General features: G+C 38.4%; 1 protein-coding gene across 1 annotated transcript; it reads right to left on the bottom strand.

Annotated features, from left to right (window-relative positions):
- Positions 1-7,988: 7,988 nt before the first annotated feature.
- Positions 7,989-48,319, bottom strand: cdh18a (cadherin 18, type 2a). The gene is made up of 12 exons (XM_056744382.1): positions 48,191-48,319; positions 41,318-41,796; positions 31,090-31,384; positions 29,734-29,853; positions 20,734-20,901; positions 20,248-20,435; positions 19,815-20,068; positions 18,652-18,788; positions 17,659-17,780; positions 14,597-14,711; positions 11,324-11,575; positions 7,989-8,670 (listed from the first exon to the last, which is right to left on the bottom strand). The coding sequence occupies exons 2-12, from the start codon at positions 41,555-41,557 to the stop codon at positions 8,174-8,176; spliced, it is 2,388 nt and encodes a 795-aa protein (XP_056600360.1). The 5' UTR covers positions 41,558-41,796; positions 48,191-48,319; the 3' UTR covers positions 7,989-8,173.
- Positions 48,320-72,089: the final 23,770 nt, after the last annotated feature.

The raw sequence follows: 72,089 nt of genomic DNA on the forward strand, positions 1-72,089 counted from the left end.
TTACTGATATTTTAAAGGAAGCAAAAGGTAACAGCAAATATGCATGACAAACTATTAATCAATGTATAAAACTGCTTATAATCTCGCCCCCTCTTCTTTGCATGAATCTATCTCTCAACAGAATGTAAATGTAAGAAAAACATGAGCTTCTAGAGGCAACTGTGAAGTGAAGTTTAGAGCTACTAATTTTGGTCATTCGGCTTCTTCTGTAAAAGCTACCACTAGCTGGAACCACCAACCATATAATATAACACAGTGATCCACTTTTGCACAATTTAAGCTAAATTTAAAACTATGGTTGAAAAAGAGCCAATTATGTGATCGTTGAATGTTGTTCTTGTTGTGCTTTTGCTATAGGGCTTTGATGATGTTTTGTACATACAGATTTATTGCGTTGTATTGGGTTGTCTGGTATTTGGTGTTATATGAGCTTTTATTGTTGAAGGATGTATGTAGCTGTAATTTGTATTAGAATTCCTGCCCAGGGACTGCAGATGAAATTTATAGTCCCTGCTAAATAAATCAATTCATAATAATAATAATAATCATTTTTCTTCTGAAAAATTTTCTTCTGACTTTCTGAAAAGTCAATGGTTGCAAATTTTGCAGTAAGCAACTCCTTTAAGATCTTTATATCTTATCACATACAGTATACAGTATGTTTAGTTTAGATATACAGGATTATGATCATTTACTATCCTCATTATCCCCCTAAGCCAGGGTTACTCAAATCTTACCCTGGAGGTCCGGAGCACTGCAGAGTTTAGCTCCAACCCTGATCAAACTTGCATACCTGTGATTTTCTAGTGATACCGAACAACTTGATTAGCTTGCTCAGGTGTGTTTGATCAGGGCTGGAGCTAAACTCTGCAGTGCTCCGGACCTCCAGGGTAAGATTTGAGTAACCCTGCCCTATGCCTACATGTATGACAAGCTCTCCTCAGCGACCAGCCACACCCCCTCCAGAAACTCCACCTCCCAGAATCAACCATTCACCCTCACCGGAGTATTGACACTCACAAACTCCAATTCCCATCATCCCTTTACACCCACACCTGCATCACATAACTTGGACACTATATGTACACCACCCTGTGTATTCCCCAGTGTCAGATCTTGTTATTTCCGTTAATGTCTAGTTCTGACCCTCCTGTGTTTCCGCGTGCTCCTCGTTGCATGTTTCTTACCAGTTGGATTACACCTTTTGTGGATTCCCTTTTTGTACCTGTTACCCCATTTTGAATTTTCTCTTTTGGATTTAGATTTTTTTGGATTAAATATACCCTTTTCCCTCGTCACCTGTTGTGGCATCGCTCTTCTCCTCATGTGTAGTGTTACAATATTTATTTACAAGCCGTGTTTTTTAATTTTGTATATTCCCTTTACCGGTTTTAGCAGCAATTTACCAGCAAGTAGTAAGGTTCCTGTAAATAGTAAAGTGTAGAAGCCATGTGTTTGTTAGATGTATTACAATTTGTATTACCATAATTTAACTACAATAGCTAGTATAATGATACTGTGGTACATTAAGTTGCTGTGGTTTTACTAAAGATTATTAATTGAAGTATGATGAAGTATTATGCCGGAAAACTGCCAACTTAAAAAAAACTGAAATACTTAGCAACAGTAAAAGGTCTTGGCAGATTACAAGCCAGATAAATTGCGCACACAGGAAAACCCGCTGCATAGATTAAAATCTATTTTTGGACCTTTTTTATAAATGTAGTGAAATAAAAAATATATTTGTCTTTCAAATGTAGTGAAGTTAAAGTACAAGTGTGAAAAAAATAATACTCAAGTACAGATACTCAAAAAGCTACTCACTGGATGGGTTAAATGCAGAGATCACATTTCGGGTATGGGTCACCATATCTGACAAATACTGTAGGTCACTTTCACTTTCAAAACAAATACTAATAGCTCAGAACTCTTGTTACACAGTGCCACCGCATTTAATTCATGGAGTGAAAAAGTTAAAAGCAAAGAAGAAATGAAAATTACACCTTTGTTGATGTGCGAATAAAGTTGTGTTAGTTCAACACAGAACACATTCGGAGTAGTGAGAATATCATAAATCTGTTCACACAATCACAAAAGAACAGATAAGCACTGTTGAATGTTGGCTAATCAGCAAAAGGAAAAACATCAATGAAGTTTTACTTCTTTGCACAAAGAGCTGTAAGGTTTTTTAACATATGATGCGAATAATAATTTAAATCAATAAATGCTTGACTTTCGATCTCGAAATTTTGTAAAGTGTTTTTAACATTTTAATGTAACCTCTGTTTTTTGGCGTACTGTAGCAATCAAACACATGTATACTTGACATGAGGCATACATTGTGTCACCTTAACTGAACAGATCGGTTTTATAAATAAATTCCTAACAAATATTTTCTATTCTTTTGGTTTGATAATATTGTATTCGATATTCTGGGTCAGAATGCTGATGAGCAGCCAGATTGTGCAGGAAAAGACCATCTCAGCGATGAGGCTAATCAACAGACGACCATCATCATCTTTAACACAGAATAGCCTCTTCTTCAGTGCAAACAAACACAACAAATTATCAATCAAGAAAAAAGCATGAAAAAGAAGAAACATTGATTTATTTTTGTGACTTTGGGAAGATGGCGGGAAGAGTGTATAAAGGCACCAAAACATACAAACATTATTACTGACACCAGAGGTGATGTTTCGGATTTTATAGGGTATGTCAGAAATATGAGCAGGGTTGCAAAGTCTGCTACTTTTATATTGTTGCCACGGGTTGTTTTTATTCTGTGGCTTAAGGTGGAAAGATGTTCATCATCAGTCATTTTTGAAGGTAAAATTAAGTTATTTATAAAACAAACTTGGCCCTATTTTAACGATCTAAGCGCATGGTCTAAAGCGCAGTGTGTAAGTGCTCTTAGTACGTGTCCAAATCTTCTTTTGCAAGTAAGGATGGGAAAAATGGTTAGCGCCTAGCGCATGGTCTTAAAAGGTTGTCCCCGTGCGTTCCTCTGTGTGTAATAAGCAGAATGTATGCGCGCTGTGCACCCGCCTGTTGGTGTATATTAGTAACGCTCTTTGAACAACGTTGATTTCAGATCAGGTTTCAGTTGGTCAGTGGCGCAGTCTATTCTAGATGTCTCAAAATAGCACACAAAATAGAAACTCCTCATTTTCAAAACAGCATGCCCATGGTGCAAATGCATTTGCTATTTAAACAATGTGACACAGGATGTGTAAATGAAAACTGCGTGGGGCAGAAATTAGCAAAAAGCACTTGCATGGCGCCTAGCGCCACATTGTGCCAAGTGTAGGGCCCATTGTCATTATGATAACTACTGTAAAATGATAATCAAAAAGAAACTGTGAGTAATGCCTAAAAGTGATTGTAAAATAGGCAGTTTAGGTATAGGAGAGGCAAATCTTCAGTTTTTTGTATCAGCTCTCTAGGGTCCCTTGGCATGCTTTGTTGCACAAATCTGGCAACCCTCCATATGAGCACACCAGAACATTTGAGGGCACGACAATCAACACTTTGCTAACATTTTCTTCATTTTTTTCAAACCCAGTTTCTCATATTTGACACATTTTTTACAGCTCTTGTGTTTCATTAGGAAACACTGCCATTCAAAATGACTCACTCATTTACTGATTACCTACACAAAGAAATTACATGTGAAAACACTAGGAAATTAGAGCTTAAGTGTTATATATAGGCTTTAGGATGTCTTTCTTGGTTAGACAACAATGGAGGGCAATTTTGGAGATAGAGTTAGAGGAAGAGGGGGACAAGGAAAAGGACAAAATGGAAGAGAAGCACAAGGACGAGGGGTAAAACATGAAAGAGGACAGAGGAGAACAATTACAAATGAGATCAAGGCCAATTTTCATGATCATGTTGTCAACCATGGTTTGAGTTTCAGGGATGCAGGGCAGAGGGTCCAGCCTACCATAAATCGCTACACTGTAGCCACTATCATCCGGACATTTCAGAATGAGAACAGGTAAGTAAACATACAATTTATACAGTAACATGCTACTGTACTTACAGCACTACATAAACTCTTCATTGCATACTAAAAGAAACCTTGCACACTAGCCAGTCACGTTGAGATTTGGCAAAAATGATAGATGACCCCTCAGTGGAGGGGAGCAGAGCAGGAAGAACACATAGTGAATATGGTCATAGCAAACATCAGCGTACGTTTACGACAACTGCAAGAACACATCATCACTGACAACACAACATTTAGTAACATAAATAGGATGGGTTTATCCACACTCACGATCTCCATAGAACGCAATTAGATGTGTATGAAGCAGCTCTACAGAGTGTGAAACAACTTTATTATGAATACGTACAAGTAAGCTATTTGTCCTTATTGAAAGTGAACTACTTATCAGATTTGGTGACCCGTACCCGAAATGTGACATGTGCATTTAACCCATCCAGTGAGTAGTGGTGGAAAGAGTACTGGAAATTTGTACTTAAGTACAAGTACTGTTACATTGCTGAAGTTGTACTCAATTACTAATTACTTGGTACTTTTTAGGCGGTGTTATCTATTTAATTAAGAATAATTATTAATAATCAAATTTTAAAATGAATATAGAAAATGTCTTCTTATAACAAAGCACATCTTTACCTTACTGATAGAGCTTATATCTGCACACAACTCAGACAAAATAACCATTCAATGTGTTGTCTTGTCTGTCTGTCAAGCATTAGCTCAGTTTTCCGGCCCCACAATGCAGAAATTAATAAATAAAAGCCCCAAATACTGCATGAAAAAATGCAAAACATTTTTAACCTAAATTGCATTGGATTAGCAATAACAGTCATATCTGTAAAGAAGCTGACTGATCAATTACTCAACCTCAAGCCATCCAAGATGTGACGTTATTTCTTAAGTAGAACGATAAAGATTTTTACCTGGAGTTGTGGTCCATTCCTTTTCATGTCTTTACAATTTCAACATACAGATAGACGCAACATAAAAGTAATCCCTGCGGTTTCTTTCGACGTAATGACGTCTTATTTAAGCGAATCGATCGAACTGTGCAAGAAACGGAACGTTATTTACAACATAACGCACAGTTAACGAAACTGCTACACATGCGTCCAATCGCATATGTTCCCTACTCACTAATAAGGTTAGAGCACTTGATGTAGAGACTTTGGAGAGAGATGGACAATGTTATCTCATGATATAGCCGTTTGGATGAAACGATATATAAACCATATCTTTGACGAGCCTTCGTATTGTGTATCTTTCCCGCATTGACTTTCAAGTGGGCAACACCGGCGTTTGATACGCGCCCTGCCTGCCGCACACGTGCGTCCTCCATAATTAAACTAAATTGGCGGCAGATGTGTGTGACGTAAGTTTTCTACGCGCGATTTGTGTGGACGGGGTCACGTGACGGGACTGATTATTCTCCTTAGCCAATCACATGAAAATGAAACATAAAGTAGCGACGACTATATGAGGAAAAATAGCGCAGTAAAAGTTCCGATACAGCACTAAAAATTTACTCAAGTAAAAGTAGAGACTCATTTTTAAACTACTTAAAAAAGTAAAATTCCTGAAACTACTCAATTACAGTAATTTGAGTATTTGTAATTCGTTACATTCCACCACTGCCAGTGAGTAACACATGCACAGCAGGTCATGAACAAACGTACACCCATCAGGCAGTGATAGCAGTGGCCAAATATCACTGCATTGCCTGGGGAGCAAGTAGGGTGCCATGCTCACCTTATGGAGCAGAACAGTCAATGTTTATTGTCATCTGGGACAATGTAAGATTGCACTGGACTCTTTTGGTCCGCAACTGTTTCAATGACCATACACAATTTTTTACTGCCACCATATTCCCCATTCTTAAACTCAATAGAGAAGTTGAGAATCCAGCGTGGCGTTGGAAGGTATAAAATCGCCAACCCCACTAACGCACCTCTCCAAATGATGGAGGAGGCCTGTGGTGACATAGACGAGGGAGCATAAAGGGATGGATACGCCACTCCAGACATTACTTCCCCCACGGTTTAGCCAGAGAGAACATTGCTTGTGATGTTGCTTAGGGTTTTGTGGCCAGACCCAAACAGGAGACAGGATGCAAACTTATTTTTATCCTTTACATCTCAATAAAACGCATATATTGTTTACAATATAAATGTATTTGTTTTGTCTGTTACTGTCGATCACAATAAACAATATTTTCAGAATAAAATATATACCTCTGCTGCATTTATTTTTATGGTGAACATCTGTATTGAATGCACTTACATAGCATATAAATGTATAAATGTACGTGTGAGTGCAATTATAAACTCGTGTGCATTCTACTGCACACTGGACAAGCAAAAGACCCAAGAGTGTAGTGTTTTATATTGTTTACATCTGTGTGTAGTTTGATGATTATGTGGCTAATTATTTTATGTTTGTGTGCAGAGTTTCTCTGCAAAAATAAAATGTTTAGGAGTTAAAATAGTTTTTAATGACATGTTTGCTTTTGCAGGATGTGTGTGGCATTTTGTGTGTGTGTTTGGTTGCATGGTGTGTAGAGTTTTGAGAAATCCACGCATAGTTTCAACAATGTTGTGATTTCTTTATTTAGGATTTTAATGCACGACGTTGAGGCAAAGACCACCCAACGCAGTTAGAGTGTGGTAGCCATACCATACCCCCATAGCACATCTGATGTTGTTTGTCAAGTGTTATGTTGTGGTTTATTAACAGTCAGACCAGTGATTAAAAATGTCCTGATTAGAGAGTGAAAATGCACATTTTCAGTTGAAAATGAGAGCTATGTTACTATACTTGTCATAATTGTGTTTGATGATTAAATGTCACGGTCTTAAACACAACATTACATAAAATCATTAATATTACACACACCTCCAAAACAGTCTAGACAAAGAAAGAGGTGGTTTTTACTATTAAACGCCTGAATAAAACAACTTTTTTTCAATTTAATATACGCAGTTTAAAGACATCATTGTTGCAATGTTACAGTATAAAAATTGGTGTAGTCTCACAAAGAAAGATTTTATAACTTACTAAAACGCATCTGATTATACTGCGTATTGTAAAAATATATAGTCTTGTAGCAGCAAGACAGTTTGTGTGATTGGCCAACCAGTAAGTGTTAGCCTGCCAAGGAACAGGGATTTTATCTTGTCATGATTGTACCCAACTGTCTCTTTAAATATCATTGGTTTATCTGTCAGCCGGTTGGTTTCCCGAACAGGTTTGCTAATTAACTATTGCTGCTGTCAGAGGAAAAAACACACATGTGAAACTCCCCCGGCATTCAAAAAGCTGTCCTCCTAAACACTTCAACATTATTTCAGACAGCTGAGCACATTCAGATCAGTGAAAGCTGTTGATGGTCGGAAGGCATCATGATCATTAGGTGGGTATTAAAACAGTCTTTGGGCTCTTTATCTGCATGTTGCGAAGCTCGTGGGAATTGATCATGACTGGATTGCAACACAGACTTTTCACAGTTGATTTATAAGTCCTAGGAAAGTAATAAAAGGTGCCCACTCAACCATTTGAATCCAATTATCTTTCGCAGAAAGCCGTTGTTATCCAATTAAAATTCTTACTGCTTGTGAGAATTATAATAAGTTACTTTCTCACTTTTGACAGATGTGATTTATACTGAATGTTGTAGGCCCTACGTTGAATGTTGGTCTAGGGTACACGTCACACGCGGCGAAAAATTGCAACGTTAGACTACGGGCTCTAAACGCAAAATCCAATTTTTTATTCTGAGAGGGAAATAATCAGTTTAGTTTGAAAAATGTCTTCATAAACCAGCCGGGACATTTAAGTGGTATGCTTTCTGAGTCATTGCTGCCTTTTATGTGGTGAGAATGGACGAATATGCAATACATGTAAGTTTCAAGATCTGGAATCATGAATTTTATTAAGCAATAGAAAATATACACCAGGGAAAATAGCTTCCTTTATGAGTTGAGTTTTTTTTTCTAAATTTTCAACTTTTTCTTTAAAAATCAACTTACTTTCTTCCACTTGAAGAGGCCGGTGAAAAACAACAGTCAAATAATCCCACAGCAAAACCAGATGACAAAACGTCTCGACTGCGGTCCCATTTGACCAGACAGGAAAACGACACACAACTTCTGGTTTACGAAACATGCACAGCCATTATGGAGTGTGCTGGTTGATTTTCGCTTCAAAGAGTCTGCTGAGTATTTGCACTTCGGGACCCCAGTCATCGACCTCACTGAGATCCAGTGGTTCAGGCAGGTCCAGAGAACTGATCGAGCCAGAAGGGGAGCCACGGCCCTCGTAAGCATATGTCTGAAGGGAATCGTATGGAGGCCCGCTCATATCCCGATCGGCCTCGACCACTTTCAGTTTAATCACATCCTGGATGTCCTCATCCTGTAAGGTCAAAGAAGGGCTAAGGGCCTCCATGCCTATTGCTCTCCAAATCTCCGTTTGAAGGTCTTTCCTTAACCTCATCTCCTCGGCTGCCGCAGGGTTCCTCAGCGCTGCTATATCAAAAGCCTCCGTATCTTCCTCGCCTCCACCTTCATCGTCGTACGTCACTACGTTCTCTCTGATATCCTCTGTTGAGATGATCAGAGGCTCCTTTTTGCTCTTCTTACTACGCAGGGTGACAAACAGAACCACGATGGCTATGAGAGAAGAGACACAAGTTTAGTTTGTTCATCCGTGTAAATGCAAATGAACTTTACTGTAATCATGAGTTGTACGGAGCAGGAACACAATCATCTGCTCGCTGACATTTTAAGGCTTTCGTTAAATAATCACTAATAATCACTTATTTACTGGTGCAAAATCAATTATGTTTAGCAATAAATAGCCACGAACTGACCTAGGGCTGTCAAACGATTAATCGCATCCAGAATAAAAGTTTGTGTTTGCATATTATATGTCTGGGTGCTGTGCACAATCATTTTTTATTTATAAACACAAACGCATACATGTATATATATTTAGGAAATATTTACATGTATTTATTTATATTAACCAATCATTTAAATCATATATAAATGTTTGTTACTTTTTAGATTTTTCTAAAATATATGCATGTATGTGTATGCTTTAATAAATACAAAATTAATATTAATATTTTAAAAATACATATATTATGTAAACACAAACTTTTATTCTGGATGCGTTTCATCTCAATTAATCGTTTGACAGCTTTAAACTCGCCTCATACAGATAGTGTTATGAACTGATCAGAAGTTTTAGAAACTTGTAAATGGTGAGGAAATTACAAACGTTTTTAATTCATAACCAATGAACAATGTTTCTTAGAAAGTCAGTAAAAAATATTTTAAAAAATGCATCACTCTGAATAATTATACAGATTTATTCTAAAACATGTACAACAATAAACATTTTTGTCATTGTCTTCCTCAAAATTGCTTTATTCCTTCAATCTCAACTCATGTATTTCTAGTCATGTCCAGTCATGTTTTCTTGGTCACACTTTATTTTAAGGTCCAATTCACTGTATTAACAAACCTGACTTTTGCCTCAGTGAACTACAAATTTGTTGCTTATTAATAGTTAGTTAAATAGTTGTTAGGTTTAGGTATTAGGTAGGATGAGGGAAGTAGAATGTGGTCATGTTGATTATGTGCTTTATTATTACTAATAAACAGCCAATATGCTAAAAACAGGCATCTTATAAGCAACTAGTTAATAGTGAGAATTGCTCCCTATACTAAAGTGTTACCGTATTCTTTTTTCAATTAATGCTGGTTATACACAGTAAAAAAATCTCTTTGACAAAACAGTACAGCCCCAAAACTTGGGCATTGATTTTTTTAAATCAAAGAATGAATGAAAGCATAAATGAAATGGAATGGAATATAAAATGGAATTTATTCCTTAATAATCTGCATAAAATTTTGCAGCCAAGAACTTCTAAATGAACAAAATTGTTTTATAACACATGTGAAGGGCAGCTAATGCCTTTTAGTTGTATTATACTGTATAAAAACACAAACATGAAAAATAATAGATTTCAAACCTGCTATTTGCTACTTGTTCCATGTTAATGATGGACCATGGCTAGGCCTCTAAATCTAATCAGTTGAACAGATTGTTTTGGTGTTATTCAATGTGTTGTTAATCATCATTCTGGCCTGTCAAGGTATGTACACACTTTGCAGTTATAGTTCATTGTTTCAGCCCACACAGTTGTGCAGTAGCCAAGCACTCCTTAGTAGTGTCTATATTTGTTCTTGTCAGTGGACGAGAGTGGGAGAAGGGGTTTTCACACATCCTGCAGGGTGAAATCTTTCATCTTCAACCAATGAACTTTGAGGCAATGTTTCTTAGAATGTCAGGTAAACAAAACCAACTCGGAAGAATATCTTGATAATGCATTCCTCTCTTTTTTACCCCATTCTAATAAACAAATTCTACATCCATAAAAACAATTTTTGATTTCTTTAATCTCAACTCATAATTTTTGCATTTCCTGATCAAAATAAATATTTTTTGTTTTTAATTACTGCTAGTAATCCAATATAAGTATTTTGGAAAAATGTAAGTTGTAATGTAAGTGACAAAGACCATGTTAGCTTACAATTTTATCTAAAATGTTTTACAGTCCTTGCGGTTATAACAGATATATTATTATGATTAGACTTGTATGTTAATGAATAATGCTATAATTAAAAAATTTGGGTGAACTATCTCTAAATTTCCGACATGCTGCCATCAATGGTGGGCAGGCTAAATACTTAGAAATTCGCTAAATGTGTTAATTTTCATTTAAAACTTTCATCAGTTATAACTATAAGCAGAGCTTAATTTGTGCCGAAATCCGATCTGGCACCTCCTTTGGCAGATCCCGCTCCTCAAGCGCTAAGGCAAAACGTTGCACTTATATATTTCATTAAAAAGCATAAATAATAATTATAACTATTTTATTTTGGTTATGAACAGGCTGTCATATTTGAGATGCTGGAATATTGTTTGTGCGCATAAGGTGCCGGCGCAATCACTTGAGCTATTACTTATAACGGCAGAAACAACTTAAAATACTCTGTGATGATTTATGGTCAAACAGATATGACTATGAGTACGTCATTAGATAATGCAAAGTTAGCTTCTTTTAGCCATGTGCACACTTGCACTAAAAGCAGTATGATGAGTTTTGCTAAATAAAGAAAACTTACAGGATGTGCTCTTCTTTCCTTGAACTTATTTATGGAGCGCTGCTAATTGTGTTCCTTAATTTGTCAAACTCATTGGAAATGAATACAGAAAGATCTTTTGTCTTGGCCACTTTGTTTTCTGTCTTACCCAGGAGGATGAGCACACACAGCAGGATGGCGATAAGGGCTCCAGTGCTCAGACCAGCCGAGGACAGGAATGCTTGAGCCCTACACACAGGAGCTCGGGCTCCACGCTGGCACGGACACACCCTGAGCGTAAGCGTGCTGGTGCTGCTGAGGAGGGGCTCTCCTCCATCCCACACAATCACGGGCAGCTGGTACAGCTCTTGTTCCGCCTGGGTGAAGCCCTGCCGGCGCGCCAACACGCTCGCGCTGCTATCTGTCAGAAAGAGCAGAGGTTTATTCTCTCTGGCTCTGTACGTGAGGACTCTGTGCAACACGAGCCAAACAAAACAATTCGCTCCACATCCTCAGTGGTTGCCAGTGAGAATAGAGAACAAATCTTTGAATATTGCATTGTTACAGTGTTAATATATCTCCACACAGTGAAAACATTCATTTTTGAGAAAATACAGAGTAACTTAACACTATTGTTTTTCTGATCATTTCTGTGGTTCTTTTTTTATCTATCAAGAAAAATAATATAATAAGTCAATAATTTGATTTTTGAAGAAAAAATCAAACAAAGGAATGCAAGTTCACGATTATCTGAATCACACTGGCACATGACTCACATTTCGATTGAGTGTGATTTAAAAAGGACAATGCACGCTTTCTGACAGCACCTCTCAAACACCAGTTCTGGAGGGCTGGTGTTCTGACAGCTTGTAAACCTCACACACACAGTGACAAAAGCGTCACGCTTTATTAACTTTCTACGCTGCACCAACTTTTCAAATTTTAGAGGCTTGTGGAGGATTTTCACCTTCTATCTTTCTTTCTCACATACGCTCCCACCCACAGGCAGGTCCTAAGCACCTCATCGTATGCACAGTCATGTAGCGCTTTATCACTGCAGCTGTGTGTTGAGCGTAGAGTGTCATCTAACTTCAGTCTGGAGAGAAGGGTGGGTGGATGCTTTAAGGGGTCTAACTTGGGTGCAAGTCGTAGGTCTCTTATCACCTCCCCGGAGATCAGTAGGGTGGATTTGGTTTTTCAAACGGCTTCTTCAAGTCATCAGTTGTTCTTGTATCTACTGAGAACTTCTATTTTAAACCTACCCTGCAGGTACATAAAAACATAAAAACCATACAAACCTATTGCTTTTCGAGAAAACACAAGCTTTGGACATTTAAATGGTTGCAATGTTTCAATTGGTTTCGCTAAATGTCATGCACTGCACCTTTAAACCGATATTATAGTACAATCAGTTACAAGTGAGATAACTGTGGTCCCTTTACTTCCTTTTAGTCTTTTCCAAGTCTATGGGCATGTGGAAGAGGCAAAGCAATTCATCTCCAGCGAATTAATGCAGAACCAGCAGCTAGCGTGTATGCATTAGATATTACAGAACGTGTTATAACAAAAAAATTAAAAGTCAGGGTTAGGACAATTCAAATTTGCATCTCTAAAAGATTTAAGCATAAATTAGCCCTTTACGCAGTGACTTACATTTGTATTGGACTTAATGATGTTGGGGTTTTTAATAGTCTACAGGTATTTAATGTGTTCAAACACTATGAAAAATGTAATGGCAGAGGGTGGAATGATCATTAGCAAATCTTGAAAAACAAAGTAAAAAATGCGCCATTTATTATACATGAGTGGCAAATTCACAGCTGATTTATATAGCATTGAATCGTTCGCACTTTCCTGCTAGGACACAAGTGAACGAAGCGTGCATGCACCGAAGATAAATTCATCTTCCTATGATGCCATGCGCAATAAATAAACAAACAATTAAATAAATAAATGAAAAAATAGCAACAAAAACAAATACTGCCAATACTGCAGCTCTGGCACGAGTCCTGATCACTGTAGCTGTTATAGCTTAATGTGAGTGTTTAAAGGCTCGAGATAACCTGCCTCAGTTCCAGAGAATTAGTCTGGGAGGAGACCTCTCACAAGCTCTTGGATGAGACCTGAACATGCGCATGTGATCATAAACATATTTGAATGACAACTTAACGTTATCATGGATCTCTTGGAATGGGCTGCCATGCCCTTCATTACCCATTTTACAGAAATGGTAAAAACCTTCTCTAGATTCAAAAAATATAATGCGTCATAAAATATAACCGTCAAAAATATATTATTCAATCCAACCCGCAGCCATTTCCCAGGAGGGAAATGAAAATACCTCCAGAGGGAATTTCCATCATATTTTTAATGCCTCATCCTGCCAAACAGTCTGGCTGCGTGGACAGAAACACAATCAATGCAGCGCCACAAGCTCAAGGAGAGAAGCGTTTGTGTGATCGAGGTTGACAGTCCTACACACCCACCCAATCAGCAAGCGGCCGGAACAGAGCGCTTCTTGAGCCCCTGTGGATCCCCCAAGCCCAACGCATAAAAGAGTCAATAATGGTCCATCCACAGGGATGATATTTAAGAACGGGACCAACTGTGGGAAAGATTGGTTGTGCCGTTTGATACAAACTAGAAAAAAGCTCTAAATCACAGCTGCTCTGAACTCTGGACTCGCAGCGTCTACCTCTTATCTCCCTGATTGCCCGTTAAACTCTATAGTCCACCCTATAGCTCCCCACTCACACCTGATTCTCCAAGTCAGCAGTCCAGCATTAGAAGGAATCATTAGAGTTTGGCCGTCTCCACCGGGGAGCCTTGAGCTAACATAAACACGGAGCCGGTTTCCTGGGAAACAGCAGCACTGGCCTCGCAATGATATTAAATAAGAGCGTGAAGGGGAGGAGAAGGCAGAAAATGAGGGGGATCTGTGTGACAACATGTGGTACTAAATATGTTTGTGGAGAGGCACTGAGGGTTTGCCCTGAGCAAACATCAGGATATCAGTTGGAAAACATTAGTAGATTCCATTAGTGAGATTCCTTTGGAGAGGCTCTTTAGATCGGCTTATTTGACTTTCATGAGAGTCTGTGTACAACCTAAGCACTGAATATAGAATTTGTTTTTGTAACAAAATCAGAAATTACAGAATTTCTACATCTACATCTTGTTTCCACACGATTGTGGATGATTTAACTTTTTTAGGAGCGGCAACATCCTAAATAAATGTTATGTGCTCAAACATAATTTCCAGTAGAATCTAAAACTGTTGAGTAGTTTTAATTTAATTTCAAACAATTAATAAACAATAAAATATTGATACAAAAAATATATATTATTACCAAACACAGGTGCGTGCGTCTGATGAAACCGTCTATAAACCAAAAAAAAAATTCTACGGCACTGTTGTGGTGTCAAATTCACTGCATTTTACCTTCATTGTCCTTCAGAGTGAAATTTGGATTCGCTGGAAGGTCCTCTGGTAACGCAAAGGAGAACTGACCATTGGCAAAGTTGTCCTTATCCGTTGCCCTGATGGTCTGAATGACCTATATGGAGAAAAATAAAGAACCAGAGAAATAGGAGGAAAAACAAGCTTCATTTTTTTCTCCACTCTAAAAATGAGGGTTGAATTAAAAGTGGCACTAAAAATATCTAAAAGAGCTCCTCTGGGCACTCAACTCCTAGAGAAGGATCTGGTCAACCTAGAAATGTAATTGGACCACCTGGGCTTCTATTTCCTCTCTGCTTTTGAAAGACATTCAATTCAGACTGAAGACCTAGAGTTAAGCCCCTTGCCCAGTGGGATGTGTGGATCAGAGACATTGAAAAGATAGATGGTTTCAAGGTTTGCTTAGCCCCATGATGTTCTGTCATCTTGTTAATCTAATTGGCCACTGCTAGGGCGTCAGTAGCGAGTGGGAATCTCCTCACTCAAGAGTATAGACCATTATTGATGCTCTTCACCTGTCTTTGCTGTAAACCCCAGTCCGTTTGACATCATAGTGCGGTTTGTTTGGTTAGTGTGGTTTCGGGAACTCTGGTGCTCATCTTCCACGTCCAAGCGTTAGCAAAAAGTGGTCTGTCGTAATTCGCATGCCATTTATGTCATTTAATTTGCATCTTGCCCGCCCACGGTCACACTTATTGTACTACAATGGATTTCTGTAGCTGCTCGTCTCTGGATAAATTGCCGGCGGAGAGCTGCCCACATTCTTTGCATTTCTAACAAATTTGCATTGGCGCAAGAAAAACGCAAGTGCCATTCTGAGTGTGTTTTAGTGGTTAATCCAAAAACACTCAAGAAGCAGAGTGAGAATTGCTTATTCTCCTTCTTAACCGAGCAACAGTTGAAGGTAAACAGTCAAAAACACTTGAGTGGTTGACATATCTGCAGTGGCGCTCCTGTTGATGCAAATGTGCTGCACTGTAAATAAAAATGTTCAATAATCAAACAGATTAAGTAATGTAAACTTAATTTTATAAAAATGTTCTACTTACTTAAATATTTTAAGTTCCTGAAACACTTCTGTACTTTTGAGTAAAGTATAATGATTATTTTTGATTAACTTGAAGTTTTGACTAAAACTGAAAAAATGTATTTACTCCTAGTTCAATTTACTTAATTTAAACAGGTTAATTCAAACAATCGGTCAAGAAGGATTTCCAATTCCAAGCATGCTTTGAGTCAGACTGCATTAGGAGTGTACATTTAAAAAATCATGATTATTTTACATGTTTATAGTAAAGTTAAAGACTTGTTAGTGTTTAATATTCACTTCTCTTAGATATTTAAAAGAGTTTGACATATTTTTCAGTTTTGTGGTTACCATTTCTTAGAAGGGTGGTGCATATGTTGGGTGTGCGATGCTACATTTGAACTGTGACATGTGTTATATTACCAGTGAGCAGGAACTGTGCTGATGACAGTTGTGAGATCTATCTCTTCTTGCTCATTTTCGGTTGCACAAGTCAAAGTGCTTGATTTATGTATATTAAGACTAAGAAATATGTAAAACAAAACAAACTGTATAAATTTAGTTCAGTTAACTTAAAAATGCAATTTTGGTATACTTATTCAAGTTCTGTCTACTTAATTTCATAAAAAGGATAAATTAAATATTTAAGTTGCACTTGCTAAGATTTGGTTCAAACTTTAACTTAACAGAAATCAAAATTTGAAAGTTCTGCTTACTTAAACCAAGAACCTCTAAAACTCCAACATTTTTGAGTACGGGCAACGTATCCGGGTTTACAGTGTGCGGTTCAGACACAAAAGGAATACAATGTTAAATGAATTGGAATTGAACCCGGGTTCGAATCATGCTAAGTGTGAAAAAAGCCTACAGTATGATACTGCGTTGCAGTTTTTTGTGTTGTTGTTCAAATTACAACGTTAAGTTTCATGCAGTTTAGTCCTGTGAATCAACGCAGATCAGAACAAACAATACTGTAAAAACTTTCCTATGAGGTGACGCTAGTCCAAGCAATCTGTTTTAGTCTTATCTCTGTGAAAACACTTAATAAAGGCCACGGCACGACAGTAAACCCTGATTATCTTACACTGCTACAGTACAATCGTGAATTCTGGTTATTGGAAAGAGGATTTATTTAGACAGGCCAGTTCTACCCTGGAAGACCAAAAGCCACAATAAAAAAGAGCCAATTTCTACACCTACGAATGGAACTCTGCCTTCTAAGGACATAAAATGGGTTACTTGACTCAACCTAAAAGAAGGCTTTAACTAAGCAAAGGTCCAAGAAGAAGGCACAACTTGTATATTAAACGTCCTCTTTTAGTCAGAATAATTTCCTTTGCCTTTATTTCAATAGCCTCCGAGGTTTACCTCAGACAGAAGTGATTGGAGAGGGCCCTTGATATTTAATCTATGATACTGCCGCTCATCTTCCCACAGCATGTAGATTATATGTGTCCAACTGCTTAGCAATCTCATCGAAGGGTAAAGCTCAACCGCATATGCCACTCCGCCGCTATCCATCGCAGCACGTGGGCCCGGACGCAAACGTGTGATGATTAACATTTCCTGCGAGCCATTTCTATTCCGCTCATTGCAAACTGCTATCTGCCCGTGAATACATTGAAACACGCTGAATTATTTATAGGTTTAAAAGCTTTCCATGTCTGTCAGTCCACAGATAAATCCATTCCTGACGGTGTCAGACCTAGCATAAGGGAATAGTACGGAATCTGTGTTTATGCACGGATCTGTGGCGTGGGTGTGGGTGGGAAAGGGTGTATATACAAAAAGGAAAGAAAAACTGCATTAAAGCATGGGGAAAGGGAGAGGGTTTAAGACAACCGAAAAAAATGGGGCAGAGGAGGAAGGCGGCACAGTAGTGATAGGAGAAACCGAGTATTGAGGGATTGTCGAGGGAGATGAGGAGAGGGTTTGTGACAGGTTGAAACAGAATGACGCTGGGAATGAAAGAAAAGGACAGAGAGAGAAAAGTGAGAAATGAGGGGAGATAACTAACCTGGCCTGCCTTGTAGCCTTCACACACAATAAGGGCGCTGTCTGTGGCAATATAGGGCACATTATCATTGACATCCAAGACCTGCACTGTGACTGGTACAAACCTCACAAGATTTGGATTGTCTGAAAAGAAATATGACAAATGTTCAATTATGAAAGTTGCTGTCAAAGTGACTAAAAACAAGAGCTTGTATATGAATAAAACTGATGGATGAGAAATTTCACATGACTGAAGTCAAGCCATATCAGGACACCCTGCTCGTGAGGTTTGTTGAATATCACCTTGTCTTTTCATGATAATATAAACTTTAAAAGTGATGTCATTTAAAATCCAAATGTAACATTTTAAAGTTCAGTATCATGGTGCATTGTAGATTGGCTACACTGTGCAATGTTATGGTTTTATTTGCTCTTATTGGTCTTGCACATTTATAAAATATTCACAGGGTTTGATGTACTGTAGAATGCTGCAGGAATTCAAATTTAGTGTGAGATTTCCAAGTACACGCGTTTCGGATTCTCACGAGAGGTGTGTCGTGAGTAGCTGCACTAAGATTTACTACAGTGGCCAACATTATCAGCCAACTGTTAGCAGGAATTATCAGAGAAAAGTTTTTGCACATTAGCTGAACACCAACGACGAAAGAGAGGTAGAGGAAGGATAATTGCTTAGATGAGCATCTGTTAAAAGAAAAAAATACAGATAGGAAAAAAGAGAAGAAACATTGACCCTGTGACGTGTAGCCTCGGCATCAATCCCAGAATGCAACAGTCCTTTAAGAACCCATTCTCTTCGATATCAATGATTCAGACTTCAAGGATAATGATTTCCTCTTGGACAAGGAGTTTCCAAATCCATACTTCAAGAAAAATGCTTGTTTCAAAAAATAGATATAAGTGGTAAAATTGTTCCCTGTGTTTTTCTGAGAAACTCACACACACTGTCAAAAATCAATGCGGGCAGATAGGAGTCTGTCCTTAGAGTAGTACATACCAATCTCTGAAGCCATCACAGTGATGTTGTGCCAAGCTGCTTCCTCTCGGTCCAAACTTCTGGTGGTTTTAATAAGTCCACTGTTGGCATCAATGCTGAAAAGTGTATCATCTTCGGTATTTTGGTCAATGAAATACCTAAAATTGCAAAATGGAAAAGTTTTTTTAAAGTCATGTTAAAAACATACAAACCTTGGAAAAAATTTAGGGACAATTCCAAATGTTCATTTAATCAACATTTCAAAATGTAGTTGGACATTACAGTCCAGTGTCTGTTGAATTTGAACAAAATCAAGTAGGAAAGTCATCCAACAGCAATGTGAAAGACTGACAGCATGACAAGACACATGAAAACTGTCATAAAAAATCCAGGTTATCACATAAAATATATTTTTTTACTTTCTAAAATACACTTAAAAGTGAATATGAACTTGTTTTCTTCACATTTATTTGAGGTCTGAAATTTTGACCTGTTTCTCCAGTTTTTCATTTCAAATAAATGCTTGAAATTTGAGGGAAATATTGTAGTTCACAGAAACTTATACAAAAATAACAATTTTAACCTTAACATACCTACAAACAATTAAATTAAATAGTTTTTTTAACGGTAGCTATATACTGTACATATTATGTTATACTTTAAGAGGAGTTCCATATCAAAAGTTTAGTTTGGAAAAAAATTATCTCTCTCTTTTATACATGTTCTTTATATTAAATACATTTTACTGTGCAGGATATAACATTTTCATGTGCTGTCATTTTAAGAATCAGATCAGCATTTCTTTTACATAAATACTATTCACACAACATTTTAGCCATTAATAAGTAGTTTTAAACTGCCTGTAATTATTTATAAGAATTCAGTTTCAACAACATTTAGTCATTTAGCAAACGCTTTTATCTAAAGCATCTACAAAATAAGCCAAACAATGGAACCAATCGCATGAGCAAAAAGCGCAGAATATACAAGTGCATCAAAAACATATTAATGTATAAGCATTCAAATGATAAGATAGATATCATTCATATAATAATACCTATCAATATTTATAAATCTGAAAGCAGTGCTTTGTTTCTTAGACATGTTTGGTCATTGATTTGGGCAAAACATTTATTTTATCAATCATTGCTGTGATCTCAGGACAAATGCTGACAAAAACTCACGTGACTTTACTCCTGGTGCTATCCGGGTCTTGAGCAGTAACCATGCCAACCTCTGTCTCGGGTGGGGCGTTCTCATACACATCCATGATATAGTAGTCCATAGTAAAGACCGGAGCCTCATCAACATCCCCGATGATAAGCTTCAGCGTTGTGCTGTCTTTGAAAGGGCCCAGGTAAGAAAAGCGAGGATCCAGATGGGTGTTGACACCTTCGATGTTCAAAGAATAAGCCTTCTTCTTCTCATAGTCCAGAGGCTACAACACATCATAAAGAAGATCAATGGAGAGACAGATATGACATTTGGCCAGCCTGGGAAAAGATACAACATAGATGGAAGAACAGACATGAATATACTGTATTTGACAGGGGAACCCAAATCCGATGCTATCATGATACACCGTATATTTGAGGATGGGTAAAATCTAGTCCAGACCTTTTTGAGGGAGATGACTCCTTCTTTTTTGTCACTGTCGGTGGAGATGGAAAACATGGCGGCTCCTTCTTCATTGGTAATTTTGTATGTCATCTCCGCGTTAATGCCAAGGTCTTCATCGTTTGCTTTGATTTTGCCAACAGCTTTTCCTACCTGAGCAGATTCTGGCACGTACAACTGATAGTTCTCTGGAGTGGAGAATAAACAAACAGAACAGATGTGATTTAATAAAACGGTTGAAAAGTATTGATTCACATCTCACACAGTGTTGCTCGCGCTCAGCTAATTGTAAGAGGTTTATACGGGATAAACTCGAGCTAGCCCGATAAAAGTGGTTTACTTTTACCAAATAAAGCTGAAAGGAAAGCAACCATTTGTAATACTTTCACAGTATATTCAAAGGGATTTAGGGATTATAGCATTTCTGTAAAGACGTGCCTAAAATCCACGCTTTTCGTAATGAACTAGAAAAGAGGAGAGCCGTACTTTGAGGGAATCTTGGTGGATTGTCGTTGACATCGGTCAGTGTGATGTTGACTGTGGTGGATCCAGACAGACCCCCTACAGAGCCGGCCATGTCTTTGGCTTGGATGATGACCAAGTACATCTCTCTCGATTCTCTGTCCATGTTTGGCATAGCAGTCCTGATGACACCTGTGACCCAGGGGTAGAAAGATAAATATAGTTCCCACTGACCTACATAACCCACATCCCATTTCTGCATGTTGAAAATGCGATTTCCATTTCCTGCAAGTACAAGGTTATAACTCACATTAAGCCATACTTCTCGTTCCTACATCAGACATATGGCTTAAAGGGACAGTTTCCTAATTTTTCCTCATTCTCATGTTGTTCTTAAAGAGATAGTTCACCCAAAAAGGAAAAACCATCCATCATTACTCACCCTCATTCTGTGTATGTACTGTATGACTTTCTTTCTTCTGCAGAAAACAAAAGAAGATCTTTTAAAGAATTTTCGTAACCAACGATATTGTACCCCATTGAAATCCATTGTATGGACACAAAACCACTCAGATATTTCTCAGAATATCTTCCTTTGTTATCCACAGAAGAAACATTAGGATGATAGAATTTTCATTTTTGGGTGAATTATCTCTTTAACCTATATTGTTTGGGCCTTTATAATTAGCATAACATATTTGAGATAACATGAAAATTAAGAGAATTCATTGTTTTTTATTCTTTGATGAATTTGTCCTTTAATAAGACCATGAGTTATGTCTCATTTCCAGCCATAAAATCCCCTGACTCCTGACAAGACTACATGTGCAGAATTCTATGTGGACATCACAGATCACTGACCCCTGTTTATAAAGGCCACTTGCTCACAACACACGATTATCTGTGTCTTGTTCCTGATCCAGTATGAACCTGACAACACACCAGCCTGTGCGGGCTGACCTTTGACCACCAAATACTACGAGTGTTTGGTGTAATAAGGGACTCCAGACCTTACCATGAACCTTCTGTCTGGCTGCATGCACACAAACTCAGTTCTACACTGGCACAATGTGTGCTGGCCATCATCTTGTGCATACTTCATAGCTCTACAGCAGAGTCGACCATCTGCATCATCCATTCCCCTCAGGAGATGAAGGAGAAAAAAATCAGAGAAACGAAGCGATGGTTGGAAAGCAGAACAGCTTGAGCTTGCAATGTCAACTTGTACTTGTGCCCGTTTTTACCATTGGATCCCATAGCAATGTTAACTGAGCAATAAGCTGCAATTGACCCCTGTGGACCACACAGCAACATGGGATGTTTAATGACAATGAGAAGTTGACTTTATCATTTGAAACTGCAAGGCCTCTGTCGGGTGTGTACATTTCATTTAACTGAAGGTGAAGGTGTTTATTATTATAATTATATTTATTGCCTTTTACACCCAAGCATTTTCGTTTTGTCTTTACTGTACCCTCTTATTAAAATCAATGTCATGAACAACCTTTTATGCTATGACAAGCTCCAGCATTTGTTTAGCTAAAAATGTAGGGCAGTTGGGTCAGAGGGTAAATATCCAAATACCCGGTGGAATATATTTAATTTAAAAAATGGGATGGTAGTTTTATTATGTAATAATATATGCAATGCCTTAATACTCTCAGACCCAAGGTTAGTCATCCTCCATTTGGAAACAAATACTAAAATGAATACATCCAACCTAAGCTGCATACAAATGCAGGTCAAAATGAGATGTAGATAAGACGTATATATTATTGAGCAGACATCATTTTCATATGTTCATTATTATATCATTATTTTTTAACCCAGCCTATACATTTCTGTTTTCAAAAAAATGTTCTTAATCCGATAATCAATGGCTCTGTACTGTAACAGGTGAAGCCCTGATATTGGAATGCTAAAATAAATAACCATATAAATAAATAAATAACTAGAAGTTATTTATTTATCTGCATTCTATTACTATAGCTGTATACAGGTTATATTAAAAACTCTAAACTAAATAAACACTAAACCTTTTTTAATAATTACTTTTCAACATACATAAACTGTATTAAAACGTCTTTTTAATAAATGTTTAAAATGACATGTAATTTTTGGATTTTTTCATAATTATTCTATTATATAGAAATTCATTATTATTATGTCTATATAAATACGCGCACACACACACATACACAAACGTGCACGCAGCTGCACAAAACCATCACATCAACCGAATTCTAGATGTATACACAAATGCACACATAAACAAGCGTGTATGCATAACCTGCAAGCTAGTGACAACAGGGAATTTCAATTGCATATGATGTGTGAAACTGTGATACGGACAGATTTATTATTCAAAAATACAATGTTACTTTTTTAAATGGACAAGACTGGTGGGAGTGAGAGAAATTATGCAAACAGATACCTCAATCCGCCACAACAAATAAACACACGGCAGTGTTGAGCCCCAGAGAATGTCATAGAGATTTCACCCAGCCCATTGAGAGCAGACACCACCTGCCAGGACAGGGGATTTCAGCAGACAACACACCAAAAAAAGCAAAATGTTCATGTTAAACAGGCTCTTAGTATTCAGCTAGTAGCCACAAAGCAAAGTAAATAAAGCAAACTGAAACAGACACTGATGCAGAACCGGACAAAGCCCTTCCTTTTGTACTCTAGGTTGATTTTCTATTAAACAACAGATAGTCAGCCCTTTCTAGTGAAGGTGTGAAATATTCGCTTTGTTAAGGATCAGCCACGGTTAAATGGGGAGGTCTACCAAGTGCAGAGTAATTCTCAGCTAAGAGGATCAGACACAATCGTGCAAGTTAGTATTATACTTTAATAGAGATGGATGGGAGGGAACACTAGCCTGGGGCAATTTCTCACCTAGTCATTACACGGTAAGGAAGAGAAAAAACAAATTTAGCCTACAACAATGCTGAAAGGCAAAATACAGCCCACTGCAGATTTCTAATATTTTACACTACAATTATTCTGCAAGAATAAGACAAGATTACAAAATACTACACTTGAAAAGTAAAGCATAGATGAAAAATTAAAACCTATTTTTTTTGCTAAAAAGGGTCTGAAAATGTTAAATTAATTCAACTATAATATGTAGATAAATATGTAGTATTTGTAATGCACAATAAAAAAAATGTAAGTGGAATTATCAGGTATTTTTGAAATGTGGTAAAAATGTTGAATTACGGCAATAGTGTCATGATTCCACCTCACCTTGTCAGGTATTTCTTGGTCTAGAGGTGGAATCATACAGAATCCTCTGTTTCATGTGGGAGAGAGACGATTTCTTCTCTCTCCGTGTCTCGTCTCTGGCCCCGCCTCTCTCTCTTCTCGTCAGCTTTCCCTGAGTGCTAATCCCCAGCACCTGTTGCTCGTTACCATCCTCTGTTTGTTTCCCCCTATAAAGAGTCCTCATGTTTCTTTGTCTCGTTGCTCGTGCATTGTAAGCTGTACCTGTGTTTGATGTTTGCTGTGGATATACCTTGTGAAGATACCTTGTGGATATACCTGTATGTTTTCCTTGTTCCTGTGTCTTTGTCAAGTAAGTGTTAGTTTAGTGTTTGTATCCAGTGTTTATTTTCTAGTCTAGTGAGTTAGTGTCCTTGTTTTGAGTTTAATATTATCCAGTCTTGTTTTCCCCATTGTGGGTTTTGTTTTGCCTGTTTTGTAGTGTTCTTTTGTTTAATAATAAATTCTGTTAACACTGTCATCCCTGAGTCCTGCCTGCAATTGGGTTCTCCCTGCATTGTCTTCCTTGCAATTTCTGACAGAATGCACGAGCCAGAAATTAACCCAGCAGGCAGCAACTCGTCCCAGGCTTGGTGGCAGTCAGCCATCTATGATGTGCAGAAAGGCAATGGCCCTTTTCCTCCCCAGGGTGACCGGACCCTGGAAAATTATGCACAGGGGTCGTTGGCTAGGCGGGGCTTTCTCCCAGAGGTTCTGCTGAACTCCTATTTCCTGGCTGGCCTGGTCAGTCCTCCTCCGCTGGAGGAACGGGAGAGGATTATCCAGGGGTCTTTCCAGGACCTGGTAAAGAATCTCTCGAGCAGTGGCCCCCAGGACTCCACCCACTTCCACCTGGATTCCGTCCCGGAGGACCAGGTGCTGACCACTGGGATGGTGAGGTTCGCCGGTCCATCCCACTCACCTCCCGTCTGCATCCAAGGGAGACGCCCACGGAGGCAGTCGTGGGACTCCCTGTCCGACTCATCCTGCACGGAGCTAGCCGTGTCTCCCACCGCCTCTCTTCGGTCGGCCACAGTCCCTGTGGGCCGCTCCCGGAAGAGGAAGCCCAAGAGGGGAAAGCGTTCGAGTACTGCCCAGCATCCGGTGTTCCCGAGGCTGGCTTTCAAGCCGGTCCAGCAGCCGGCACCAAGCGCTGCCCAGCCACCGGACAGCGCTGCCCAGCCGCCATTCCAGCTGGTCCCGTCTGGCCTTCCCGGGTCTCTTCAGCCGGCCCCGTCCGGTCTTCCCGGGTCTCTACAGCCGGTCTCGTCCGGCCTTCGAGGGCCTCTACAGCCGGTCCAGTCCGGCATTCCCAGGCCTCTCCAGCCGGTCCAGTCCGGCATTCCCAGGCCTCTCCAGCCGGTCCAGTCCGGCATTCCCAGGCCTCTCCAGCCGGTCCAGTCCGGCCTTCCCAGGCCTCTCCAGCCGGTCCCGTCCGGCCTTCCCAGGCCTCTCCAGCCGGTCCCGTCCGGCCTTCCCAGGCCTCTCCAGCCGGTCCCGTCCGGCCTTCCCAGGCCTCTCCAGCCGGTCCCGTCCGGCCTTCCCAGGCCTCTCCAGCCGGTCCCGTCCGGCCTTCCCAGGCCTCTCCAGCCGGTCCCGTCCGGCCTTTCCGAGCCTCTCCAGCCGGGGTCCAGCCCAGCAGTCCTGCCAGGGACTAGGACAGTTCCTCCAAGGACTTCCCCTGTTAAGCCCTCTGGGGCTCCGTGCTCTGGCGCGCCCCCACGGGCTAGGACTTCCCCACCCAGCCCTACCCTTTCTGGACTTCCCCCTATGTTCTCTGGTTTGCCAACACCCCCCCTCCCTTGTTTGTTATTTTTATTGTCACACCCGAGTCCACTCGTTGTCATGTCATGTATGCCCCTTATCTTGTTGACCATGTCTGTCTGGTTCTTGTCTTTGTCTAAGTCTGTCTTGTCTTGTTTGTGCCTTTGAGGAGCATCAGGATGCTGCTCCTTAAGGCGGGGGTTCTGTCATGATTCCACCTCACCTTGTCAGGTATTTCTTGGTCTAGAGGTGGAATCATACAGAATCCTCTGTTTCATGTGGGAGAGAGACGATTTCTTCTCTCTCCGTGTCTCGTCTCTGGCCCCGCCTCTCTCTCTTCTCGTCAGCTTTCCCTGAGTGCTAATCCCCAGCACCTGTTGCTCGTTACCATCCTCTGTTTGTTTCCCCCTATAAAGAGTCCTCATGTTTCTTTGTCTCGTTGCTCGTGCATTGTAAGCTGTACCTGTGTTTGATGTTTGCTGTGGATATATCTTGTGAAGATACCTTGTGGATATACCTGTATGTTTTCCTTGTTCCTGTGTCTTTGTCAAGTAAGTGTTAGTTTAGTGTTTGTATCCAGTGTTTATTTTCTAGTCTAGTGAGTTAGTGTCCTTGTTTTGAGTTTAATATTATCCAGTCTTGTTTTCCCCATTGTGGGTTTTGTTTTGCCTGTTTTGTAGTGTTCTTTTGTTTAATAATAAATTATCTGTTAACACTGTCATCCCTGAGTCCTGCCTGCAATTGGGTTCTCCCTGCATTGTCTTCCTTGCAATTTCTGACAAATAGTCTGCAAATTTACAAGTTGGGTGTAAAATAACATTTCTTTTTTTGACAGCCCAGCTGCCAGGTTTTTTTCTGTTTGTTTTTTTACACTTGACTATGGTGACACACGAGTTGTCCTATGTGGTATGACGGAAGGCATGATGACAAATCATGAAACCCCCCAAAAAGGTTATCTACTTCGAATATAATTCAAACATCTATTAGGTTTACATAAAATAAGATCAAAATATAAATTCTTCTATTACAAAGAAAAAGTTAAAAAAAACATTTTAGTAAATGTTCTCTGAAGTGAAACTAAGTTCGGGAGGAGAAGCAGCAGATAATTAACTTGGCTGGTCCGACATTCAGCAAACACAGCACCCAAACTATCAGTTCATGAGAGAGAGAGCCTCTTTTAATAGTCAAGACGTCTTACCATCACTCTCTCTTTCGTCTCAAGCATCCCACCACCACCCCGGCTCCTCACCTCCAGCAGGAGACAAAAAAGGGAGGGGGAGTGTTCCAGGTTCAGGCCGATGCCGGATTCAGAGCCCTCTCCCCGACAGCACACCAAATACGCTTACCCTCAAACCTACACCATTATCTGCACAGGCGGACTCCTGAAACTTCTGGAGTCGTATGGTTTACTTTAGAAGGATCCCATAAGACATTTATTAACCTTCTTTGGAGTTAGATGCACACTTTGGTGCTCAGGTGCTATTCAATATCATTGCAAAACTAGGAAGATATTATTTTAATCTCCAGTGTTTGAAATTTAGCAGCATCTATTGGTGAGGTTGCGAATTGCAACCAACGGCTCACTTTACCGCTCCCTCTCCCTGCCGAAGAACTATGGTGACTGGCACAGAACTAAGAAGTCATCATGTTTTCGCTTCTTTGCTGAAGGAGATAATGTATTCACGAAATGTCCTCCGTACAGCAGTTTGTCTGTTAAGGGCTACTGTGTAGAAACAACATGTTGAATTCCATGTAAGGGAACCCTTGGTGTATGTAGGTAGATAAACCTTCATTATGTGAGGTTTTTATACACCTCAGAAGATATAGTTATGTGTATTATATTGCATTTCTGTCAAAAGATCCTCCAGATAATCATACATTCAACCTTAATACAACTGTGATTGTTTATAAATGACGGCGTAATTTTCAATTTTGGGTGAACAATCTTTTTAAACGAAGACGTTTCTGGGTAATAAAGCTGTGGTGCTCAGAGCAGAAGAGGTGAGGGTCCACCTGCTCTCTACCCTTAATCCTAGACCTACCACTCTCCTACAGAGCGAAAGTGGCTCTCTAAACCTGAACTATAGGATTATCTGATAATGATTCAATCACACATAAAAAAACTCTACTCTTTGTGCTAAGGAAACAACGCTTTATGTTAAACCGAGGAAGCAATACCAATATGCATGAGTGCAACACACACACAACACGATGATAAAACACTACTACATAGCATCTTACTACAACCAAAACCATCATGTGATACCTACAAACAGCGATCAGAGAAAGATGAGAGAGTGACCATGCGGGGATTACTGTTTATCCAACCTAAAAGCTTCAACTCTGAAGATACCACTGGAAGACAAACCGCCATCAGCGATCCACTGCTTCACTGGAGGGCACAATTGTCCCGGAGGGCCCAGCGCGAGAGAGACTTAATGAGCAATTATTACACATAATAAATAAACACACAGTGAAGCAGCCATGAAGCAATTCTGTGAAAATTGGCTGGGATTCATGCTGGATATCTTAGAGATGGCGGTGTATACTGGCGCTATGTTGAGTCTCATGGGTCAGCTGCTTCTGTTGTTGCTGACGGAGCACTACTGAACCAACCGTATACACAGTTGGAACAGATGCTAGTCACCATTTTACCCTCTACAATGATGATATAGATGTTTGCACGCACACACATAATCACACACCCTGGAACGCTCGACTGCAGACAAACCACAGCACATTTATCCTGCACCAAATAGGCTCCATCCTGGGACAAGCACGCTGCGGTTTGGCACATTCAAACTGGGACAAACACCCTGCAGCCGAATTCAACTTGACATGAACAAACACCACCTCTGTGAAAATTGAAGCAAATGGTTACTAAGCACAGAGCGGTAAAAGGGTGTAAAATTGGGATATACACTGTAGGAGAGCGGTACATCATAACAAGTAGGACACGTTTTGGGCTCACCGCTGGGTAGTTCTGGTCAAGCCTAGCTGTACTTTAACAATTCACTCACATATTGATAATATTAAGAAAATGATTTGATTATCCACAGGGGTAATTGAGTGTACCGTGCGAGTCTCAGCGAAGCATCCATATTTATCCCTCGGAATGTAGGTTTATTGATTTTATTTTTGAGATACAATTGAGAGAGATACTGTTCTTCCCACTTGCTTTATTGGAATTTCCTAGAGTCCACACCTCGTTCAAGAGAGCAATATGCACTCACGTCCCTCACATCAGTCTAAGATGCAAATCCAAATGAATTCCAACTTGGATCTTTCGAATGTCAGCGCAATAAAAGATTCTGTTGCTGGTAGGGAGGAGTTTTTCCCTTCAAATCTTTTTACGCTTCTTATTTTGTCAAAGACAGCATGAAAGCTTTTCAACAAAATGAGGGCGCTTCAATTATGGTCCACGAGGGTTGCACAATAAATTGGGAGTCAAAACGTTGTTTTATGGGCTATTGTGAAGTGACTCATGCACTGATGACTTTGTACTTGCAGAGACAGTCGAAAATATTCTACGGGAGGCTTTTATAATCATTGACATCTCAAAACATCATCACTGCATTCAGCGCTCAGAGACGATATCAGAAGACGATATCACCCAAAAATTTAAATATACGCAACCTGGTGTCATTTCAAACCTGTATGACTTTCAACAGAACACAAAAGAAGATATTTTGAAGAATGTTGGCCCCCATTGACTTCCACTTTATGGACTTGAATCTGAGAGATTTCTATTGTGGGTTTTTTTGTGTTCCATAAAAGTCATACAGATTTGGAACAACATGACAGTGAATAACTGATGACAGAATTTTCCTTTTTGGGTGAACTGTCCCTTTAGTGGAGTGTTGACAGCTGACAACTTGAAAAGAAAAAAACTATTGCAGATGTAAAAAAGAAGTCTTGTCTAGCTAATTTTGTGGCTTTTAAAGAAATCATTAAAACAGGTGATATTCATTGATAACATAAGCCTTTCCCTACCAATTTTTGGGTCAACAGTGAAGAAAGGCTGCCCCTGTAGAATACTGTAGACAATCTTCGCACTGTTTCCATAGGTGGGGTCATCAGCATCTGTGGCAGTGACTTGGAATACTGAAGTTCCTGGTAGGACAAAATACATTAAATTCAATTATTTCCTTTTTCTAAGTAACAAAAATGCAAACGTTCAAAATCATTAAAATTTTCACACGAATATAAAGATTTTCACCCAGCTACAATCATGCAAATCGCAAGCACACTACACTTTCTTTGCAAAATTCACTTCTCGTGTGCCCTTGGCTTTTTTTCTCAATTCAAGTGATTCATCTCATGCCTCATTGACCTGCATTGGGTTGAATTCACCTGTCATAAGCCTTTGCTTCAAGCCTTGAAGCATCTAATGCAATTATGAAGTGTGGGTTTTGGATGGTCGAGATAGCACTGGTAGACCAAGCCACATTCTTGGAGTTTAAAAGAAGAGCACAAAATAAAAAATGAATCTGGCTCTAGAAAAACAACTCTCAAAAGTGCAGAGGTCCTCAGCCTCTATCTATGATGCCAGTGATTAATCCATCACCAGTTGGTGAGTGGAGACAGGGAGCTCACCAGCTCAGTGGTGCTGTTTGCCTTATATTTCATAGGATTTAATAGTGCGCTATATCATTGTGATAATGAAATGAGGAGGGAATGAGATTAAAGAGATTCTAGACAAAAAGTGACCTGTTCCCAGTAGAAAGATTGAGCAGACAGGTTGAGGGATAATCATTCCACAGCTCTTTGGCTAATGTCCAGCCGATTGATTTGGATTGGAAGGAACAACTTCCCTGACAGTCCATTTTCTGCATTGCTGATATGCATAGACATTGATGCAGACTTGCAAGCTCTGCATGTGGAATACTCTCTAAATTACGTTGGACAGCATCTATTTTAAATTGATATTTCACGCGAAGATATAAGTTTATGTGTAGATAAACACAGAAGATAATGCGTTGATGTTCCTTTTGGTTTGGAAGCTATGCGATTAAAGGTTTTCATGAAGGATATTGGTAACATTTTTTGATTATTAGGTTGAAATGTGATACACATAAACCAAATTATTTTTTTCAATTTCAAAACAACAGACAATACATACTATCCCCTTGAAAGGCTTTCCATGAGAAACAATAGCTTTAATAAATCCCACTATAAATCCAGTTCAGCCAACCAGCAGCATGAGATGAGTTCAGACCAAGCCCAGAAAAGCTCAGATCTGCAATGAGACTCTGCAGCGCTTTTTCTGAAATTGATGACCCAGCTAATAAAACATACGCTTTTCTGACAAAACCTGCCAAAGCCCAGAGTTCCTGACTGTTGGCTCACCGGTGTCTGCCATTTCAGGCACAGAGGCTGAAAAGGGGCCGTCTGGGAACTTGGGGGCGTTGTCGTTCACATCCTGCACCTTGATGATGAATTCAGACTCCGGTTCCACAGCTCTGTTGGTGAGGCGGTCAATGGCCCGAGCGTGGAGGACGTAATGGCTCTTCTTTTCCCTGTCAAGACTTTTTTTAGCATGAATGTCACCTGTCATCTCGTTGATTAGGAATATGGTACCAGCACCTTCTCCGGAGAGGAGATACTTGACCGTGCCATCACCTTTGTCTGAGTTTGAGTGTAACTGTAAGAGAAAAAAGAAAATGTATTAATTTTGGTATTGTCTCAATAGCACTGTTCAAATGTAAATGCTGTGTGGTGTTTAAAGAATGTCATTCATTTGACAAAATCACTGTCTATACTAACATAAACCAAACAACAAAGCCAAATAAAAGAATAAAGCGGATAACATTTGTTCAGACAGTCAAGCTGGCATCAGCTTATATCATCTCATCTACCTTAAGAAATATGACGCTATCATAGTTTACGTCAACTACGAGCAGCTTATTGCATTGCTGGGGAACAAATTACCCTTCACCGTCCCCAACTCAACCTCACATTTACAATCAGGACTTGACATTCTGATATTACTATTCATAAGGGTCAATTGCATTTCAATTATGTGTTACACTTAAATGTCATTAAGAGCTACAGCAATGGCGTGTTTGTTCTGTTCTTTTTAACCTGAGGGGGTATTGCTGGTGGCATGGATGGGCAGGGAGTTTTTTTTCAATCTAGACTGAATGCTAATTGTCAAACATTTTTTGACATTAGTTGTCATGACAAGAGTTTATGTATGAATAAAATGTCACTGTAATGATGTTGGGGAGAGTAGATGAACCCGAAGGCTGAAATTCTAAGCTTTACACAGATACCAACTGAGTGGGTTATTCCCAAAAAGCGGGCAGCAGCAAGTAAAGTTTGTAGGCTTGTTTCTGGCCATTCTTGTTTGCGATTTTGTTGCATCCACTCCCAAAAATAAGTGGTTTGACATGTTTGTAATAAGAAATTAATAGAATATTTTTCAGTGAACATGATCTTTAATTAATATACTAACGATTTTTGGCATAACAGAAACATTTATCATTTTAATGCCTACTCTGTATTATTGGCTATTGCTACAAATGCTACTTATGACTGTTTTATCTATACAGGGGCACATATTTCCTAATCCCACCACATTTAAATTAGTTATGAAATAAGAGATTCCATTACAAATTATATCATTCATTGCCTTGAGTTAAGAATCTACAGTAATGCCATAAACCCAAGCTAGTTAGAATTTGGTTATTGACTAAAATGGCTTTTCCTATGTATCTGATAAATCCTTTTGGTACATATAGGTATATGTTTGGTATATATTTATGTTACCCATTTGTTACTTATGTTTACAGATGAACATCACGATGGAGCAGTTATATTTAATTACTCGAGTAAGGCAGTGAAGATGTCATTGGATGAGCCACACCTAGTCTGAGAAACAGCTATTTTCAGGCCACTTATCCAACAATAAATGCTGTCATTTCAGTCACTAATGATCATTAATGTGGCTTCCCAAAAAAGGCAATGAGTCTGAGCCAAAGAAAAAAAATACGGAGCAGCAAGAATTGGCAGAGCATGGCCCTTGGTGGGAAAATAAAAAAAACACATTACTTGGCATGTTCTGACTTGCTATTCAAGCAGCTTTCCTTTTTCCCACAGTGTTCCCATAATTCTTGGCAGCTCCTGTAATCCCACTGCAGCTAGCAATTAGTCCGAATGACGTTCACCTTTCAAACCTTTCCCCCCTGGCTAAGAGGGACATTCACCTTCAGATATATATGGCAGGTAGACCTGATACTCCACTGTTTCTGGGGTATTACTTTATCTACAAAGCTGGTCACAGCTGCAATGCAGCAATGCACATATTACCACACTTATATACACACAGATCCATACCCAGACTCCACGCCTTTCACTGTGGTAGTGTATAGTCATGTTCACCTGCTGCAAGAATCTTCCAAAAATGGAGTGACTCTTATTTTGCCACATTTTTACTGTATGTGTGCTTAAAGTTTGCTTTAAGCATAATAATTTGCATTCTTTGTGGTAATGAATGTAAATTGTATGAATGTAATGAAATTGTCATTAACATTTTAAATTGCTAAAATCGTTTAAACCTCTGAACAAACATAAAAGCTTTACAAATGAACTGTTTTTAAAGTTTTGAGTACAGTTTCCTTTTTAGATTATTCTGTTTGAGGATACAATGTATTATTCAACTCTTTAATTAGGGGATTAATTAACAGCGACTACATGAAAATGTTTTGTGAGCATGTTTGAGGTGGTGGATGATAAATTAAAGCCCAGCCCATTTTAGCCACTAACATTTATACACTAACGTGGTTTAAGTTATGGGTAAAAACAGCAACCCCAAACAATGTGAAGGACCCCTTAGTGAGTACAAAATGCCATTCAATTTTAATGTTTTTATATTGACTGAAGACACAAATTAGGAAAACGTCTTTGCTATACTTTGTTAATATAAATGATCATTTACACATACAATTTTTAGCCCTTAAACTTTCGAATGATATATTGGCTGTCGCATTCATTTATTCTTACCGTTAAACACACATATTTAAGTAAATTATCACATAAATGAGGACTCATCTCTCTTAAAGAGGCTGCAAGTCAAGATGATTGCATTGACTGGTCCAGCAAAATGTGCATACCACTACCAGATAAGAAAAAGAGGAGAAACCTGTCTGACAGACATAGAATCAAATGTGAATGAAGTCAGCTTAGAAAACACAACACATCAATTGTGATTAATGTGATTATAAATGAGAGCAAACACTTGATCACAATGAAAACTCATTAACCTATAGGAAACAAACTAGGCATGTTGCACACCCTGCATTCTAAGCAGATCGAGTCCTGTTTGGAATACACAAAGAATATTGATATCCAAAAGTACAAGATCACATTGAAAATCTGGGATTCAGGAAATAAGGGAAATGCTGGTATATTTAATAACGTTGGATCATACGCTTAACCTATGCAGCGCTGTTTTATCCCATTGTTCGGTCAAATATGAAACCGAACAATGAATTTATTGGGTTTGTCCCTTCTGCAATTTTTTTAATAAAAGCCATTTTATTTCTTCATAACATTCTGCAAAGCCTATTTAAGTTGAATAATTCACAAATATTCGGTTTTAAGTCTTTGGTGTGTATGAAAATGTAAAGAGACTTTGAAAAATATCCCCCCACATTGTCAGAACAAGTCCCTCAGAAGAGTTACCTTCAGACTGGGACCAGAAGTATTTGACAACATTATCAATATTCATAACAATGCCTACATTAAGAATCCAGCACACTCTCAAAAGCCAAGGCTGTGACAAAGGGTTGGCGGTTACTGCCTCTGCAGACCTGAGAGCACAGGTTGCCTCGTGCACGGCTTGATAAACTGCCCACGCTACGAGAGGGAAGGGACTGATTAAATCAGGACTCAGCCTCTGCTGCTAACCGCAAATTAAAGTCGGCGTACTGATGGAAAGGTCAATTTTACACTGCACCAAGAGCCCTTCAAGTCAGAATAAGGAAGCGTGCCTGGGCGGAAAAGAGTTTGGTAATTTTGCCATTAGCGAGAGGGAGGTGAGCGATTTTATGTAATCCTCCATCTTAAAGGGGTCAAATGGCGCAAATGTGTGTTTTTCTGTGTCTTTGGTGTGTTATAAGTTGCCCATGCATTAGACATGTAAAATTGCAAAAATTGTTGGTGTTTGAACAAAAGATGCATTCTATCTAAAAGCGAATGCTCACCCAGACCTCCTTGAAACGCCTCATGTAACCACACCCCCAGAAATCTATGTCAGTTCGTGGTATGATTTGACTGAGACCGTCAAAATGTATACGCAAGTAAGATGGGTTTACCTGTAAGTACAAGCTATGGAAGCGGATGTTCCAAATATGGTCAGAGGCGATTCATTTCCGTCACACGCTTGCAGTATTCGACCAATCACTATGCACTGGTTAACTGGACAATCATAGCACACCTCGCTTTTCAAAGCAATGAGCTTTGAAAAACATCACTGCGTTTCAGAGAGGCGGGGCAAATAGGAGATACAAACATGCACGGTATGTGGAAAATACAGCGGTTTTGAACCTCAAATCGTGTACATACATTGCATTTAATCTAAAACAAATTATGATATTTGTTAAAGCCGTGTCATATCACCACTTTAAAATCTGTGATGACAGATATTCATCAGCCACACTGAATCTGACCAGTTCATTGCAGTGGACCGACGTCTTTCTCTATTAGACCATTTATCATACATTCACAATAATATGTGCATCCAGTCTTCTGATTAACAGAGAGAGGGAGAGAGACAGAGATAGAGAGACCTTCTTGAGTGCCACCAGCTTGCTTGCTCTTTATTACAGATCAAAGCTTAAGCTGTTTGTGTATGTGTGTATGTCTTTCTGTCTTTCTCTCTCTCTCGCTCTCTTTGGATGTGTGCACACAAAAAAAAAACACACGAAAAGGGAGCATATTTACCATAGCAGTAATCTACAGTACAAAAACAAATTGTATCTGCTAGGCAAAAATACACTAAACAAATATTTTCTCTCATCTTTTCTCAGACTAAAAGACTGCTGGAGTGCTTGCTGACAACATTTCAATGTTATTCATTCAATACGAAAGAGTTGAGACAAATAAATAAAAAAACAGGTGAATTGAGCACCGGGGGAGTGCGTATTTCCTAAGTCCGGTTAAGGAAGTCGTGCCACGTTTCGCAATGCCTCTGGGCAGCGGTTTACTGTACGTCATAGCAAGTCCACAATCTCTTTCTAGTTGAATGGGGAAGGCAGTTATTTCTTAAATCGCTGGCAAAAATGACAATTAAACAGCATTTAAAATCAATAATTAAACATGACATGAACTATAAGATAATGTTGGGTTGCTAAGCTTCAATTGTGCTAAAAGTCGCCTCATCTACTGCGCCTGTGCACAGGCTGGCAAGACCCTCACGAAAGCCCCGCCGCAGAGAATCGCCAGTCTTTACTGATTGTCATTTGGCTCATTTTATTGGAACGCAGGACTTTCTTCAATCGAGCGGCCATATTGAGAGTTGCATTCCTCGCTGTTTATTGTTACGGCAGTGTCGCATCTTGTTAATATTAATATCTTTGATATTTCTCATTCAGCCAGAAACCTTGTCGACAATTTAACAGTGTGTCAGTAACCAATAGGTTCTACAGATGTTGTACCTGTATGATTTGTACAATGCCGGTTTTATGACAGATGCAAAAAAACAAACACATTTAATTTCACATTACAGTACTTACAAATGGTTGATGTTCTTCTGCACATCACAAAAAAGTAACAGGAACATTTGTGCTCAAAGGTGCAGTAATGAGACCGGGACTGTGTCATTAGAAATGTACAGCTCATGCCTCAAAATTTCTTATTAACCGTCTTGTTCTTCATCTAACGCCTTTTAATACCTCAAACAGTTATATAGTCAAATAGTTGACAGGTTCCCTGCTGAAAAAGCTTGTTTAACTGAAACTGTCCTTTAGCCTGACCAGATCAAAACCGGTCTGCTAAACCAACTGAAAGCAGGCTGAGAGACTAGCTTAAACCAGCCCACCACTTTATACCGTGTTCTCGGATCTTCTGGCTGTGTGGACAATGCTCCAAACATGTGGTGCCACTGGGAGATCCAAGTTTGAATCTCGGCTTGGCATCCTTCTGATCCTGCTAATAACTTCCTGTCTCTCTACACTGTCCAGTGATTAATAAAGGCAAAAAGCCCAAAAATATAAACGTAAAAAAAATAATACAACTCAATAAAAGACAACAGAACCCATTCAAATCAATGAGGATTTCCATGCTGGATGACGCATGATTCAACACAACAAATGCTTTGTTCTAAACAGGTTCGGTAGTATTTTGTTGCGTTGCTCATGTAGACGTGGTGTAAGGCTGACGTGGTGTTTAGCTGTTTTTTGACATCCCTAGTCAAATATTTTATAATGGTACCAAAAACGAGTTAGAGTTTACATACAGTACATGACATTGTGTGGTTATATATTGCACCATTACTTTCAATGCAAATGTTTTTAGACTGTACATTTGGATATTCATGGATATATCATGTGTTCTCTTTTTTTCACATTTGAATTATTTAGCTTGTTAGTTTTTTTTTCGGTTTCCCCTGACTGTTTTCACCTGTTTCTTGTTAGCTTCATTAACCCTCGTGTATTTGTTCATTAACCCTTGTGTGGCATGTTTGTGTGCTCCTGCCCTTGCCTCTGTGTGACAATTAAAGTGAAAGCACGTTGTAGACCCTCCCCTCAGAACATTTTCTATAAGCGCGCTCTTTAAATAAAATAAAAATGATGCGTTGACTTTAGACTTTAGACCAGGTTTAAGGTGGTCTATGGCACAGACAATTTTCAGTTCCTCAAAATAGCAATGCGCCAACAATGCACCTAAAAACATTTATTTTTTAGACCAGCACGCCCATGGGCGCACAAATGAGCGCAAATTAATTTGTAGCTCAGGATGTGAAAATGACGTCGGGCTGAAACCAGCAAAAACACTTTTTAGGTTTTTAGGCCCCTCAATGTGTAACAGGAGGCACATGATCATCAGGCACATGTTTTACACCTTTTCCTGGGAAAGAGAGATACAAAATTAAACTGTCCTAACATGTCAAATGTATCTCAAAGATGTTTAAATGGCAACCAGATGGAGGTTTAGTTTGTCCGGCCAATAAACTTCAGGATCATTCCTGTTAACAAACAGCTCTAGCTTTCACCACTTAGGCCTACCCATAAAACTTGATCTTTGCTGAGATTTTTTGTCTGTTTTTGAAATTGACACAGTTTAAGTTTTCATCACGTGATATTTAATGACAGACAGGGTTTTACTGAAACAGGTCTATCTGGGTCCCAATTACTTCTCTCTTTTCCTGTCTGACCACTGAAGTGTAGAGGAAAGATAGTGGTCTGGGGGGACCAGACAGGACGAGGTGTGGAAACTGTATGAGAAGTGTGGAAGGCAAGCTGGTGCCTTAACCCATTTACGTCAACGCAGTTTAAGAAGACCTCAGAGAAAATATTGAGTTCAGTCAAATTTCTCTGTCCAACTGAGGGGTCACACGGCAGCTGCTCTATATTAAGTGCCACCCGTGTGAGCAGAATAAGGGCTCTGTTAGTGTTCGTCTCTATTTAATTAAACAAAACTGTTCTCACGCTGTGTATTATTTCTTTACAATGTTAGTTTAGACAGGAACTCTGCAGAACTGGTAGAATGACGCAATAAGTACTAGGCATTTCTAATCATGACTCAACTCGGTACAGAATTTAGTCCACTGATCGATGAGTTTTTTTGGATTTAGAGACTTTTTAGTTTTCTTAAAAAATTTTAGGAAAATTTTGGACAACCCAATATAGAACTGTAAAAGCTTTACCGTACATACTGTAGACAGGGCAATATTGGCAAACAATGTAAAAAGTGCATGAAACATTAAGGATATACCCTATAGTATTACTACAAAATACAAGTATATGTACCAACCAAAAAAACAATTGTACTGTTATAATCATCGCGCTCTTAAATAAGCCTGTGTATCAATTGATTTCATAACACGTATAATCAACTCTAATAAGTCATCTGCAAGACTGTCAACAGTAAATCTAATATAATAAAATAGGTGTAAATTCCAAATATCAAAATAACTTCAAAAAAGTGTATATTAACGATGTTTACAGTAAATTAATAATCTTATGGAATTATGAAATAAAAAATATCATTAGCTCGGTATAAAAAATGAAACTGGAAATCAATCAGAATAATAGATATACCCACATCTTTGTCTGGATGTGTGTAAATATTTGGGAGATAAACTGACAAAATCTAAGGACATTTAATTGATTAATGCTTGATTTCCTGATTTGAAAATAGTAAAAACACGTTGTTAGAGCTGCCTTCTATAAATTTTGCATCTATATTACAATCTCTGTTTGAAGCTGGTTACTTTAAAATCAAAAGATGTAAAACCAACATTGCCCATGAAATTTTACCTAACAGCTCAAATTCCATTCCATTCCATTCCATTTTCTACCGCTTATCCGAACTACCTCGGGTCAAGTGGAGCCTGTGCCTATCTCAGGAGTCATCGGGCATCAAGGCACAGCTCAAATTATAAATTATAATTATTATCTTACTGTCGTCAATCAGGGTAAGGTAAGAAGAATCCAATTTTACCTTTACTTGGTCAATAACTTGTAGTGCTTGAGATAGATCAGACACTCAATAATTAGTTATATTTTTTAAATATAACACTCAACACCCCTCACCCAACCAGCAAGCTACTCACCAGGGGGTCTACCCCAATCACCCAATTTTTCTTTTGATGGGCAAGACATGCAAGTATCATACTTAGTCTTAGTAATGGATGCTTAGAGCATAATTAATTCTTTCAACAAATGTGCTTTACAAGTAGGACACTGTTTTTTTGTTCAGGGTATTGATCTTCTGAATATCAAATACTGCCATAAATCCATGCTCTGTTCTTCTCTCTGCTTCAACTTCAACCTTCGTCCAATGCTAAACTATATGTGTGTGTATGTTAGATTAGAATGTGTCTTGTTTAGGTAAATCCTGCGTTATGTCACACCTGACATTGTTTGTAGTTCATGCTCATATATTCCGGAGTCCCTAAACATGCAGCTGCTCGTAATGTGTAAGTGATTTCCCAAATCATGAAATTGATCCAGATAAGTGTAATTGATCATAATCAATTAAACTAATCCCAATTTAGGTTTATATTTGTTTCCCTTACAAAGGGTGGTGGGATTTATATTACTTATAATTGTGATCAAAGCTTATGATAATTCTTACAAATTTGGTGGAGAATACTGTTTAAATAATACTGTTCCTCATTGAATCCCCTACAAAATGGTAACTTATTGATTGCAGCTCTAAGGTACCGGCACTCCTGTTTTTGCCAAGTGGTTGATATCCTTAGGACAACATCATGTTAACCCTGGGACAACATTTAAGTCAACCAATCAGATTTCAGAAATAAGTTTACAGTTTATTTTAGGTTAAACCTTCCAACCGGGTTAGTTGCATCTAGACCATTGTTTGTCACTTATTATTTCCCTCTGATTTTAGGGGTAAGTTATGGTTAGGGTTTAGGTTTTATTTATAAAAATGTTGTCCTGAGGACATAAACCACTAGCCTAAGGTACTTATATCAAAAACAGAATCTATGACATGTGGCCACTCAATTGGGTAGATGTAAAGCAACCTTTCAAATTCAATCAAAGGAAAACAACACACACATTTGACTCAGTTCCTAGGTGTAGACAATTGATGGCTGCTCATCCATTTTTTTATAAATTCTGTCATCTTCAGTTTAACCTTCACCTCACTGAGGCAATGTCAAATGCTGTCAGTGTCACCATGGATTATTCCAACTCATGAAACGGCGTGGTTTCATCTTGACAGAGCTGGCCAGTATTCACAGAACAGAATGAGCAAAATAATTGATTCTACCGCTTTTGACTTTTAGAATTCACTGAGGGATTTTTGTATTTGGCTCAAAGTCACAAAATATGTGGTGCCCTTACAGTAATTAGCATACGAATATGTTTGCTGTCTGCAACCTTGTATATCAAGACAGATAAATAAACAGAGATGAAAATAGTTTCCATTTGTTATCTTCCCTGCAAAAATACCTCAGGATCCTTCATTTTCTCCTTAGCGGAAAGTCAAAATAATAATGCTGCAATTAGTGGGACGGATGTTATGGGTGAGCCGGTAATTTAAAAGCCAAATCAATTTTCTCTGAAAAAAAAATGTGCTATTCAAAGAAACCTGGATACTGAATAGTCTTCTCCACTGTTGGCTCAGTTCCAAGAAAATGACATGATTACAAAAACATGTTGACGTTATAAAGCCTGGATTTACCTAATACCACTAATACGTCCATTTTAAAGTCTCCAGTTAACAGATCAAGATGACACTTTTTCAAGGAATAATTGGTTCAACGGAACACTAATCTACCCCAAAAAGGACAGCTCACTTTGTTACAGATAATCACCTGTACAACAATTAAAATAGAGCCCCAAAAACAACCATTCAGCTCAAATAAAAAATTAATAGCTCTTACCTTCCCCACGTACTGCGCATCTGGTCCGATATGCTCCTCCAAAACAAAGAACTGATTCCAGATCCAGCCTCTCTTGGGCCGATGGTGCGCATCCTTTTCGCCGTCGGCCGATTTGGTCTGGTTATGGTTGAGAGTGGGTCTAACGGGACTGGATGGGGAGGGCGTCCCGTGGCACCTCTGGATCACGCACAGGCACAGCAGAAGAGGGCAAAGACAGGCAGGGCTGCTGGCTGCTCTCATGTTAAAGAGTTACTGCTCCAAGGTCAGCTCATCCAGAGATCTCCCAGAGTGGGCGGCTTTAGACTCCGACCAGACCAGTTCGCAAGCCTTGAACGGTGGCCATGGTTAAAATCCTGTTGTCGCTGAGACCGAACGGGCAACACTCACATCCTGGACTGAGAACAAGATATGTCGATTCATTGGGGAGATGGCATACACCGTAGGCTCACTTGAGGCGATGGCAGGTCGCCACGGAACATCTGTGTGAAGGAATAGGACAGGCTGTACTTTCATGAGGACGAAACAAAACCCAGCCAACGGTTATATTAATTTATCTCTCATCAAATTTTGGATTAGCTCTTCTTGTGGAGATCTGAATTTGAAAATTGGCTTGTTTCCTTTCTACACGCTTTCGTTTTAATCAAAGCCCATCACAATCTAGCCGTTTGCCATTCAGAGAAACATCTAATATATTTTAGATGGAACATCTGCTCCAGTATAATAGCAGGGATCATGACTGGTGGTGCAGGGCTTCTCTGTAATGAGAGCTCAGCCTGGCAAGTGGATTCAAATGGTTGAACAGCATTTTTGAAGATCAATGGTTTGTAATGCATGCCCCTGATTCTTGGAAAAGTAGCTGATAACTCTCGACTCCTCTGCCTCCCTGTCCATTCTGATCTATCATTTGACAGCATAAGGGATACTGACACAAATAAATGAAATACTTTTTTATGTCAAAGGCATAGTTTACACAAATAAAATAACCTCTTTCTTGTGTGGAACAAAAATAAGCAATTTTGAGAAATGCTTCAGCGGTTTTGTGTCCTTACAATGGAAGTCAATGGGGGCCAATGTTGTTCTCCTAAAGAAAGTCAGTCATACGGGTTTGGAATGAGATGAAGGTGAAAACATGATAGAAGAATGTTCATTTTTGAGTGAACTTTCCCTTTAGAAATTGAAAAACGGTATGGGGAGTAAAGCAAAAAACAAACAACAATGAAAGTGCTGCAGGGAGGACATTTCCTGTCACCTTAACTCTATGTGAACATTTCACTTTGAAAATTTAAAAAATACTCACAGAAATGGAAAGAGTGTCATCCCAGGGCTCCAACATATGACCTGGAATATGTATTTCATAATGCATCACAAACTGACAGTGAGGTCTTAGACATCTTTTGTTTGCAAGGAAGATGCCGAGATGATATGTGAATATATATTTAATCACGAAAATATAACATAGCATCTCTGCCATTGTACAGTACTGTTTTTGTTCCTTTTTACAAATTTCTCCTTCAATTTTATTTGATCATTAGACCCATTTCATAATGTGATTTCAATAGCTCACGTAAGTCAGTCATTCTGTATGAGAGGTTGAATGCAGCAATAGTCTAATACAGAAAAGATAAGCAACTTAATATTTTTTTTTATTAAAAGTGCCTTTGTTGATATAGTCTTAGAATTTCTTTGCAAAAGAACTTATACATCAAACACACGCCAAATTAAAGACCATCAATACAGTCTAAAGATCTTTCTTGCCATTACTTTATGGCACAGTTCATTGTATTTTATATATTGATAAATAGAGGTGGAAAGTAACGAATTACAAACGTTCAAATTACTCTTATTGAGTAGTTTTTTCAGGAAATTAAATGTTTTAAGTAGTTTAAAAACAGTGTATTTCTACTTGAGTTCTACTGCGTTTTTCTTATGAAAAACCATGGACCGCAACTCCAGATAAAAATCTTTATTTTTCTACCTAAGAAATAATGTCACATACATCCTGGATGGCTTGAGGTTGAGTTATTGATCAGCCAATGCAATTAGGTTACAAACGTTTTGCATTTTTTTGCGTGCCATATTTGGGGCTCTTATTTATTCATTTTTGCATTGTGGGGCCCAGTACACATGATAGACAGACAATCAGACCAACACATTGAATGGGTATTTTTTTCTGAGTTGTATTCAGTTATATGCTTTATCAGTAAGGTAAAAATAGCTATTTTATATATAAATCTCCAAATTTGATTATTGATAATTATTCTTAATTCATTAGATAACCACACCTAAAAAGAAACGAGTAACTAGTACTCTGAGTAGTTTTTGAGAGGAGTAATTTTACTTTTACTCAATTACTTTTTTAACACCAGTACTTTTACTTGTAATTAAGTAAAATTTCAGGAATGTAACAGTACTCTTTCCACCACTATTGATTTGCAAGGTAGCACATACCTTTGTCAAAATCAATCGATTCGAAGTTATTGGGGGTATTTTGTCATTTAAACCACTTTTGAAAGATCCACTCTCTTATCTGCCATATGGAAACAGTGGGACATTTAAAAAACTGCCAAATGTTGAAGATTCTTTTCTAAGAGCAATGTCATTTTAGAATTTGTAATTCGTGTTTGCCTATTTTCTTCCAGCACTGGACACACATGCCTCTTTCAGATAAGCTACACATTAAGCAGCACAACACTTTCTGTTGTTGGCAAAGGCTAACCAACTGATGAGCCAAACTAATTAGAAACTTGCTTATTTTGAAACTATGAGCATCTGTAGTAGTTTAACATTTAATACTGTTTGTGGAAATTTGGGTAATTGTGTTATTCCCGTCAGCAGAGGCAACTACAAATCGAAACTGATCAAGTAACATGGATTGGCCGGTCTTTTTGATATCTTTAAATGTTTTTTATAAAAGACAATGGCAGAGACAAAGGTTGGAATGAACACACAAACAAATATTTTGGATTGCAACCAACGGGTCCATCCCTCCCTTTCGGATTACTATGGTGGCTGACACAGAACTAAGAAGTCATTATGTTTTTGCCGGAGAAAAATGTATTTATGAAATGTGCTCTGTATAGCAGTTTGTCCATTTAGAGCTACTGTAGAAACAACATGGAGAATTCCATGTGAGCGGACCCGCGGTGTATGTAGAATATCTCATTATGTTAGGTCTTTACACTGCTGAAGAGTTATGTATATTATATTGCATTTCTGTCAATAGATCTGCCAAAATATTAGCCCCTTTTAAGCAACTACCTCAATAACTATTTCCTCTGTGTCATCCAATATTATTCTCCAACATACCTAAACAGATACACATGTGTGGCATACATGTTCTTGTGCATTTTGACCTCCAGAAAAGACTTTAACTGGAATAGTGCTCTGAATAAACATATCTAAATGCAGCTGGGTTTTGGCTTCATCTGTGTGATGAAACGTAACTGATGTACGCATGCCTGACTGAACCCACTGGTCCTGATGCAACTCTGTGCAGCAACAGGAATTACCAGATGAATGACCTCAGGTCATTGGACGGTGCTGAGCCTGAAGCTGCCTGAGCTTTTAATGTCTGCACGCTTGACATTTGTACCTTGAAATGTGAAAACAGGATGAGGAATGTTGGATTGGACACCGCCATCCCTGAACGAAACAAAACAACTCCGCGTACAAGCCCCAGTTTCATCAATGTATGCTAATTACACGCAAATTATATTCCAATTATGCAAACGAAGAAAGTTTTTTCCCCGTGATCTGTTTTTAATTTTGTTCGAGAAATCAGCAAGTCATTAAAGGTAGTTGTATGTTTTGCTCCGCTTTTACACATTTGTCCTTATAGAATCTTTTAATGTGATCACATGTTACCGTTGTTGGAAGGCAGAGGCCTTAATCTTGTATTGAATGGAAAGGAATATGCTTCTCATTCAAAATAATGTCCATCTGCTCAATCAGAAATGCTATTTATTTACCGAGGACCGCTGAAGATGTTTCGAGAGGAGAAGGGAGGGTAGTGCCTCTACACACTTTCTTCAAGCTTATTGTGTTGCTTTGAAAAGAAATGGCTTTTTGAGTGCCTTTTGACTAATTCTAGACGACAGCTCCATTTTCTTTTATTTTGTTCCAGTGTTTTTTGTTAAACATAAACAGTTGAAGATGTTCCGCCGCTAAAACCTCATCTTCAAAGTGTGTCACGCAAACTTCATCTCTTCGTGAATGTGTTATTAAAGATCTTTTCCAGTTTTCCAAACATGCCTCATTTGGTGCTTTTCTACACCAAATTGAAAGATATTAACTATTAGAAAAGACATTTGGGTGGTATTGTGCTACAGCGTGTGCCAAATTCAACATGGGCTTGTTTAAGTCAAAATAATGAAGAATAAAAGTATCAAGTTACTTAACAGAATTGAGCCAAGATGTGTCGATACTGTCAAAACCTGTATTGTGCTAAAAGTTAATGAACATGCACTCTAAGCAAAAGGTGTTACATATGTAAATGAAGAATTGTTCTAGCAAGCTGGGAGGCACAGATAGCTTGCGTGCCCTTGTTCAGCGTTTCAAGAGCAAAGGTGTCTTGACTGATCCGCACAGTTTTCTTGAGGTCTTCAAAACAAATTTGTAATACTGATTAGAATCCAGTGAAGCTAATTAGGATGCTAATTGGAATGGAGTGGAGCTCGGATGAAACAGTGGCTGAGAGGCGTCTTCTCACAGTAGCCAGGTTTCCATTACAGATTTGCACAAAATTTGAGTGATGTTTTCTGAATGTCGATTAAAACAATATTGCGGACTGACTGCGTTTCCATTAAATGATGTTATGCGATTAAAGTGTGATTTGATTCTACTCGCGATAAGTCATTCTGGCCGTAATTTTCCTATGTACGTTCTTTTTTGGCAGGTTGCAAACCAACTTTAGTGCAAAGTGCCACCTACTGTGATGAAAGAGTGAGAAGAAATGTCTATATTTCCTTTTATACAGCATTTTCATATTACCTCACTGTTCAAATAAATCTCCATACTGAACACTCAGTCATTATCATGCATTCTGGCCTGAATTTCTTACATCCGGTCATTCCAAATGTTCTGCCAAAGCATACCGCGAATGGTCATGTGACCTTTTTTAATCGCCATGTGACTTGTAAATACGACAAAAAGAATTCCAAACGCAGTTTTGCGAAAATGTTATTGCCTGAAAAAACACCTCATGCGAGCGTGAGAACTTGATGCGATACTTGGGAGTTCTTGCGAAATCGACGTGTTTCCATTGGGTGTATTTTTGAGCTATTTCCATTTGCACATTTTGAAGGATAATGGAAACCTGGCAAGTGAAGTTCTTCCGTGTTTGATTCTGTTGGCTCTTCACTCAGTGCTTGAATTAATATTTTTTTTACATGCAAGTAAAATAGCATCAACGATTGAATATTCATAAAATTTAAATTAAATTAAAGTCAGTATTGTTGTTTTCTTTCTTACATAGATTACACTCTAAAAACACCCATTTTGGGTAAAACTGGAACAGAATGATCTTGTGGTTTAAATTTACTTTGAAAGAGCACATATTTGACCCAACCACGAGTTGAAATAAACCAGAAGAAGTTAGTATAAACCCATGGGTTGGGCTTGTCTATATTTGATCAAACCTTGGGTTGAAAATACTCAACATTTTATTGTTTAAAAACAGAATTGTTAGACAGTATGTTTCTAAAATCGACAAAATTAGCAGCACAAAAATATTTTAGCTGTAATCCACATAATTTACGTGTTCCATGCGTTTTGAAGACATTTGTAACAATAATCATAATTCATTTTCATTATACAGAAAGCACCAGCATCAACATTATGTATATAACTACCAACGTTAATATAAAACAACACCTCTTTACTTCCCTTTTGGAAAATGTTTAACAAAAAATGGAAAACTATTAATGTTGTCTATGAACTAGCTCACGCATTGGAAATAGCTAGGCCTATTACAAAAATCTTTTAGAGACACGAATCATTGCAATATCCCCAGCGTGGTGGGTTCTGCCCGATTTATTTCATTTATAATTTTTTGCTTCTATTTCTCATGTCTTCTTCACTTCTCAGCACTAAATTGCGATCTTTCTATAGTAGCGAAGTGGTTTAATAACCTCGCAGTTTCCATCCAGCCTCTCCCTGCGTTTGCACTCAATCCAGAGGCGTGAGAAGGTGATGCCGAGACCGATTGCTTGCTACAGGATTAATAACATCAGGGGAGGGACTCCAGGAATGCATTGATGCATGTTTGTCACCTTGGCATGTCCACGGCATGAGGGCTTTCGCCTAGACACGACTGACCCTGCTGATCAGACAACTTCCCCCATACATTCAATGAAGGCTTAGGAAATCACTTTATCATTCTCAGTCGTACAAGAGTATCTGATTGTTATGCATCCCCAGTTTGCTTTGAATGCTTGCAGATAAAGCATTCCTGTAATTTTATGTGCATTCCCTTGGGATGAAAAGCAAAATGCTTGACATATATAAACTTGGGGACTCAAGGAAACAAAGACGGTACATTTTTTATGAGCTATCAAGGACTATAAAATAAAACAAAACAGCTTCACCTGCTGTGTTAATTGTTCATACTGTAGGTAAGTGAGAAAAAGAATAAAACACAGCTCGGATGAAGTGTGGTAGAACTGAAAAAACAGATCAACAGACAAACAATGCCTTCCTATTTACAAGCAGCTGCTCTGTTTTGTCAACGACCACATGCATAGACAGATCAACTCTTAGACTTTCTGAACGCTGCCTCTCCACCAGCCAGACAAATGGCAACACTCATCCTTCAATCAGCACATGAGAAAGCCAATCATCAGAAAGAGAGAAAAAAGACACAGAAGACTGTCTTACCTTCTCAGTCTTTCCTTAAAAGAACACAGCGCTTTGAAACATGGACGAGTGATCCAAATGTTCCTCCACATGTTTAAAGTCACGCTGAGTGCATCTGCAGCTCTCAATCCAGCCCAGAACAGTCCGCTAGCTCCAAAATCTGCCAGCCTGCTGCAGCTCGGGAGGTGTGTTCTGATTGGCCGGCTCGGCACACTGTCATATCCACACACACATACATCGAAAGTCAGCCGTGCTTTTTTTCCCTCCCTCACATTTCCTATTCTCTCTCTCTTTCTATCGCTTCTTCTCTTGCTTTACATCTCTAACTCTACCTCTCTCACTTTATCTTCCAGTCTCTTTATATCCCCTCTGTCTGCAGCTGGGAGAGGCACACAGGTTCTCTCAGAGAGAAGCGCAGGCAGTATTTGGTTTAAGGCAATAACGCGGCTCCAGAAGGAAACCTAATTAATAATATAGGGGGAGCTCCGAGGAAGCGGGTGGGGCGGGGGATGATGCGAGGCACGTGTACTAACTAAGCCCCTTCAAGACCGTGGGCCATTATTTTTCAAAGGAAAGGCTATCCTGTCAGCTCATAACAGAGGGCTTCATGAACAGGGCAGTAGCTCTGTGGCAAGGTAAGATAAAAATGTGATAAAAACAAAGGCCTTGAGGGACAAGAAAAAGCTTTATGTACCGCAACTCGCAGTCATCAAACCCTCAGCCGACTCTCTTAGGTGATCCATCATTTACCTGCAGGTCTCCTTCTTCCTTTCAGCCTCGGCACAGGTTGATGATTTATCTTTTCGACTCCATTTATTTATTTACATTTTCCCCCTTTCTCAGCTCTGCCGGCGTCCTTGCAGGTGAGCTTATGTAAAATGGAGCTGTCTGGCGCTGAGCTTTTGCTTTTAAAATCCTTCTTTTAGAAGCAGGAAAAATAAATTTGAGCTTTATTCTTTATTGCATTTAGTTGTGTTGTGTGCTGCTTTGGTTAATTGTATGTTTTAGTTTTGCTCATTTGTAAGAATAAAAGCAATTACTTTCGCCAGCCAAGCATGATATATAAAGCTGTAACAGAATTATAAAACAATAAATGACCAGGTGTCGAATTTATGCTACAATAAGCACATATTTGTTATGTCATTTGTAAAAATGAATAAATCAAAATTGTATCTTGTTGTTTAGGAAACACAGAACTGTTAGATTTTTGACTCTCTTAACTTTTGTTATGTAACAATGAAACAATGTCCAACAGATGTTAAAGCACACCAACTAGGAAAAGTGCTTATAATCAGTTGGACATCATGAAGATTGGATAATTGGATAATCATGAAGTCTGTGCCCGTGAATCTTTTTGAAAAAAGAATTGCCAATGCTCAGTAGATTATGAAAGAAAATATATTATGCACTTGGATAAATCTAATGGTAAAGTCTTTAGTTTAAAGGGGTCATATGGCATGAACACATGTTTTTCTGTGTCTTTGGTGTGTTATAAGTTGCCCATGCTTATATTAGACACGCAAAATTGCAAAAAGGAAAGTGCTTTAAAGAAAGATGCATTCTATCTTAAAGCAAATAACCACCCGGACCTGCCTGAATCACCTCGTGTAACCACACACCCACGAATCAATTCGTGGTATAAATTGACTAAGCAACTAAGTTGACTACCAAAATGTATACACAAGTAAGACGGGTGAACCTGTCGGGACAATTGCTTCGGAACCTGATGTAACTGGCCAATCATAGCACACCTCGCTTTTCAGAGCGATAAGCGTTGAAAATAATCCGTGCATTTCGGGGGGGCGGGGCGAGGAGGAGGTACAGACATGCACAGTATGTGGAAAATACATCTAAAACATACGATAATATGCAATTTAGCCGTGTCATACGACCGCTTTAAGTGTGAGTGGGTGTTAAGAGTGGCGCAAGGACGGAAGCTGAATGACATTCAGTAACAGGTTTTCATAGCTCTTTTGTGTCAACTGTTCCTTGAAAAGATTTATTTCTGTTGCATGTATTGAACGATATAAACTGAACCAGTGTTTTGACTTTATTTTCATCTCAAATAATTTTAGACAAGAAATACAGAGTTTGTCAAGTTTCTGTAAAAGCTCAAAAGATTCCTCAACCAAACAACTTGAACTCACAGTGAAACTAGGAAATTATCTGGATTTCTGGAACTTGTGAAGAAAATAAAGTGTAGCTCTTGACTGCTGTTGATTTTCATCTTCAATCAGCAGCATATGAATGTAAAAACACCTTTACGGAGACATTGCAGTAAAATATAACTGGTTTTGCCTATACTATGCTATACTGAAACATCTAAACTAAATGGTTTTATCTTCACTGACAGGACAAATGGTATGCATGTTGTATTGGGTTGGGTTTGGTGAAGATTTTTTCTTTTGTATCATATTTCAGCAATAATGTCCGATGGCCTTGGTAGGAAGTAGCCTTGTATTGCCACATGTCATATAAAGTGTGGACCTATTGAACATGTGAGAGTTTGTGATTAACACATTGACAGAAGCGCAGGGTGATGATCGAGAAATTCATGTGACGTTTTGCCTGTCTTTCATTGTTCATTGTTCACTTTAAAAAACATGTGATTAACAAACGATTTAACCCTAGGTTTTCTACTCCATTTGCTAATTTTTCAATTAGATTTTGTTTTCGAGCAGGCACCGCCTCCCTCTGAGAATACCCCATTATAAGCAAGTCCAATGATGTTTTTCAGTGAACATGACACATGAAATGAAAAACAGTTACTCCTAACAAATGTATATATTTTGTCTTGAAGGTTCCATTGGCTTATAACAAGTCCTCATTTTAAAGACTGATGGATTGCTTCTCTTTCCATTATTCTTAAACAAATTATCTGCAGTCTCTAGACTGTTGGGGATCGGACTTATTGAAAAAGACCATCAAAATTTAAATTACATCCCTTGTTCCTTTTTATCTATTCAGACACCCAAGCACACAACAGGATGGGTTATATTGGTGTAACCAACTATGAGTAATAGCTGTGTCATTGTGATAATGACAGTAAATGCAATGCATTATGGGTATGCCTAGTGACCTGAGCTGCTTTTAGTAGCAGTTTAGTTCTTGAGTGGGAAAGAACCCTAGCTGAGTAGCATTTGCCAAACGGATATAACAGGAAACTTTTAACATTTAACCCTGATTTACCTGACATTTGGAACTTTGTCATTTTCAAGAAATTCTGGCTAAAATAACTATAAAAGTTAACATTTTGAATCCATTTCATGGGCTTAGATTAAGCCAAGAGTATAGTATTGTATATGTGACGGAAAAAAAAACATTTCTGTGTTATTCTTGAGATAACATAATGGCATTGATTTTAAGATGCCATTATAATAGCCTGATGACTATTTTAAGATTAAGAAAGCTCAAACATGTAATTTAGTCTCGGGACTAACCTTGAGCATGTCTGCAAAACCATATACTGTATGTTCAATTGTAAATTATTTACATCTGAATAATCTACGTATATACAACAGAAAAGCATTAATATATAAATCTAATGGTTGACCTTTTCTCTGTCATACTGTAGTGGTAAAAAAATAACTTTTCCTTTCTCTCCATTAAACAGGAAACTGGTTAATGATATGTGTTGTCAAAACAAGAGTGAAAACTCATTTACTCCATACCGGATTAAACACTTCCACAAATCACTCGGGCATAATTCAATATGGATACGTAAAGATAACATTATATTATCTTTATATGATTCATTTTTTTCTATTTTGTTACTACTGTTTATCGTCACTCGTCGTAATTTCCATACCTAGTATATAGTAGTTAAAGTATCATGTTTCTTCTTGCCTGGTGTTGTTTTCCCCTCTTTGGGGGTGTGGTAGGCTAGTGCTTAAACTGATAACTAAAGGGTTATAGATTTAAACTTTGAAAGGTGCTTTCCTAAAGATAACACCCTGTCGCCCTTATAAAAGCCACTTAACCTCAGGTCTTTCCAGGGGGTCCTGAACCGCGACACAATTCTTTATTGATAGCCTACATGTGTAGCAGTCTACTATAAGACAGAAAAGCAAATTGCCTCTGGATGTAATGGTTAATGGAACAAATGTATCATTTCTAAATAAACTGCAATCCACCAAACTAAAGGAACAGCAAATTCTTAATTCTAGTATATTTTCTAATGGACATTTGATGTACTATACATTTCTGTTATGGGGGAAAATGAACAACATAATGTGCCTTCTTTTAAGAAATATTGATTTGTGGATCACTTATCTCAGCAATTACAGGCGTCTATGTAAACAAGTCAAGCCATAAGCTTTCAAGCAGCACATATTGCGTTCAAACAGGTGGACATTGCTTTCATTTCACACAGCTCGAAGCGTCTTGCAGCAAGATCTTCGTGGCAGTTAATTTATCTCAATCTGTTGTGAATGAATTTTCAACAGAGTTGTCAGGCCTTGTGGCTTTAATTGCTGTAGTCTTTTCGATTACATAGCTAAAGCAAGATAGTGGCACCACCAGCCCATAAATCACTTGACATCAGAAGATCTAAAAGGTGTTTTACTAAATTGTATATCAGTCAATTGCCCCTGAGATTCAGAATTTTACTGAGTTCATTTAAGATTCAGACATTATTATAAAATTGTACGCATTTAATTTACTTCAAAGATTGTAGGCCTATATATTTTGTAGCGTGTTTCTTCGATTTGATAGCAACATTGTTCAATACAGTTTAAAATGTTATTTTGTTCCTTTATAGCCACTTGACCACTTCTATGGTCCAGTGTATGAAATTTATCGGCATCTAGCGGTCAGGATGCATCTGACTCCACCCTTCCCCCCTGCCTTTCGAGGCACTACGGTGGCTGCACAGGACTAAGATGTCATCACGTTTTATGAAATGCACTATGTAGAGCAGTTTAACTTAGGGCTACTGTAGAAACAACATGGCAAATTCCATGTAATGGGACCCACGGTGTATTAAGATAGAAATAGCTCATTATTAGGTCGAAAAAAACACTTCATAATGTAAGGTTTTATACATCTCTGAAGACATGAAAATACACACTGCACCTTTAAACATGTCCAACAAATAGGTTTAATTAAGTAATTTGCAAGAAATAGAGATGAAATTGATGAAATTGAAATCCAAGAGTAGTTTAGCGTTTGGTTCAGCATTTGATGACAAATGACATCATGACTGATTCTGTCAGCAGTCTGTGATGGTAAATACATTTGGCTGCATGATCAGAAAATGTTCTAGCTCTAATATAAAGTGACATGACATCCCAGACTTCCAGAGCGAAGTTGAACCAGACCCTCCAGCAATAGCCATGACATAAAATGAGTCGATTTGACAGAGGCCTATTATCCGATCGCCAAATCTGGCATCTGTGTTACTCTGTGTCAGTGACTATTTAGCCTGGAAGCAAAGCAAAAATTCTAATATCTGAACTTTTAAGGATGCTACAGTGAAAAATCGGTGAAAGAACATCAGACAAGACTTGAGCCCAGATCCTCAATAACCAACTGTTATGTCATGGAAAAGAGCAATACGTTCTGCACCACACCTTAATTTTAAAGTTCCAAACAAAATAAATCTTCCTTAAAGACAGGATGAAACAATAAAAGATGCTTTCCTGTAGCTCAGTGGTTAGAACATGGCGCTAGCAACACGTCATGGGTTCGATCCCAGGGATTGGACATACTCAGAAACAAATGTATAGTGTGAAGCTTTGCAATGTAAGTCGCTTTGGATAAAGGCATGTGCCAAATGCGTAAATGTAAAAGATGTCATTATAATTACGCACCATCTTGATCATTCGAGTCACGGTGACCACATTTATTCTCAATAAATGTAAAGTCCACAAAGTGTGAACGAGCAACATCAAGACAGCTTGCGGGGTCAAAGTGTTGACATAGACACAGAATTCATCACAGCGGGTAATGGTCCGTTAGACAGTGGGCTAGTCAGGGGCTCTAGCTTATTGACATTCAGACTGCGTCACAGCTCTCGGGTCCCTATACCGCTGTGACAAAACACAGCCTCTGAGACAATCACAACAGTGTCTGTTACACCTCAGTGAGATGGAGAAAAAGCCACCAGAGGCAAACATGATAGCCCCTCATTTCCTGTCAATGTCCAGCCTGTATATGTGAGCAAATCAGTATGTTTATAAGCTATGTGCGGGACAAAAAGATCCGATTTTTATCATTGCATGTTCACAAACAAATAAACCTTTCATTCCGATGTGCAGTTCTCATTTCAGACAGGGCTACAGAGCACAAGCCCCAGTAGATTATCTTCTACCTCGTATACCTCAATTTGTTGCTTATCCAAGTTTAACACATTTCTAAATGAACACAGAATGAGAGGCTTTTCACAGTATAGAAAATGATTAACTTTTTCTATCTAAGAAATTAAATGGCATCATTAAGCATTTGTCACATGGCATATGAGACAAATCACTGATCAATTTCAGAAAATTAAGCTTTATAAGTTAAAATTCAGAGTGTAGCGTGACCAGTGCCGCTGAAAAAGAGAGTTACGACACTCGCATAGACGTCCGTTGGACACTGAAGCACTGAAGCCCATTCATTTCAATGTCTCCCAAATATGTTGGCGGACATATCTTATATTCATAGATCTTATGTTCATATTACTCCCCAGACAAAATACTGCTATGAATGTAGTCATTTTAGTATTTAGTGTACACAAAGTGCTAATATATTTAGCAAAATTTATGCAATTAAAGATGATGTTGTCGGCCCGGCTAAAATCCATTAAAATATGTTGACAGCACGTATTTGTTTAGAACTATTGAGCAATCCATGAACAAAGTGACCAAATGGCAGTGAGATTGAGTGTCGGAACTCTATTTTTCAACGGCTTTGAGTGTGACTAATGTAAATGTGATGTTACAGTATTTTTTAACCCATGTAAAATGATAAGCACAAATGCTCTTCTGCCATAATTCTATTCAGCAGTGACTAATCAAAACAACGTATGCAGACTCATTCTGTAAAATGTGATGACTAAAAGGATGCAGAATACAGCTGGTCCTGTTTTTTTAATTTGCTTGTCTCTTCATTGTGTTTGTCTTTAATCATATTTTTTCCTAAGTACACCCTCAGACATTGATTGAATGTCAATGTTGAAAGAAAATGCCGTGATCTGTTCATGGCCTCTGTTCTCCTGAGGTTTCATAATGAGATGGGAGACTGCACATCTCATATCTTTTGAATTTGGGGAACAGTGTCACGTTGAAATTCTACACTTTGGCATTAGTTAAACGTGATGGATGGATACTGCAACTTGTAATTTATTTTCATTTTTTATCGCTCTGGTGGCTATTTGAGTTACAAGGTCAAAATTTGAGTTCATTTAAAAAAAAGTGGGCATAATATAAGGTTTAAAAATCAGGAGAGATTTGATTAGATGTTATAAACTTGATATGTGATATAGAGGTCTTTGGTATGGAGAGTTACCATTAAGGCTATAAAAAGGACAAGACAATGTCTCAATACAACACAAAACTATTTGATTTATAAAAAAAACTTAAAGAGGCCCTAACCCACACAGTTTCTGCACATCTCATGTTATTCTTGTCACAGCTGACATGAGGACGGACCCAGACGCAGACAACGGGTAAGGGGTTAACACAAAGCAAAACAAAAACCCACAAGGTTGTAAAACAACAGAACAAAGGAAAAATCATAACGGGGAAACAGGAACACATGCTATCTACATAGACGCAACTACAGCTAACACTTGTCAAAAGAAACAACTTACTAGATTAGACTAGACACCGGAACAAAAGCACATGGAATATCACGGAACCACAAGAATGACAATGAATCAGCAGAAGACAGAAGACGCAAGGGCATTATAAAGGGGAGGCTCACACGGGTAACTTAACAAAAGGTAGGTTCATGGAATGAAACAGTAATGGAGAGCTAAACGAGGGAACGAGAGGGGCGGGGCTGGAGACTAGACCGGAGAGAGCACATATTAAGTCATGAAAACAATAATATGTCTCTCTCCACACAAAACACGAGGCTCTGTCATGATCCTGCCACTAGATCAAGAGACACATGACATAATGGTGTAGAATCATGACAGAAGCCCCTCCTTAAGGCGCGACATCCTGGTGCTCCTCAAGGAGCAAACAAGACAATTGACGGACTATGGCAGTAACAAAATCTTTAAAAACATAATAATAAAACAGTGAAAGCAAACAATCCAAGGGGAGTGGGAGTCCAAATATAGGTCACACAAGGGCACGAGTGGGGAACAAACACAATGATGTCGGCTGGAATGCCGGCTTCTGGACAGGACTGTATGCCTGTGGCTGGGTAACGCTCTCTGGAGGTAAGGCAACGCGCTCAGGCGGCTGGGCAGCTCTCTCTGGCGTTTGGGCAGGACTGGATTACCGGCTGCACTTGACTGGATGCTGGCTGCACCAGACTGGGATGCCGTCAGGGAACTGTGGCCGGAACAGGATGACGGTGGCCTCGACCCTAGAAGGGAGCCCGGTGTCCCCGAACCCCCGGAAGAGAGCCCGGTGGCCCCAACCCTGGAAGGGAGCCTTGGGGCATCGACCCCTCACTATGATCCTTCTGTCTGCTGGCTACTGTTATGGCCGATTCATTATTTCATGATCGTGGTGAGACAAGGACAGAGGACCCATGTGCAGACAGCAGGTTAGGGGTAAACACAGACAATTCATTGACGAGTTATCTTGTCTTTGGCGGGGATCGTTTTTTTTTTGACAAGTTATTACGGCAACCTGTTTTTGTAGCGTTATACAGCAGGTGGCGCAGTTACACACCTTTGGGAAAAGTACAGAAGCTCTGAACCTTGAACGTATATGTTTTATCTGTTTTTAATGATTGTTGTAAGAGCCATTTAGCCATCTGTTGTTTATGGTGTGTCCAGAAAGGGTCATCATTGCCTAATTGAGAGCACCATATAGGTGGGAACCTTCCCTCAGGTGATAGGTCTTGCTGGGGGGAAGGTGAACACAGTTTTTTGACAGCTACGTTAGGCCTTAGTTCAACAAACAGTAAGTCTTTGGAAAGGTAAACGACTAGTAGATTTATTGACTGTTGTATGGATCTTGCTTGCAACAACATGAAGATCAGTAAATGTAAAATAAATCTAAAAGCATGAGCATTTAACACTCGTGTGGACCTTCTGTTTACAAGCAAGTCAAGCATGCGCGTACTAAATCAAAGCACTGTCCAGCATCCCTCAACTGCCCCAAGCAAGTCTTGCCGGCTTTACAATTGTATTGTTCTGAGAGTGATCTGGGTGGAGTCTTTGACCAAAAACAATTTATTATCTCAGCTTTTACATAATAGAACAAGAGAAAAGACAAAACGTATGAACAGGAACATAGACTAACTACACTAGACAAAACTAAAGATAACATTGACATTGACTACAAATAACTAGACTAGACTAGACAACACTGAACTAGACACATGGACTCACCCACATGAATCAAAATGAACCAGGACAAGCTAGAAAAAAATAAATAAGGGCTCAAATCAAGAGGTGAACAGGTGTTGAGCATGGAAAAATTAACAAGCAATAATGAGGAAACAAGGGGGCAGGGACAAAGACGAGACCATGGAGAGTGCATGAAATGTCAAACAAACAATGCCATGTCTCTTTCTACACTAAACATGATGTTCTGCCATGATCCTGCCACAAGACCAAAAAAGACAAGACATGATGAGAGAGAATCTTGAGTACCTACAGAATAGTATCGTACCCTTCAAATACCAGTACAGTCTTTAGTTTGATCACATATATAAAAGACAGATACAGCTGTACGATTTTTTCCGAAAACAAACAACATGTGCGGGGGTTAGGGGTTACCGGAACTAAATCACTTGTGCTCCCATTGACATATGACTTACCAGATGTGGTTCATGTGCGGCATCATTTAGCCCTGGGACCACACCATATATCAGTTTCAAACGATCTCCAAACTACAAGTTGACCATGTCAAGAATGAGAAGGCAGCATGTTTAACATTATAAATAAGTAAAACGCATAAAACAAATACAATAAAATCAAGATTTATTTATAAAGCACATTAAAAACAACAGTAGTTGACTGTTCAACATTACTCAAACACCCTGTTGTAAAAAACTGCATATGCTGGGTTTGGTATGCTTTGATTTGGTTTGACCAGCTTTAAACCAACTAAGGACCAGCACATGACCAGCTTAAATCAGCACATGACTAGCAGCACAAACCAGCAAACCCGCATCACAACATACCAAACCAGCACATGCAGTTTTTTTCAGCAGGGGAGGTTCAATATTTACTGAACGTGACATTTCAAAACAAACGCAAGGGACAACAATGCACATATAAGCTTAGTAAATGCTTAAAGATCAAAGCAATATACCACGCAATAAAGGTTTAGTTTAATAATGTGATTTATATTAAAGTTGTACAAGAGTAGGGTGCGATTATAAGCAGTAAACCTAATCCATTTATTCAAGAAATCCATTCATTTATTCAACGTCCAACAGCTGAGAAGATAATTCAAAACCACTGAGCAATGAAATCCCTTCTGGAGAGGGAAATGCAGCAGAATTCGGCCATGCGCTTCCCAAGGGAAAAAAGTGACTCACCCCTTACTTTTACAGTATTACAACACGGTTGCAGCTTACATTCACAGTCAACACAAAGGGAGATTGTGTTTGATGCTGGGTGTTCTGTTAGCAGCACTGCCATGACAACTTTTATCCTACATAAGCTTCTTTATCCTTTATTACCAAACCTCCTTTTGAAATGAACTCAGGGTATGGCCATAGAAAAGTCGCAAATGCTTACCGCACTAATTAGCGTTCTCTGTGGCACGACAGAGTGCAGTACACACAATGTCTAGAAGTGTAACAAACAAATGAGAACACATTCACTACTACATAATAGCAAGCTTTTCCTAAGATACAAAGCATTTTTTTACCAAATTCATCTTTGAGACGTCTTCTTGACGGTCTTCATAAAACCTCCAGACATCTATGCCTTTTCTCGTAGACAATCTATTTAGAGTTCGATGAGGCATTACCCAAGATATGTCTCACTGCATGAAGCCACTTTTTATTCTTTTAAAGCACTTAATGCAAAGGCACAAAGGATTATTATAATCAGGCATCCCTCGCCACCACCTGATTCAGCAGCCACCACTTTTGGTCATTATGTTTGATGAGTCAATCCAATGGGGGGTCTGCAGCCCCGTTTGGTAGGGGTCCCAATTATTTTCGATCTTAAACTAAGTTATGTGAATTAAATTAACTTTAAAAGATCAAAGGATTTAAATCCATAGAGAAGGTTTAGATAAGTGAATCAAAAAGTAATTGACAAGTAATTTATCAACAATTACCATTTTAATGGATTAGCATGTAAGCATATTATTAATTATGTACATTGTTTCATTATAGGCAAGCACTGCGTGAAGAACTCTGCTTTAGATATGACATCTTCATGTGCTTTATACTCTTATTGAAGGAAAGTATTGGAGGTATTGAAAATCTGTTTAGTAAATATCTAATTGAATATGAAAATGTATGCAAGACATTTGACTATTTTAGGTAAGATGAAACGTATCAAAATAATATATTCACAAACAAAGGGCCTGGTAATACCTACAGTTGAGGAGAAATTTTCAATTGAAATGCTGAAATATCTTGTTTATTTTGAGTTTAAACCTTGGACTGTGTTGATGCTCACACTCATTTTGCTGACAGTGATGGATTCCAATGTCAGTTGTTTTGACAGGGATCTAAGGAGCACTTTATTTCTGTACTGCTAGCCTGTTTTCCAAGGGTATTCCTCTTGATCGAACTCAGAAGGTAGTTTGTTTATTTTGTACATACCCAGTGGAGTTGTAATTTATCAGATTAAACCTCGCAGAACACTATAGAGTAGAAATGTTTTTACTGTGGACAAATAATAATGTATCTAATGTTTTGCAGACAAACATGAAAGAAAAGGATATTTATAATATACAATTCCAATATGGAAACACTTAAACTTTATTATTTTACATGTTTAATCACAATTTATAATAAGAGTTAAGTCATAAAAAGTACAGTATGAAAAAACAACATAACAAAGTTGTTATAGAAAAAATGGTTTTAAACTTATTCAGGACATAACTTCATCTGTTTGGCATCTCTGAACACACTAGGCATTCCTCTTCCTAACTCCTTTGTGAAAAAAAAAGAAAAGATTTCTGACATTTGTTGGGTGCTTTTTCTTCACCCTTTTTGACCCAACACTGGGTTCAAAATATCCCAGCAATTTATTGAGTGTAAAATAAGTAATACATATACATACTGTATATAAACTACTGTAACACTTAAAGCTTTACAGTATATGTTCAGTACATTGAGATCAGGGGGACAAGTGATGTGCCCTTCTCTTGCATTACACTTCAAACTCAAGCACATTATTCTATTTAAGCAGCGGCTGTACATGAGACAATTCCCAGCATGCTCGCTTCTTGAAAAAGAAAACTCCAACAGTGACCTCTCTTCCACTCCATTTCCTCCCTGCTCTCCTGCTCCGCGTGAACAGAGGTCTTTTTCCGAAAGCTTTGTTCTCCTCCCGTTCTTGCTCCGTTGCTGGGCGAACATGCGCTGATTATTTCACTGAGAGTTTCCATCACAATCTCTCGCTACCCTTTCCTTCACTGTTCGTATCCTCACACCGCCTGAACCCCAACAAGATGTTCAAAGCAGCAGTAAGCTGTTGCAAATGTCAATCTCCAGGGAGATCTCAAATTCGCTCGACACATCAAACCATTCTTTTTCTCCGTTCTCGGTTTTATGAATCTGCTTTTTCCTTTTTAAAGAATTGTCTATTCGACCCACTGTCACTCCACTTTGTCCTAACCCAAGGCGCTGTTGTCAGATATGTAGGAGATGGCAGGCTGGTAGAGAATGTTAATGCTGCTTCTGCTCTCATCTCAGCTGCCGTCACAGGCCAAATGTCAGCGTGTATGATGTATTATGGTTGATGCTTTGAGGTCCTACAATACTATCATGTAGATAAATGAGCAAGCAGAACCACAGGTTGGTCATTGCAGTTGTATTGTTAATGATTAGCCTCATGATATCCACAGGAATCCACTAACTTACCTACATTAAGAGCTGACAGTTTACAGCCGGGGGACACTATTATAAGTGCAGTATGCATATTCAGCTTCAGTGTAAGATAATAAAGAATTTTTATGATAATCGATTAAGCAAATTTCATGAAGCAGCCCTTATTTCAGCCAGGGAAGTCTTATTTATACAGCACTTTTCAGCAGTGGAAGAGCACTCTGTGAGATGTTAGAAAGAAAAGGGAGAAAACACTGGGAGAAACCAGACTATGCAATCTACACTTATGTCTTTTAAGGCTAGTACAGATTATAATTTATACGACGATTTTGCCATCCAAGTCTAATTTCTAAAAGATGTATGTTGTTGTACACTGTAAACCCGAATAAGTTGATGTTTATGATGTTCCCAATTTCAAGTAAGCAGGACTATCAAGTTTTGAGTTTGTTGTACTTGTAAATTCTGAACAATTAGTAAGGAACAAAAATGAAGAGTCGTCATTAACACTTCTTTATCCATTCTAAAAACGCATTAAATAACACTTAATATTCAAGTTTACTCTAGAAATACAGTCTCACGCAAAGCTTGCTGGGAACTGAAAATCATTCTCAACAAATCATGTTGAATTAACTTGTTAAAATTAAGTTAAATTAACTCAAAAGTATGAATTAGTTACTGGAACTCAAAACATTTATTTAGTACCATTATTTTTCTAAAATTAAGTTTACACTACTTTACTTTAACTCTTTCACCGGCTTTGACGAGATATTTCGCCATTTAAAAAAAACGCTTCCCCGCCAAAGACAAGTTTTAACGGCAATCAGTGTTTGTACTGTTGTACAGCAGGTGGCGCTATTACACACCACTGGGAAAAAGTGCAGAATCGCAGAACCTAGAACGTATATGTGACAAAAAAATATATACGTATATACGTATCAATCTTTGACAAAAAGCTTTAATCATCTTGACTGTTTAATCAAAATGATGCATTTTTTAAAAAACCTACCCACATCTACGGAGTGATAAGAAACAGAAGATAGAAGAATACGGTTGCTTTTGTTTAAAAGCTGAGACTCTGTTCTTTCATTTGACATATTGTTTGTCCATAAATTCTCTACAGAAAGTTGGGTGAAACTGTTAAGAAACGCTGGCGTAGCTTGGCAACTTTTTTTTAAAGAGGCTGGTGGCGAATTAGTTAATTACTTATCCGGGTTTACAGTGTGGGGCAAAATATAACGTAACTAGACATGCTCAAAGATGACGGATTAACTGTCTGTGAGTCTTTGAAATCGGAGATGACTTTTCAATCGCCAACCAATAGAAGCACATGAAAGGATAACTGTACATATGAGAGATTGAGATGGATGAAGAGATCGAGAGTTTACTTTCCAAATGTTGATACTAGCTTCTCCATGTTATATGCAATAAAATGTGTACTTAATGCTAGCCTCCTATTATGGGTGCTAGGTAAAAAATACATCAAATTAATTTACAAGAATGAGCACAGATTTAGTTTTGCATGTTCTATGCAAAACATTGCAGACATTCGAGTGTTGCCTTGCTAGCTATGGTTTATTTAATGCATCACATAACTGCTATAAAATGGTCTGTCAACCAAGACGCATCTAGGGATGCATATTGTACAAACTGATATAAAAGACGGTTTAAATGTCTCTTTCTAATCTGTTTAACACAATCATAATACAACTATACCAGATGGAATTGTACACTTCCTAGTTGAATGCAGAATGCATAGATTTTCCATTATCAATGGGATTGTGGGATCCATAACAAAGTATCTGTCCATGTGAGTGACACAGTGACCGGGGTGCAGGCTGTAGCAGAAGCCATTAATCACCTGTGCGTTCATGCTGAGAGCTTTGATCTGGGCCACAGGCTAAGCCTTGGCCATAGCAGCAGGTTTATGTCAGCGTAACAAGACAGGTCAGTGATCAATGTCTTTGGCATGCTGGTAGACACTTAGCAGTGGTGGCCCTCACTTCTTGCAGTGCCCTTGAAAAACTGCATGCAAATCAAATAAAGTGAAGTGCACTATGATTGCCGGTTCTGATACAACAAGGCAAATACTGTATATAGAGAACGTTATTGTTTTACTGACACATACTTTTTCCTTGAAGGCAAATTTCAAATAGAAATAAATACGTTAAAATTGAAAGGTTATTATCCCATGTGTGTATACTTTTTAGGCACTATTTACACGTGGTGTGGAGCAGCTGTACTTTTCTTTCGTACCAACTAACATTTGAAAAAACTAACATTTCCATGAATACGAAAATTTATGTCAAAAAGACATTACGTACGATTTACACAAAAAATCGTTCTGCTCGTGTTTCACGAAAGAGGCCCATTGTGTGTAAAACTTTATAATTGGGGAGAAATTACTTACTACACCTTTAGTGCTTGGACATCATTGGCACACAAAGATCTATTCTCTTTACCTTTGAAAATGTATGCTTTTCCCATAGAAAAAAATACTTTGACCATCATTACGAACGGATAAAGGCTCTCATTAGAGCAAATCTCTTGACTTTTGGTAAACGATTAAAGCTTCTTTGCTGTTGATAAGACCAGCGATTTTCTCAAGCTCATTCAGGAAACAAATACCAAGACTGCCTCTAATCTGAGCAAAGATCTCACACTGAATCTTATCTCCTTTTATTTGGAGCAACACTGTGCTAAGATGTCATGTGAAATAAAGAAAAGCTGATTTGAGAGTATCTAATAGTGCCCATTTACTGCAACACACACTTGTACATCCAATGTCTTTTATACATTCCCCATTATGAGAACTCTTCCAAGAAAAGACCCATAAAACAGATGCCAAATAGCTACAATTTTAATACTGTCTGTGGTAATTGGCCTTATGAATTATGAATGGTTCTCACTGTCTAATTTGCACCTTTAAAAAATACAATTAAAATATGGGATTTAGTTAGATCCAAATTAGAAGGGCAGTTAATACACCAAAGCAGAACCAATTACAATCGCTATCTATCCTTATAATGGTCCTCAATTAATTGAGGATATCAGCATTTCGTGTAGTCAAGTCATTAAGAGGTGATCATTAAAGATTAATTTGGCTTATTTCCCTACATACTGTAGAAATGCATTATGCTGCCTTGTACATTTGATCTAGTGCATACACTGATCTACATGGCATGGACATGTAAGAATAATAATAGAAAGTGGCATCACATAAGATCCTTTTGGACACATCAGAGGTTGCTTTTTACAAAAATGGTTACTTTCTTTGCTAGAAAGTATGCAAAAAGACAGTAAGGAAGATGGGTACTTAGTATTCATGATAAAACAATACACAAACAACATGGCGACATTTTGAAATCTGCAACAATTTGCTACTCAAACGTTGTTCCTTGACAACAAAGTGAATACATTGGATAGATTTTGCAACCGTTTATTAGTTTAGTGGATATTGATCAAAGAAATGCGGTGAAGAACAGAATGTAGAAAAACCATGAAAAAATTGTGATATGGAAAAATAATGCAGAGAACGTGTGAAGACTGATACGCTTCTATGTTCTTTAAAAGCTGAGTAGATCCGGATGCCCATTTAAACACATTAAAATGATTTGTCTCTGTTGGGGACATCTGTACCACCTTAAGGCCAATTTAAATGAAATCGTATTCTGAGCAATAACAGTGAACCATTAACTGACCCTGCCATGTTTACATGCATTCACTGCTAAGATATCTGGAGACTACCCTGAGGACATGGTTGTGTGTCTTACTGCATTGATGATGTGGTATTGTGAGGGCTTGTCCCAAATTTCAGTTAAATTACTAACCTTCCAGAATTAGATTTCCTCTGCCGTTTTTATCTTGAATTGTACCCTTGATGCCAAATAACAACGCAAACATATTTCTGTTTCCGGTATGAGGACGCTGTGCGCATTTGGCTGCCGCTTAATACTGGGCTGTTTGTTTTGTCTTCTCTTGTTTTAACTGTTTGTTATGTGTCTTACACACTTATAAATGGACTTCAACTTTTATCTGACTTTGAATGTACAATTCAATGTGCAGAGGTGGTGTGCCCCGCTACAGTATGTCGCTTGTTCTGGTGTTTCATCCTTACCTGAACCCGCTGGCCTGCATCCCTGGCCGGAGTTATTTCGCTTGTCGTTTGAGGTCTGCACTCCTCTGCGTGTTCCTGTATGCCACTTGGGGTCCTGGAGTTTGCACTCTGTAATGTTTGACTTGAGGCACAATTTGACGCAAGTTGTGTAGTGTGTCGCTCTATGAGGGACTACTTTAGTTGCTGCATTGTTGTTTTACTGTTCCTGCTCCAAAGACTTTTTGGTCAGATAATTCTATATTTCTCACGTTAGTACCATGATTGCTTGTGATGTTTGATATTTATATTGTATAACACTTTATTATTATTATTAAAATAACAAATGCAATGTTGTCGTGTATGCCACATGAATTGCCTGACTACCTAGCTTGCAATTCACATAGTGATAAAATGTAAGGCTGAATTCGTTGTTTGCTACCAAAGTCATAAACGCAAGTGACAAAGATTCTTTAAATGACACCGTTATACATTCATAGCAAATGAAATGGCATGTATCAGCCACACCTCAACCACAAATGTGGGTGTTAGGGGTGATGGTTCGTTGCTTATACATGTGCATGTCTGGGTGTGTCAAGTGTAGGCTCAGTTAAATGTCCCCACAAATGTTCTGGGACCAGCCAGAAGTCCCCAAGAAAAAAAAGTAAATAATGCTGATTTTAGTTAAATTTTAAATTTGAAAATTAGAAATGCTGAAATCAGAAATGCATTGGTTTTTGAGCAGAAATTCACTGCCAGGTTTATTTTTCAAAAGCTAATACAAGCTGGATTCTCATAAGATCGCTACAGGTAATAATTAATAATAATAAGTTTATTGATAATAAGTAATTAAATTAATTTAAGTTTAAAATAAACAGATATATTAACATTGGCAGCTAATATTGAAACATTTATCAAAAGTCTATTCAAATCCAGATGGGGTCAACTTTATATGCTATTAATACATTTTGTAAATCACTGGAGTGCAAATACAGAAAAATGTGCCCTCTTGGTGTATATAAGGCAAGTCTTTGCTGTGATGCAAAAGTAAAAAATCCTCTTATAAAAATCTGTCACTCTGGCCTAGTTTAACATGACAGATTTAATGTTATTCAAAAATGCCACTATTTTTAGCTACTATTTTCTCAGTATACTAAAATTAAATGTTTAAAAACTCTCAAATTTCAAAATAAAAATATTGTTTCTATTTGCATTTGTTTCCAGTAAATGAAAACTGGAGAATCAACTGAAAATAACATAAGATGGTCCTCAGATAAAAAAATTCACTATCAAGCAATACAACAGTTATATTTGTACATGTATTTAGGGGAACAAACATATGTACAGTTGAAAGAAGAAGTATGTGAACCCTTTGGGCTTACTTGGATTTCTTCATAAATTGGTCATAGAATGTGTTCTGATCTTCATCTAAGTCACAACAATAGAGAAACACAGTCTGCTTAAACTAATACCGCACAAACATTATACGTTTTCATGTTTTTATTGAACACAACATGTAAACATTCATAGTGTAGGGTGGAAAAAGTTTGTAAAACCCTAGGCTAATGACTTCTCCAAGAGCTAATTGGAGCCAGGAGTCAGCCAACCGGGGGTCCAATCAATGTGATGAGATTGGATGTGTTGATTAATGCTGGCCTGTCCAATAAAAAACACACCAGTTTTGAGTTTGGTGTTCTGAAGAAGCGTTGTCTGATGTGAAACATGCCTCGCACAAAAGACCTCTCAGAAGACCTACGATCAAGAATTGTTGACTTACATAAAGCTGGAAAGGGCTACAAAAGTATATCTAAAAGCCTTGATGTCCATGTGTCCACGGTAAGACAGATTGTCTACAAATGGAGAAAGTTCAGCACTGTTGCTACACTCACTAGGCGTGGTCGTCCTGTAAAGATGACTGCAAGAGCACAGCGCAGAATGCTCAATGAGGTGAAGAAGAATCCTAGAGTGTCAGCTAAACACTTACAGAAATCTCTGGCACATGCTAACATTTTTGTTGACAAATCTACAATAAGGAAAACATTAAACCAGAATGGACTTCATGGGAGGACACCACGGAGGAAGCCACTGCTGTCCAAAAAAAACATTGCAGCACGTTTGAAGTTTGCAAAAGAGAACCTGTATGTTCCACAGCACTACTGGCAAAACATTCTGTGGACAGATGAAACCAAAATTGAGTTGTTTGGAAAGAACACACAATGCTATGTGTTGGGAACAAAAGGCACAACACACCAACATCGAAACCTCATCCCAACTGTGAAATATTGTGGAGGGGGCATCATGGTTTGGGGCTGCTTTGCTGCCTCAGGCCCTGGACGGATAACTGTCATCGATGGAAAAATGAATTCCAAAGTTTATCAAGACATTTTGGAGGAAAACTTAAGACCATCTGTCCGCCAACTGAAGCTTAACAGAGGATGGACGATGCAACAGGACAACGACCCAAAGCATAGAAGTAAATCAACAACAGAATATCTTCAACAGAAGAAAATACGCCTTCTGGAGTGGCCCAGTCAGAGTCCTGACCTCAACCCGATTGAGATGCTGTGGCATGACCTCAAGACTCAACTCAACTCAACTTTATTTATATAGCGCTTTTTACAATTTTCATTGTTACAAAGCAGCTTAAGAGAGCGATCCACACCAGACATCCCAAGAATATTGCTGAACTGAAACACTTTTGTAAAGAGGAATGGTCCAAAATTTCTCCTGACCGTTGTGCAGGTCTGATCTGCAACTATAGGAAACGTTTGGTTGAGGTTATTGCTGGAGGGTCAACCAGTTATTAAACCCAAAGGTTCACATACTTTTTCCACCCTGCACTATGAATGTTTACATGTTGTGTTTGATAAAAACATGAAAACGTATAATGTTTGTGCGGTATTAGTTTAAGCAGACTGTGTTTCTCTATTGTTGTGACTTAGATGAAGATCAGAACACATTTTATGACCAATTTATGAAGAAATCCAAGTAAGCCCAAAGGGTTCACATACTTTTTCTTTCAACTGTATATGTGATAAACTTGATTTGTATCACAGTCTTTGCTGTCAGTCTTTCAGCATTTATACATTTATAACATTAATGAGGTTTGATTTTGTTAAAATTCAACAGACACTGGACTGAAATCAAAATCGCAATGCTCTTTAAATTTTGTTCATTGGCTATAGATATGATACATGTGCTCTATATCAGATGGGTCTATATGGGTTCATCTGCAACTGTTCTTTTTTAAATATATTTCCTATATGAACATTGCTGATTTTTGTTCGTTTGTTTAAAGAAATTGTCTTTTTTTGCACCCAATTCCAGGGTTTACTGTTCAGGACAAACTTGTGATAGATGTCTTATGCGGTCTCTGAATTTAAATGTTTTCTCTTGAGTTGCGTGAAGAGGCATAACTGTAAGGAACAATGATTTCTCTTTCCCATAAGCCATATGCTTGTTCCCTAGAGCACAAAACAATTTTGTGACGCACAAGCAAAGCAAAGAACATGCGACATCCTACAATCTCTGGAAGTCCAATATGTGCCTTATGCCATTTGATAAATCACACAAACAAGAGTGAATCATCTGAGCACAAGGCTGAACTCTGAGAGCTAAATTCAAACCCAAAACAATTTCATTTCAGCTCGAGTTGTCGCTGATAAGAGGAATGAGGTTGTTAAGGTTACATTCACACTTATGTGCTTGATGGATGTTTTTCTTTTAACCAAAGCAACATGGGACATTTATAAGAGTCAATTACTTAAACAGCTGAAGTCACTGTAATGTCATTTGAGTTCACATTTCAGACGATTCTTTTGAAAACCAGCGTGCATTGAAGCTCTCAGTAACCCAATCAAAATGACTGATTGAATATACTGTCCTGGACAAGACTATTTTAGAATCATAGCTACTATCTAACAAATGTTCACCCACAAACTAAATATTAACAATTTTAAAGCCATTAATGGAAAACTGTAATAAAGACATTAAAGGGATACTTCCCCCAAAATTCATTATTTACTCACCTTCGGGTTATTCCAAATCTGTATAAATTTATTTCTAACTTGTTATAACCTAACAGATCTTGTCCCCCATTGACTGCCATGAAAAATTACTTAATCTTTTTTGTCTGTTGATCACAAAAGAAGATATTTTGTAGAATGTAGAACAACAAATATTTCTGGGAAACGTAGGACTACCATTGTATTTTTCCTTCTATTGCAGTGTCATGATCCTGCCTCACCTAGTCATGCTTTTCTAGTCTTGTGGCAGGGTCATGACATTCCCATGTGTTTATTGTGAGTAGAGAGACATGGCATTGTTCCTTCTTCCTTGTGTCCGCCCTTCGTTTAGCTTCCCATCAGTGTTTGATTCCCCTCACCTGCCCCTTGTTAATTATCCTTAGTTTTTCCCCCATCTTTTTAATGCCCTTGTGTTTCCTGTCCTGTGATGTTTCCCTAGTGATGTGCTTTACTTACTGCTGATCCTTGTTCCTGTATAGGCCTACCTTGTCTTGTTCCTGCCTTGTTTCTAATTTATTTGATCCTAAAAACTGTTTTTGCCCCCTCGTGGGGAGTCTTTGTTTTACAGTCTTGTGTTTGAAGTTAGTATTGTTTAGTTTTCATTTTATCCCATCATGGGGTCTTTTATTTGATAAATATTGTTTTGTGTTTTACAACCGGTGTCTGCGCTTGGAACCTGCCTTCCCAGATCGTGACAGGTAGTGAATGGGTGTCTAAAGTTATTAATACAGATTTGGAACAACTCAAATTTGACTAAATGATGACAGAATGTTCAAGTATCCCTTTAAATCTTCAGCAGATCACATTTAATCCAACATTAAATGTCGGCAGTCGTTGCCTATTGGTTAGAGAGTCGGACTCTTAAGTTTGTCGGTTTGATTCTCAGGGCCGGCGGGTAATGACCGAGCTGCCCCTTGAGCAAGGCACCTTACCCCTACTTGCTCCCCGGGCGCTGCAGTGTTAGCTGCCCACTGCTCCGGATGTACGTGTGTTCACGACTTGCTGTGCGCGTGTTCACTACTCACTGGATGGGTTAAATGCAGAGGTCACATTTCGGGTATGGGTCACCATATCTGACAAATTGGTCACTTTCACTTCACTTTCACAGGTTGTCATGTGCGACTAAATTTAGGTAAGGTGAAAAAGACATTGACCTTTACTTTTTTATTGTTAGACCAATTTAATCATCTTCAGAGTAAAATATTTTTTCCCATTCTCTTATTACAAGAAGCTATTTCCATCCCCCTTGCATAACTTGACATTTTCATAACCATTTCTGTGTCATTTTGTCACTGTACGGCACTCACAGCATTCTAAAATGGGCTTTGTTCTGGTTTGTCAAATTTCCTGATTTACATGTAAAGATGAAAAGGAGAAATAAAAGAATGACAATGCAGTGCGTAAAAATACTAGATTTTATGTTTTGAGGCAATATGAATTTTAGGCTCTCTCAACATTTAATTTACACAAAAATGTTTTGCTGAGTGTGCTTCACGTGGTACCATCTAAACTAGCTGGTAAATTCAAGCATGATTAAATCAATGTTCAAATTAAAAACTCCCTTTAAGGTTTAGTAGAAAACAGATCCTTGTTACTATTTTCGACTGTGCCGTCTTTGGGCTTGTTTTAATCAGAAAGCCTGCTGTTTCATTAGAAAAAGCTTCACATGATATATAACAGCTGCATTTGTCTTTTTTTACTTTCCTCTGCCAACAATTGCTCCCATATTATCAGCACTGCAATCTTGCATCTTGGTCCATAGAACTAAATGCCTGCCTCTGGTCAAATGGTCCATTACCCTGTGTGCTACTCTCTGCTCTCCTGCATTAGTTATTATATCCCATTGGATCAGACCCAGCTCAGATACTGTGCCAAGGTCACACCGCTAATACAATTTAGTGATCCTCAAAACAGCACTTTCCCACTGGCAAAGAACTGCACTGTCAGGTGGTCTACAATAAGGCACCAAGGTTCCTCCGCTCTTAACACCAAAAATAAATAGTTGCAATTGAGTTTGGAAATCTGGGATGAAAACGATTGATACCATTAATGTGTTACAAAAGCTACAGAAACAGTGCAGAATTCACAAAGAAGGAATTGCGAGTAGCATTGGCGAAATAAGGCATGGATATAATAACCTTCCCCATCATTTACTCATCTTGTGATGAATAACTGCTGCTGTCATGATTGATACAACCTAATACATGGTACACAAACATCCCCTTTAAAAAAGTTCAGTTTACTGCCTGATTTCTGTGGGCGGTAATACCATAATGTTAACAGCCAAGAAGACAGCTTTTATGAATAAAGCTCAATCTATAGCAGGGTTATTTAAGTGCGGCTTGTGAACACGTCGTGAATATATTTCGTGAAATACCACATGCTTAACTTTCGCCCTGTAGTATATATTAAAGATTTTTTATTTACTTTTGCTGATGAAGGCGGTTAGTGATTGATTGATGGGAGTCAGCAGAGAGATGGAAGTCAATGGATCAACCCTCCATCCACAAGCCAATTAACCCTGTGGTTAGTCTGATCTGCTAAAAGTTGGGTTTAGTCTGGAGGTGGGTATATATTTAACACATTGATCTTTCTCTAGGGTCCAATCTCTGCCTACAAATAAGGTAATGAGATGCTTGGGTAATTATTTTGTTGGCTTTCTTCATTTCACAAAAGT

Source organism: Triplophysa dalaica, chromosome 3, assembly GCF_015846415.1.
Source record: "Triplophysa dalaica isolate WHDGS20190420 chromosome 3, ASM1584641v1, whole genome shotgun sequence".
Taxonomy (NCBI): Eukaryota; Metazoa; Chordata; class Actinopteri; order Cypriniformes; family Nemacheilidae; genus Triplophysa; species Triplophysa dalaica.

What these genes read in the sequence shown, in the direction of transcription:
- cdh18a (XM_056744382.1), bottom strand. Translation starts at nt 41,557, where the DNA reads ATGAGAGCAGCCAGCAGCCCTGCCTGTCTTTGCCCTCTTCTGCTGTGC. An exon ending in ATGCGCAGTACGTGGGGAAG is followed by an intron (nt 31,385 to 41,317) that starts GTAAGAGCTATT and finishes TTTCTCTTACAG; the next exon opens with TTACACTCAAACTCAGACAA. An exon ending in CACTGTTGACCCAAAAATTG is followed by an intron (nt 20,902 to 29,733) that starts GTAGGGAAAGGC and finishes CCTGGGTCACAG; the next exon opens with GTGTCATCAGGACTGCTATG.